At 36.4% G+C, this 72089-nt stretch overlaps 3 protein-coding genes across 3 annotated transcripts; 2 read left to right on the forward strand and 1 right to left on the reverse strand.

Moving 5' to 3' along the window:
- Nucleotides 1-16549: 16549 nt before the first annotated feature.
- LOC150025281 (14 kDa proline-rich protein DC2.15-like) lies at nucleotides 16550-16903 on the forward strand. Its single transcript, XM_090295705.1, has one exon. The coding sequence runs from the start codon at nucleotides 16550-16552 to the stop codon at nucleotides 16901-16903; it is 354 nt and encodes a 117-aa protein (XP_090151831.1).
- Nucleotides 16904-21997: 5094 nt separating this feature from the next.
- On the reverse strand, nucleotides 21998-22291 carry LOC150025282 (14 kDa proline-rich protein DC2.15-like). The gene has a single exon (XM_090295706.1). It carries the CDS (start codon nucleotides 22289-22291, stop codon nucleotides 21998-22000), a length of 294 nt encoding a protein of 97 aa, XP_090151832.1.
- Nucleotides 22292-65294: 43003 nt separating this feature from the next.
- On the forward strand, nucleotides 65295-65633 carry LOC150025283 (uncharacterized). The gene has a single exon (XM_090295707.1). It carries the CDS (start codon nucleotides 65295-65297, stop codon nucleotides 65631-65633), a length of 339 nt encoding a protein of 112 aa, XP_090151833.1.
- The last annotated feature ends 6456 nt before the right edge of the window (nucleotides 65634-72089 follow it).

The raw sequence follows: 72089 nt of genomic DNA on the forward strand, positions 1-72089 counted from the left end.
TACAGAGTCATTTGTGTCTTGAAGACATTCAAATGTTCATCTAGGTCGGTGGAGCCATCATACAGTTTAACAGTTAACCCTTTCCACTTGGAAGGGAGTGGTGTTTCCATTATCTCATTTGTCAATGGGTGTCCACGAACGTCTCCTTCATTGTTTGGGGTAGTATGAATTCTGGATATTTGGTGCGTCTGATTTGTTTGCAAAGTGGGTGGCGGCTGTTGGATTGGATTAGTTGGTGGAGCATCAGACTGCCCTTCTCGTTCATGACTTTCGAGCCGTTGTTGCAAGGATCTGTTTTGCTCCCTTAGGACGAACATTTCTTCTGCATGACGACGTTGGTTTTCTTCATTGTGCGACACTACGTTAGTCCGCGACACTTTTTTTACGCAGTTCCTCCATTTGTGCCCGAATGGCTCGAATCATGGTTGCTTGTTTTCCGTCATGTGGTTGGCTTTGTTTCTTGTTGAGAACATAGTTGCTTGTTTTTGTTGCTGAAGATCAAGTTTGCTACCTCGACCCCATGGTGAGCGCCAATTGTACCTATGTAGAGGGAGGGGGGACCCAAGTAACACAATTTGGTGATGTGTTAGTATCTGCTGAGTAACTTCAAGCTTCCTTCTTTCATTGTTGAACTCAGGCGGTTGGGTGTACCAACGATTGCACTCCGACGCTCAAGTCAGTATTAGTATTTTTGGGGTGTTCTTTCAGAGTAAAAACGTACCTTACAACTTTGTGGAGGTTTTATTTATAATGCTAATTATGGGCTTTCTTCATGATGGGGCTGAATATTAGTTATTAAATGATACATCGTGATCCCTGATTAATAGGGAGGTGTGTTGTTTAAAGAATATTTATAACATCTTTCAGTTAATTAGTATTTGACTGATTTTGGGGAGATGTTTCCCACATATTTCGAATACGATTATAGCACATTAAATGTTATTGTAACTGTGGTTATTCTTATTTAATGTATGACTTGAAGTATCCTTTGACTCGATCGATTTGTCGCTGCCTTTAAAACAGACTTGTCCGGTGCCGACCGTTACAGAACCTATTTTTTTTCTATTTGTTGATAGAAGCTACAACACAACCCTACTTTTTAAAAAAAAAAAAATTGGGATATTAGTTTATATACCTCATTGAGAAAGAAAGAATAAACATGAAAAAAATAAGAAAAAAAGTTAAAAAAATATATTTTATTAATCAAATAACTTTTACACATTTATTTAGATTATTAAGTACTCTATTTATTAAACAAATAAAATAATAGAATAATAAATATAATTACAACTAATAAAGTAAACAAATATTGTTTCAACTGATATAACTAACCGATACAGTTATAACAACAAATAAAAAAAAATCATATGCAATCATACTTATCTTCCTAATAGGAGAGAAGATCCTTTTAAGTGACCAAATCACAACTATTATTATTTTTAAACAAAATATTGCAAACGTGGAAATTGTAGACACACATCAATATGTCTTTACCTATAATTAATTAAAACAATCAATATTTCTAATTATCATACCATTACTTAAATTTGACACTATTATTGGATTTAGATATAGATTTTGGAATAACTAAATTTTATAAAATTATAAACTAATTTTTTGTGTTAATTTTTCACATGTTAATTGTTAATTTATAAAATATTTTAAATTAATATAAATAAATTTACTATTTTATTAATTTTTATATGATACTGAAATAATTAATATCAATTTAAAAATTAACATTCTAAAGTAATATTTTAATATTTTAATCTTTTAATCTTTTAATTTTATTTAAACGTAAACCTAAATCTATAGTAATAAATTCAAAATATTATTTAAATTAAAAATTCAATGAATATTAATTTAAATATAATATCAAAATTATTTTTATTATATAATGTAATTAATTAATATTTTAATTAAAATATTTCAACACTTACATTAAAGACTTTAAGGAAACAAAAGGGGACAAGAGACTATATTAAACTTCGAAGAAAAAGGCTCCAAAGAATACATCTTTTATACCTATGAAATGAGAAGCGTATAAGCCTTCGAGAACTAACAAAAAAGACTCAAATATATTTAGGTGGCTACAAGTAAATTTAATAAATATATTACAAATTATAAAAAAAATAAAAATGCAAATTGAGGACTTGCTAGTTCAGAAAGATTTGGACGTGATTTTGGGTGACAGGCCAGAAAAGATGTCTGATGTAGAGTGGGAAGGTTTGGATCGGAAAGCTATGTCCGTTATCCGACTCTCTTTGACCAAGAATGTTGCGTTCAACATTCTGAAGGAGAAGACAACGAAAGGTATCATAGCATTGTCTAACATGTACGAGAAGTAATCTGCTGCAAACAAGGTGTTTCTGATTAGAGAATTGGTAAACACAAGGATGAAGGAAGATATTTTATTACTGAGCATATCAATAAAATGAATTCGATCTTAGCCAGACTTACGTCAGTGGGCATTAAGTTCGATGATGAAGTTCAAGTTGTACTACTGATATCATCATTACCTAACAGTTGGTCTGGAACAGTTACAACAGTTACCTGTTCAGCAAGACCCGATGGATTCACTTTTGAGAAGATTCGTAATCTCATTCTTAGCGAGGACGTCCGAAGAAGGAATTTTGGAGAATCATCTAGTGAATCGCTATATGTCCTCAGAGGTAAAAAAAATATCGGAGATAGTGGAAGCAAGAACAAAGGAAGGAGTAAGTCAAAAACTCAGGATTGCTCAAGTGTAACATGTTGGAACTACAAGGAGGTGGGACATTTCAGGAATTAATGCCCAAATGATAAACAAGTCAACATTGCAGAAGACTCCGCGGACGAGGACCTCTTAGTCTGTTGCGCGGATAGTAGTGTGGATTCCTAGGTCATGGATTCTGGTGCTTCATTTCATGCTACCCACAGTAGTGAAGCATTGCAAAATCTAGTTATTGGGGACTTTGGAATTGTAATACTAGTGGACAACAGAACTCTTGATGTTACGGGCATGGGTGATATAGTGTTGAAGAAGCCAATCGGTTTCTGGACTTTGAAGGATGTCAGAGTTGTTCCAAGCTTGACGAAAAGTTTGATTTCTGTTAGCCAGTTTGACGAACAGGGACATGAAGTGAAGTTCGGAAATCAACAGTGGAAGGTCGTCAAGGGAAATCTTGTCATGGCCCGCAGAAGAAAGAGAGGTTCGTTGTATATGGTCAGATCACCGTTTGAGGGAGTGACCATCCCAATTCAGAAGATAAACAAAGTCCAGTTCACAGAATCTCGTATGCAGAAGAGGGTTGTCTTTACAAGAGAGAAACCTAGAGCCACAGGTCAGATTCAGGATGAACGAACATGGAAAGGTTCAGGTAGACCAGTCAGAGGTACTTATGGCAGTGGGAGCACGGGTCGTGCTTCAGCTGAGGTTCCTAGACGACAATGGGTTAGGAGAACCAGTATTCCAGTTGTTGAAACATCTCTAGAATATTTCTTGTTGAGTATGGAATATGTTTATTCTCAAACTATTCCAGGATTCGGCAGTTCCTGTAAGTGGGAGCCGATAGGAATAGAGAACGGATCAGTGACTGATGTGTTGAAACTCAAGGGAGTTTCAACAAAGTCCTCAAAATGATTAAAGAGATCATTGTACTTGTAATTGGTGTGCATTGTCCGTGTGGATGTAGGTTGCAGTTGGCGACTGAACCACGTTAAATCTCGTGTTGTTTATTTTCTGCAGTTTTTTTCTATCAACAAAGAATTAATTGAATATAAAAGGGACACTTTAGGGGTGTCCTAACCCTTATACAAAAAAACTCATCTTTTCCTCTTACACAAAAAACTAGCAGTAACTGTTTTACATTCACAACTTGTGCAACTTTTCTTAGCAGTAACCACTATTTAAAGGTTTCAAAAATTCAATCCCACCCACACTTACTTGTCATCCGCTTGGTCCATCAGACCTTGCCCAAAACTCCATCTAATTATAGTGGCTTCATACCAATGCATAAAAAGTTACATGGATACTTTGGTCCTTAGCTCAACAAGATTTTAAAATCCTGCACCCACCCGTGCCTAGTCCCCAATTTCCAGCAGCCCTCCAATTAGACTTCCAATACTTGATACATCCCCCACTTATCCATCCAAGCCTTACTCATATGCATGTTTTACTCACATTGCAGGTTCAAACTAGTTTGCTACCTGCATAACCACTAGTATAGCATATATACTTGTTTGTTTATATCTACATCTCCGCCAAGTGGCTATCCAACATAACTTACATAAACATGTGGCATTAGTGTCAAAAGTTTGATGCCCTTTGATCCCTCTTACATATCAGAACCAACAACAACAGGCTTAAAAGACCTTTGTAGTACACCAGTATAGTCTTCCAGGTAGTGCCTTGTGCTTTGTGTAAAAAACCTAAAAATAATTGTTTCAATGTCAGCTTCTTGCACCATGACAGCACCAAGGCACCACATCTGCTTTCCATTTTACTTCCTCCACCCTCCTTTACTTGCCTAGCAGATTCTACAACTCTCCTACAATACTAGTGTTGTGCATCATTTGTATTACCAAAAAAATACATCACTAGAGGAACCCCTAAAACCTTCACCTGCTTGCAACTTTACAAAACAACACCCCAACAGATCCACCCTAACAAACCCTACATCACCTTACTCTGTTCCGCTTGGTGTCCTCTAACTTGTTTTCATACCATCACAACAATTTCCTGCTTAGCTTCATATAAGTTCTTCCTAACTTCATTTTGTATATTAGGTACCATGCTGCTGATTTTTATTCAGCATTCTACAGCAGGACCAGTCCTTCAATCATAGGTGATATATTAGGCACACTAATAAGTCCACAAAACAGCTACCTTGTATTCAGGGCACCCACAAACCACCAGCCTCAACCTTTTACTTGTAGCTTCTAATACATATTAAAGGTGATGTACCTTGTATTTGGAGCAATATAGACCTATTTCCTTAGTGGGGGTGATGTACAAAATCATCTCTAAGGTGTTGGCAGAGAGGATGAAGAAGGTGTTACCCGTTGTTATTGATGAGTGTCAATCTGCCTTCCTTAAGGACAGAGGCATTCTTGATAGTGTTCTAACGGCTAACGAGGTGTTAGAGGATCTCAGGAGGCGCCGGGTGAGCGGACTTTGTCTAAAGGTGGATTTCGAAAAAGCCTATGATTCAGTTAGATGGGATTACCTTTACGACATGATGCGTAGAATGGGTTTTCATAGTAACTGGATAATGTGGATCAAAGGATGCCTAGCCAGTGCAACTGTATCTGTGTTGGTTAATGGATGCCCCACGGAGGAGTTTCATCCGTCAAGGGGGTTAAGGCAGGGCGATCCCCTTGCCCCCTTCCTCTTCTTAGTGGCAGCTGAAGGGCTTGCAGGGCTAGTTAGGCAAGCTGTGAAGGCCAATCTGTTTTCGGGCCTAAATATTGGTAGTAAAGATGTAGAACTTTGTATTCTCCAGTTTGCTGATGACACTTTGTTCTTTTGCCAGGACGCCTACTCTAATGTGTTTACTCTAAAGGCTTTGCTTAGGGGGTATGAGGTAGCATCGGGGTTGAAGATCAATTTCCATAAGTCTAAGCTAGCAGGTATTAATGTCCGGAAGAGTAATATGGATTGCTACACAAAGACCTTAAATTGCACACAGATGGAGGTACCTTTTATCTACTTGGGGATTGAAGTGGGGGGTAACCCGAGAAGGAAAAAGTTTTGGGAGCCTGTCCTGAATAAACTTAAATCTAGGCTCAGTGTTTGGAAAGGGAGATTTCTGTTTATGGCAGGTAGGCTATGCCTTATCAAGTCCGTCCTGTCTGCAATCCCGCTCTTCTATCTGTCCCTGTTTAAAGCTCCGGAGGTAGTATGCAAGAGTATAATCAGAATCCAGAGGAGATTTCTATGGGGTTGGGGTAAGGAGAATAGGCCTGTCTCTTGGATTAGTTGGAAAGACATTTGTAAACCGAAAGAGGAAGGAGGTTTGGGGGTTAGAGACATCAGAAAGTTTAACTATGCGTTGCTGGCTAAGTGGAAATGGAGGAGTATTTCTGTGGATAAAGGGAGATGGAAGGAAATTTTGGACTCAAAGTACGGCCTGAATAATAGGTGTCCCCACATATCTGTGAAATATCAGTCTTGGTGGTGGAGAGATATTCTGAAGGTGTGTAGAGAAGGAGGTGGAGAAGGATGGTTTCAAGAACAAGTTGGATGGAAAATAGGGAACGGAGGCAAAGTTAGGTTTTGGGAGGACGTGTGGGTAGGCAACTCGAATTTGAAAACTTTGTTTCCTAGACTGTTCTCTATTTCGCTGAACCAAGGCCAGAAGGTGGAAGAGGTTGGACTGTGGGCTGATTTGGAATGGGGATGGACTCTAACCTGGAGGAGAAACAAATTTGAGTGGGAATCGGCATTGGAATCTGAGCTTGAGAACTACATCTCCAGGGCCATGGTTAGGAAGGATGAAGTGGACACCCAGGTATGGAAAAGTGATGAATCTGGTTGTTTCTCGGTAAAGTCAGCGTATGATTGTCTAGCTAAGCATGAAAGGGGCCCTAAAAAAGAGGTGTTTATTAACCTCTGGAAAGCGAAGACCTTCCCTAATGTGCTGTTCACGACTTGGAGGGCCTTGCTGGGCAGACTTCCAACAAGGTTGTGCTTGAGTAGGAGAAGGGTAATGATGAATTCCATAGGATGTGCTCTATGTTTGGCCGAGGAGGAGTCTTGTCACCATCTCTTCATGGAATGCAAACACGCACAAGGAGTGTGGAATAGGTGCTTTAGATGGATTGGTATTCTATCTGTCCAACATAACGATATCGCGACCCATTTTACGGGCTTCTACCTGACTACTTGCAGCCAAAAGCAAAATATGGTATGGAAAGGGATGTGGACAACTATAGTACGGTGTCTGTGGGACCATAGGAATAAAGTGGTGTTCAACGGAGGAGTAGTGGACGAAGAAGAGGTGTTCCATGAAGCTCAACTTAAATCGTGGTTGTGGCTAAAACATAAAGGAAATAAATTTTCCTACTCTTTCTCTGATTGGGTGTTGAACCCCTGGACCTATTTAAATAGTTATAAGTAACTTTCTGCAGGCTTTTTTGGAAGATGAGGTAACAGGGAGTCCCGGAGTTTTCTCGCGTCATTGGAGCAGGGACGAAGGCTGGACTGAAGCTCTATCACGCTAAGGTTCTCTGAAGGCTGTTTGTCCCGTGGCCCAGTCTAGGGATTGGTTCCTTTGGTATGAGGCTCTTTGTCTGGTTGAGACCACGGGTCATTCAGCAGCAGGTTTCAATGAGGCACTTAATACTGGGGTGCTGGCTGGAGATGAGGTGGTGATACCGTAACCACATGCAAGAACTCAAGTTGCCAAGACGCCTCATGGAGGCTCAATCATTCTTGTGGCTGTCTGGAGTAGCAGTGGTGCATGAGTGCAGACTGGAGGCATTTATAGGCAGGCGCTACGGTAATGTGGAGGAACGTTTGTCTGGTTTTGCATGTTAGTGGTAGCAGCAGGTCCTGATGGGTTACCCTATGCTGGGGTGAGGTCACTTTGGAGGATTTCGTATAAAAGTTTGGCTGAAGTTGATGTGAAGGTGTTGGCTGGAGATGGGGTGGTGACGGTGTAGCCATGAGGTCCTTCACAAAGGAGCAAAAATGCTAAGGAGGAACGTTTGCTTTAGGTGTTCCTGTTGTCTCTAAGCTGTTGTAGAGTAGAATGCAGGGCAAGGGTGCTAGTTTCTGATCCGTTTGTTGTCTGCATGGTGCTCTCTCTGGTATTTCGCTGTTGGCTGCAGTGCTCATCTTATGAATGATGCAGAGGCAGGTATAAGGTTATTGCTTAATAAACATTGTTTTGGTGGTGAAGTGGGATGGCTGCTGGTGTAGTATGACAGAGCTGGTTTTAGGTGGTGTTTTATGTGAAAGGCTAAGCTCTGCTGCTTGCAAGGTTGAGCTTACAAGCAAGGCTGGGCAGGTTCTGTGCGACGGGCGTAGGTGTGGCAGCTGCTGGCTTTTTAAAATGGTCATGTGCCTGTGGTGGAGTGACTGGATGAAGCGTGCATCACTTACAATATTAGAGGATGTTACTATGGATGTAGATTAAATGGCCATGTACAAGTGGTTCTATGGCTAGTGAGAATCAATTGCTTCTGAAGGGTTTGCCAATCGGGTGGAATCATCTTACGGAGGGGTTGCGGTTTAAAAGTATGATTGCTTAATCATAGAACAGCTAGTATTGGCAGGTTATATGTTTTAGCAGGGCCCCTGTCGTAGCAATGGCTAGTGTTCTTTGTTATATATAGGGTGTTCTTTGCAGACTGAAGATTTTCTTCAAAATAATATTGGTGTAAGCGGGTTGGGATACCCCTTTGTATCCCACTTAATTAAATTCAATTCTTTGGTGATAAAAAAAAAATATTAAAGGGTTCAATATCCAATTTACAAAGGAGTAGCTAAAAGAATGACCCCTATGCTTTAACCACAACCAAGTCTTGAGCTGGACCATCTGGAAAATCTCCTCCACATCTACTACCCCTTATTAAAAACAATGGAATTCCTTTGCTCCCAAATAATGTCATTATAGTTGCCCATACACCTTTCCATAAGAGATTTTGTCTACTGCTGAAGTGAGTCAAGATAGCTTTATGTTGTACAAACATAATGCCTATCCATCTAAAACATAATGACTACACCCTATGTGGGGGTTTTCACCAAAATGGTGTATTTTTTTTTCATATTTACGTAAATGGACAAAAGCAGAAAAAATTACAGAAATGGGCAATTCTTGGTCAAAGTTGCCAATGGTGTAGGCAATATCAATTAAATTTGTTAATCTCTCCATTTTTTATTTTTTAATTAAAGTTTCTAACTGTATTGACAACTTCAGTATAAATAAAATTGGATACTGAATTGGCAATTTCACTCCATTGAAGTTGACAACCGTATTGGCAAGTTCAGTTCATTTTTTTTAAATGAAAATTAATATTTTTTGGAAATAAAAGTATATAGTTAAAAAAATTATTTTAATTATAATATCAAAATTTAATTTAATTTAATTTAAGAAAATGGTATATAAAGTTGAAGAATTAAAATTATTTTTTTTACAATAATTTTACATAAATTGGATTAAAAATGAGTTGTGTGATAAATTAAAAATATTTACTATTTTTTAAATATTGTTAAAGTTAAAAATACACTTACAAAAATGTGATATGATTTATGTATAAATTTTTAGATTATATAATATATGAAAGTGTACTGGTAGGCGAAATCCTTAGCAATCAATCTCTGTGACATTTGTGTATAGAAAATTATCACGCGTGTATAGAAAACCATCACGCCAAGCTACACTTTGTTTCATTTATTTTTTTTTCCAATTTCATAACAAAGAAGTTGCCTTTACCATTGACAACTTGGGAAAAAGTTGCATTCACCATTGGCAACTTCTATTCAAAGTTTCCTTCATGGTTGACAACTTTGCATAGGAACAAAATGAAAAAGTTACTCACACTATTGCAACTTTAATTGCAAGGACGTGCAACACAGCTTCATTTTCGCTCAAGCAATGTTTTAATTACACAAAAGACATGTCAAGCTACATTTTACTCACATGGCTACATAGAGATTCTTTTGGGTACAATGGCACAGAGATGATTCCCTTGACAATTCACACTTATATTCATTAGTTTGGTGAATGTAAAGTTTCAGGAACTCTATTTAATAGAGTCCTATCTCATATCCAATTCACACTCAATTTATTGCATTGTGCTGGAACTCTATTGCATTGTGCTGGAACTCTTTAGGTGTGCCAAGTTATCTTCAAAGGTAATATTTGTTTAAAACTTTAATTATTTAATTAATTATAGTATTTTAATTCTGAAAAATCGTTTTGTATTTTCTATTTATGATGAATCTGTATGAACCATGTACACTGTTTCATGGTTTAGAATTGATGCTGCATGTTGTCACAATAATTACTATGGAAAGGACTTAATCAATATTTCTTCATTCTCTCGTTAGTGGTGTAGGAATTAATATTGGTACCTACCGAACAAACTATAATTTGTATTGGGCATACTGATTTCGAAATACATCCCCACCCGAATTGCTAAATTATATATATATATATATATATATATATAATTCAATAATCTACCATAATTACGATTATAATAAAAAATATTGTTTTAAAATAGATAATATTTTTAAAGATGTTATTTTAAAGTGTAATGGTGTATAATATAGTTTAAAGTGTAATTAAATAAAATAAAATTAATTAAAATATATTTATATTTGAGCTCTACACAGGAATTTTGTTTTTTCAATAGGAACACTATGTATAAAGGTACTATAAAATATGGTTGTATTTGCAGGAACCATCTTATTAGAATTTTATGACATCTTGTCGCCTTCCCGCGAATATGTCCCTATTGCGACTCCAAGATAAACATGTTACTAAAGACGTATGGGAAGGTAATGAAAGACTATTGAGACCCAGAAGACATGCAATCTGGATACTAAAGCATGAGGACATACTTGACCAACGAGTCAAACAGTTAATTGATCATTCTGGTTTTGGACATTTGTTAAAATTTAAGAACATTGACTTCAACCACGTACTACTTACAACATTAGTGGAAAGATGGAGATCAGAGACTCACACCTTTCACTTTCCTCTCGGTGAAACAACTGTTACTTTGGAGGATGTGGAACTCATATTGGGTTTACCTGTTGATGGACAGGCTGTCACCAGGATTACTAATGGTGATTTAGTATCTTTGTGTGAGCAGTTCCTCAGATTTACACCACCAGCTACAGCGGTGAAAGGAAATGTAATTAGTTTGTCTTGGCTTAACAACAATTTTCAGGAATTGCCACATCATGCAACCGATGATGTTATTGCTCAACATGCTCAAGCTCACATATTAACACTTATTGGGAGTCTATTGATGCCTGATTCTTCAGGTAGTAAGGTACATTTAATGTATCTATTATTGTTGGCTGACTTGAACAATGCTAGGAATTATAGTTGGGGGTCAGCTGTATTGGCTTCTTTGTATCGTGCGCTCGATCACGAAATAGACTTTAATCAAGATAATATTGGAGGTTGCACGCTGCTTTTACAGTGTTGGGCATGGGAACGCCTAACATGCATTTCTCCACAACTTCAACCATTGACCGATGAAGAAGTTCAACAAGGGGTTGGTTTCCCACTCGGGAAAAGGTATGCTATTTTTTTTATTAATTTTCGAGACAAGAAAACAAAGTTCTTAATATTCCTTTGCTTATATTAGGTGGACTCGGAGGATGCATAGGACGCACACAGGAGGAACCATTGTTCCTCAAATACGAGCAATGTTTGATGGCATTAAAGCTAAAGAGGTTGTAACCAATATATAAACTAACATATCATTTTAACTGAAAATTTCATATTACTGATGTTTCAAACATTTATTTACAGTTTCTTTGGACTCCATATCGAGTGGATTATGTTAGACGCTTGATCACTATCGAGGTTTCCCCAATTGCACGAGCGGTAGTTCCTCTCATATGTTTCGCAACGGTTGAATTTCATCAGGTTGATAGGGTTATGCGTCAATTTGGATTTCGACAGAGTATTCCACATGACCCATTCAATCTTGATCAACTTCACAAAGAGGATATGAGAGGACGAACTGATCGATACTGGCCACAATATCATGTGGCATGACCGTCATAATCGTCTAATTCAGGGAAATCAATTTAATGGAAATGGTCATTTGCATGACAAGTCAACATACATGCAATGGTACATCAACCATACTATCCGCTACATCTCGCCTATAGAGTCATCGTCTGATGATGATGTAAGTTCAATTACAAAATTATTTATTATTCTTCATTCACTCATCCAAAATTAACACATATTTTCAAAACAGTATGATATGCCACATGAGACTACACAACCTCACTATCAACATCATGTCGGGTCTTCTTCTCAAGTTCAATCGTTTCAACAACAATCTTTTAGTCTGCCAGGTGTTCAACCGACCCAGTTGTTCGGATATGAGGATCAACCTCACATGTCATTCCAATCGTCATCCCATCAACCACCTTTCAACTACTCAACATCTCCATCTCAACAAAAAAATTTTGTTGGTCCATCAAATCCCTTTGCAACCTCTACCATGACCCCCCCATCTGCCTACAATCCAATGTCATCCATGCAGTATTATCGACCAACAATGCCTTCACAGGTGTCCGGAAATTAGAATGATGATAATGAAGTCGAAGGCACTGAAGATGACATTCCACCTCCACCCCCTCCTACCCTTCCATCCGAACAACAGCCACAACAACGACCACGAAGACAACGAAGAAGACCACCATGCGACACAGCTTCACATAGATGACAACTTTTCCTACATCTCTATTTTATAATCATGTATGAATTGTACTTATTTATTATTTTATAAATATTGTTAAACACTACCCTATTTATTTATAACTATATCAACTATAAATGCTAACTATAAATGCTACTTCATGAATATAATTTCAATTTTTTAAAAACAACAAAAGTATTTTTAATTTTAACATTTAAAAAATATTAAATATTTTACATCTATTAACACAACCTATTTTTAATTCAACTTAATCTTGGGTAACTTTGTTTCTTGTGAAAACAAAAATTTAGTTTTAATAATTTTAATTTTAAAAATTATTATATAAATTTTTTAATTTTTAACAAAATTAATTATTTAAAAAAAATGAACTGAACTTGTCAATACGGTTGTCAACTTCAATGGAGTGAAATTGCCAATCCAGTATCCAATTTTATTTATACTGAAGTTGCCAATCCAGTTAGAAACTTTAATTAAAAAATAAAAAATGGAGAGATTAACAAATTTAATTGATATTGCCTACACCATTGGCAACTTTGACCAAGAATTGCCCATTTCTGTAATTTTTTCTGCTTTTGTCCATTTATGTAAATATGAAAAAAAAATACACCATTTTGGTGAAAAATCCCCCTATGTGCAACAACACATTCCGCAGTTGATTCGTGATTATGTGTGTTACTTCTGCGTGCGTTTTTTCCATCACAGTTGTCAATACTGAGAGTTGCGAGTTGCGTTGATGACAATGCCGAAGGGAATATCAATGGGAATAACGGTGATGTTAGCTATTACGGGAGATTCAAGCAAACATCAACATGAACTCCCATCCCCTGAAGGGTGTTGTAGCAGGAGGAGGATGGGCCCATTGTAAGACTCGAATTCAATAAACCAGAACATGCACTCAACCCAACCATATTCATAGGACATGTTTGAGAGGTGAAGATTGAGAGTGATAGGAGATTGAGAGTAATAGGAGATTGAGAGAGAGGAATAAGGCAACATAAACACTACCCTTCCAACCCATTTCACTCAACAAACCTAATTCCTCTCACAACACTTTCTTACACTGTTAGAATGTTTTTTCTTTTATATGGGATGAATCATTATATTTATATATTGTTTATTGTTAATAAAAAAATTAAAAAAATTGTATATATATTATTATAATATCTGGAAGTTTTATTTGAGAAAAATTTATAAAAAAAGATCAAAATAAGTTTTCTAATGAATTTGGATCTTATTATAATTAAAGCATATTTTTAATTAAAATAATGATATTATTTTCAGTATAAAATTAATTAAATAATTTATTTATTATCTATAACTATTAATAAAGAAATTATTTTTATAATGAGTTAGTATAAATAATTTATTATCAATTTTATTTTTATTAATATAACTCATTTTATTAACTTTATTAAAGTCACCTATAATAAATAATAAATGTTCTTAAATACTACCTATATTATTCACCGTTAGAAGATAAATATCCAGTAGAACAGAAATACTAAATATGGCAAGAAAAATGGTACAAAAAACCTGCCTAGACATTTAATGTCACTGATGATGAAGACTATTTCAATTACTTAACCTTGAGGGTAAACTTTAATTAACTTAATTGTTCAAATAATTGTAACCATATTATCTGACTTATATACAAATAGGTATGATAAAATCATAATTTCTTTAAGAATTTAAATTTTTTTAAGTTCTATAAATATTAATTTGTTTTAATTTTAATTATTATAAATTTGTATCTTACTTTTAGTTATGGACTTTTCTAAGTATTTTCTTTCCTTATCTTTAGGTTAATTCTAAAATTGAAAAATATAAGATAATAAGCAGCACTTGACCAGTTCTAATGAAAAGGCTCATCACTCATAATGAAAACCCTATATATGCCAAACCTGCTAAGGTTGTGGGTTGCCAATCTCATTGCAGCATCTTAGTTCTGCTGTTCTTTTAACACCATGGCTTGCTAAGTCTGTGTCCTTTTATGGTGGTTTCTTTTACTTCTGTTTTTTGTCTGTCTGTGTTTTCAAGACATCACAGCAGTTCCTCGTGTTGTCTTGTATAAGTTTTGACCTGCATTTGTTTTAGTAAAAGTGTAAAAGGTATGTACAAGAAACCTAAACCCATAAATGATAAGACCTGTTGTTATTTGTATACGGGGTTGAAATATCCTTTAGTATTCTCTTTTATATTCATTTTATTTATTTTTAAAAAAATAAAGTAATATTTTAAAAATAAAACAATTAGATTAATTATAAATAATGATGTAAACATAAAAAAGGATAAACATGTCAATGATTAAACAACACATATAAAGGAGGATTACAAACATAAAACATGAAGATAATAAACGTTGAACCACATGCATCTCAGTAGATACAAATGCAATTTGTTAGATTGTTTAGTCGTCTCCATATGCAAGCATGAATTCCCAAAATAATTTTAATAAAGTAAAATAAAATTTTCTTAGTTTATATGCTCAATTTGGTGTTATTGGTAATAGAAAAAAGGATATACGCCCAATTTGTTGTTATTGATAATAAAAAAGGATGTTGAGAAAAAAAAAAAATATCCTTTGCATAGCAATTTGAGTGGAATATAAAAAAAGATGGAGTGAAAAGACTACCAGCCTCTACATGAAATTAAGTGATTTCGATGCAATAATATTATAAATCTTTTGTTAATGTAAAGCTTAATACATCTTCTAATCAGAAGATAAATAGAATGTTTAATCTTTGTAAAATATTCGCTTTGTGAAGTATCTTTCTTTCTATTAAGGAGTGCTTATAGATCATATCTTCTTTATTAAAGGTTTATCTTGTGCTAATTTAAAAAAACTTCCTATTGTAAGCCATGAGTGACAATATAGAATACCCAAAAAGTCAATAGTGACTTTGGTATTAAAGAATACTTATCTTTATCTCATAATAACAGTCATAAGTGATTTTGTATAGTCATGTAATAGGAATAATACTTGTAATCAAATTTTTGTTATTGAAACCCTTTACAAATTGTAAAGTAGAACTAGGTTGATAAAAAAAAAATAGAATTAGACTTAGCCTAAACAATGTTTACTCATGTACCAACCTTTGACTTTTCCTTTTAAGCATCTTATGAAAATATTTTTGAAACATTTTTAAATCATTAGAAACATTTTTAGATCATCTAATTATCATTTTATTATGATTCATCAAAGTATTTCTAAAGCTTTATTCAACCCCTTCTACAGTTAACCTATCTTTTTAGTTGGTATCAAAGTCAACCTCTTGAGGTTAGTTCTTTGTATAATAGAAGTACATCCAAACACTTAAATGGAAATTGAAAGATAAGCAGTCAAGAAACCACCATTTGTTTAAAGGTGGGACGTTTAATTACAAGAAATAAATTATGATAGGATTATTCAAATTGTTTGTGCCACACAGACATATGGACGCTTGTGAGCCCTTACATAAAATTTTATGAATAATGAACACAAATAATGATAACTACTCAACTTCAAGGCTTGGACACCCTCATGTGCAGGAAAAAAGCAAAGCAAATTGGAAGAAGTAGGTATGCTGGAATGGAATGTAAAATTGCATCTTGCAAAGCTGGAAGTAGGCATTTTTCTAATGTAACCAGCTAAGCCATGCACCAATATTTAACTTTTTTATGCAGATTTTGATGCAGAATTGGTTTTTTCTACATACAGTATGATTTGTAAATATGCTGGTGGGTTGATGGTTTTTTTTATAAGGGTTAAGAAATTTCTAAAGTGTCTTATTTAATTTTTTTTAATAAAAATAAAATAATATATATATATATATATATATATATTTATTGGTTAAATAGTATTTATACCCCGTATAATATAATGATTGTCTTACTATTTTTATTAATCTCAATTTTATCTTATTTTTACTAAAAAGAAATTAATGTAATCGTGTTTTTTTTTTCAATAAATAAGTGTAATTTATTTATAATCTTGTTAACATCATCTATTATAATCTTGATAACATCCTCTATTTTTTGAACAAAAGTGAAGAACCCAGATGCAGAGTTGTTGATGATTGAGAATCGATTACACTGTTGATGATTGGGAATCGATCACATAGAAAAGTGTGAGAAAGTGTTGTGACAGGAATTAGGTTTGTTGAGTGAAATGGGTTTGAAGGGTAGTGTTTGTGTTGCTCTATTCCTCTCTCTCAATCTCCTCTCACTCTCAATCGTCACCTCTCAAACATGTCCTGATTTGAGTGCATGTGCCAGTCTGTTGAATTGGGTGAATGTTATGGTGGGGTCACCGCCCCCAACCTCTTCCTCCCCCTGCTGCACCATCCTTGAGGGGCTGGGTGCTCAAGCTGGTGCTTGCCTATGCAATGCCACACCTAGAATCTTTAACATCAACCTTAGGGTTCCAATTGTTGCCGCCATCAGCACAACTCTCAATACTTGTGGACTGCCCAACATTGGATTAGGAGAATGCAGTAAATTCGACACCATGTTGAATGTCTGAGTCACATGGACAAAAAATTTTTTAACGCAACAAAAACTATCAATATCAGAAACCTCTCGCCCCTTACAAACCCAATGAGAAAACACACATTAATCCAGCTCAAACAGAGATGCTTAGCTTCCTTCATCCTATGCATAATATTGGGCTGCCTGTGACTAGTTTACGTTGACCCTCAGTTTACAAGCATCCATAAAACAGGGGATTTAATGCAATAAAACAGCAAACCAGGTTCCTAAACTACTGCAGCACATCACCTATTATTTCACTTTCCATTCCAGCAGAAAACCAGCTCCTTCAAGGCTCAATGCACTCAACACAGAACGTGCATAAAACACCGTGCTAAGCAAATCCTGCTGCAAACAGCAAAAGCAAAACACCATCAAAGCACCGTACTTCCCTGCTTTTGGCTCTACGTTTAGATAATGTTGTTCCTGCAAAAAACTTCAGATCAAAGTTAGCTATGTGATGTGTATTCATTGTTCTTGCTCCATAGGTAGTTTTTGTTTGATACAACCCCTTGTCATCAGCATTAGTAAACCAGATGACATGGCAAGCATGCCTGCTCAGGTAGAATTGGCCCCTCACTCCCTCCATGTTCCCCGTCTTTATATGCACTTTCCCACCACCTGTTTGAGCTTATGTCCCACCAAACTTATAAGTCATTATGGAGCCGTCTCACCTCTTTGTTGGAAATAATTTCTAACCCCTTCATCTTTGTAACTTGGTCAAGGGTACCAATAAACTTAATGTTTTATGGCCCACCATAAACTACACCAGAATCCCTCAGCCAATTTGGAATTGTCAACCCCATCCTTTGTCCATTTCAACCCCTCAATCCCAAAAACACCCATTCCAATACTTGATTTCTCTCGGGCTCCTGCATACCAGACAGATTTATTGGCACTTCCTGTACTCAACCCCTCTGTAGCACCAGTCATGACTCCACTGTTGACATATAAGTAACCCAAAACCACCACGCCCAACCATCACTTAACCCTAAACCCTTCATCACCCTTTCCTTATTCTTATGTTTAAATAAAACTTATGTCACTTCTTTTCTTAACTCCTTTTACTTTTTCTTTTATAAAATATCTTTTCCTTTTAACATACTTCCTATATTTTATATTTTTTTTATCAGAAAAAATAATAAATTTAAGAAAGAGGTATTTACCCGTATACATGAAACCTATAGTTAAAAACCACCAGATAGAATATACAACGTTCACATAAACCTACTAACACAGTGCAGTAAACCTATAGGATTCCTAAGCTCAAAACCATACTTCCAAGGGAATAAAACTAGACAAACCCTTTACCAACCCGCTAAACAAAAAAGTTGGCTTTTCACTGGATGTATGCAGCAGAAAAGTTTATTACAGGCACGGTAACAGCAACAACATACCACTCCAGTAAATGATTAATAAAGTAGTTATGTTGAGGAAGCATCCACTCTTCACGAAGCAAGAAGCATTACACCAATGCTTTGACTCTGCACGCATAAATCTGATTTAATGGCGGGCCCCTATAGCTACATCACAAGTTACCACAAACAAACACAAATAGATATTGGCTGGAGAACATAACCTAAAAAGTGCTTAGCTTTTTCAGTGTATGGCATCTGGGAAGTGGCACCCACAACACCATACTTGCAACCTGTTAAATACAATAAAAACCTGCATTGCATCACCACAGCACCAGCAGCAAAAAATCACAACAGGGGCTCTCTAGACCAAAAAAAAAACCATATAATTCTTCAAACTAAATACAATAATTTAAGTCAAACTTATCCCATAAACAATTACATCAAATCTACTATAATAAAAAAGAAACATAAAAGTCAAGACTTTACCCCCATATTACAACCATTTGAGAATTTCGATGTAACATTCAATAATTAACAATTAAAAGAAGAGATTCCAAAAAGAAAAAAACTACAACCTTGCATAATCTACTATAAAAAAACATAAAGATATTATTTATCTCGAGAAATATACACTATATGGAGAAGTAAATGAACCTTCAGAGGAAGATTGATAATTGTTTGTAACAAATCAAATTCAAACATCCATAAAAGCATATACTCAAATGCATTGAGTCACACACAATTACCTAAGCCAACCCAAATCAAACTATGCATCAACATTAACTCAACCCTCAACATCAATGCAAACAAACACAAATTCAACAACCACTACTTTTAACCCCTTTTCGCAACGTAAAAAAAATCAACAATTATAGTAAAAAAGTCTCAAAATTATTTCAACATTAATTAAGTGCCTTACCCTAAAGTGTTTTGCAATTCCACAACTTTCTCACTAGGTTAATAATTGTTTCAGTGTTTTGTGGCTGCGTTAGTTCCACCTTAACGATTTTTATCGGCGAAGAAAAATTTAATTACTTGTGTCACTCGAGTAGGACGGCAACTAAGTGTATGTGAGTATTTCCAAACTTCTTTTCATATTTTATCGAATTATCATTATTGGATTTCAAAAAATATAAACTTTAATTTTATCGAATTAGAAATTTTTAAATTTTTTCTTTTTTTGTCATGTAAAAATTTATCCCTATCAATTTCTTGTGTTCATGATAGTGGTGATGATATGATGGATACACATGTGACACTAACTTATCAGCCGAACAAATTCGTTAGAAAACCTTTTGATACATCTACCTTAGTGAATTTTGATGATCATGTTTTCTTCAGACTATGAAATTATTATACTTACAAACACTCGTATTATATTGTGTTAGGATCGATTAAGGTTGTGGTAGTTAATGTTGCAAGGAATATCAAGGTTGCAACTTAGTCTTATTTTATGCTAATAATGAGAAGTGAAATTACTATGAGGGGCTTTCATGGGAATGTAACCTGGGTGAGAAGGAAATTGAGACATGTTAGCAGTGAAGGAATTTTGTTCAGACGGATCATACCTGTGCCAACAACGAAGCGTTGTATGACCAATTTTGCCACAAATCTGGCACGGATGTTTAACGGTGTGCCAAGGCATATTGAAATTTGAAGCATTGTTGTTGGGAATACGAGTATTGGTAAAGCGATTGGAGCGAGAAGAACCATGGTTTCTTGAAGGCATACGGCCACCACGAGAAGAATTAGGGTTAAACCGAGAACGATAATTTGTAGGGTTTGTAACATTGATATTTCTCGAAACAGTATTGGCCTGGAGAAGAGACGATTGCGTTTTGTGCTTTTCAAAACGCTCTTCTTGAGCAAGCAGCAAGGCTTCAAGATCATCAACACTATATGGATCTGTGCGTGATAAAATTGATGTAATGAAACCATCATACTCATCGGAGAGCCCATCAAGAATCACTTCGATGTGTTCCTCAGTGGAGATATCAGCACCCACCTCTGCCAAATTATCTACTGTTTTCTTTATATCCAGAAGATAAGTGAATACAGACTTATCATTTTTGGGAGTTTTGAGAAGAAGCTTCAGTTTCTTGATTGTGGCCTTGGTACGAGATGCGTATGAAGTGCAGAGGCGTTTCCAAATGTCAGTGGATTTCTCGAGACCAACCATCTTCGTAAGAACAGTGGACGTCATCGACGCAAGGAGCCAGGCAACAATCAAGTGATCTTGTTGGGTATAATGAAGATAGGCATCGTTAGGTTTGAGAGGTTGACCAGCGGTGGACGGTAGGTACTGATCAGGGACACCACTACCGTCAAGAAAATGTTCAAGATTAAGACCCCTAATTGTAGCCAGAACTTGCTGCTTCCAAAGAAGAAAATTGTCATTATCCAGTTTTAGGGTGATGGGAATAGTGAACTGATGTGGTAGAAGAGACCCCATGGGAAAAGAGGAAGATGAAGAATTGATGGTGGAAGATGTAGAAGAAGAAGACGTAGTAGCGGAAGACATGGCTGGAAAAAAAATCAGCTCTGGATACCATGTAAGGAAAACAGAGAAGAAGAAACAAAGTTTAAGAAGCAAAAAACAGTAATTCTGTATTATTAGAAAATATACCACTAAGGGTATATTTATAGAATACAACAATACAGTATATACAGAAAACTAACTACAGCTGATGAATACCCTAAATACCCCTGTATAAGGCTAACATTAGATGGGTTCACATACATACTTAACAGGGAACGAGAGTATAGTGGTCACTTTTTTGCATATTTGAGAGTAGAAAATAAGGTATGCAGTGGCTCAATTGCCTTTTTGTGATTTCTAGTGACTATATCATATAGTTTTTAACAAGAGACATGACACTTAATTAAAGAAATGGTGAAAGTCTACATATAAAAGTTAATGTAAAATTTTAGAGTAAAAATAGATGTAAAAGTTGAACATTATAATAAAAAAGAGTGATCTTCTTGTTCACTAGAATACTTATTTTGCAAGGTTTTACTTCTTTTTAATTGGTAATCTCTTCTTTTGTAACTTTACTTTGAAGAATTGTACATGTATGTTTATCTTAAAAACAAAACATCTTTCTCATACCAATTTTATATTTTGATGTGTGATTATGTTGGAAGTATATATGTGCGGTTAAATATAAAGTGATGTTTGCAATGCTGGAATAACGAACACGTATTTATTTTATACTTTGGAAAAGCATAAAAAGTTATCTTAGGAAGTAAAGTAGGAGAAAAATAGGTTATTGTGCTGTTTTGGACGTGTTAGTAATGGCAGATTGTGTTTAAAGGGTTGAGGTGTTTCTAATGTGTTTTGTATGAAGTGAAATTATTATGAGAGTTGATTTGTTAAGTAGGTTCCGATGTAGAATTTTTTCTACATAACTAAATGTAGTATTTCTGCTTAGTTGTTAGAAATAGGTGTTCTTAATTAGCCTTGAGGCTTTAGATGCTATTTTATATTATAAAAGGGTTTAGAGGAAGTAAAAGAGTTTAGAAAACAAGTGACGCACCTTTATTTGAACATGCAACGAAAGGGTGGTGAAGGGTTACGTAATCCTCCGTCCGTCCAACAGCAGAACCGCGTCGGAGGAGTGGAAAAGAAAGACGAAAAACAGTAAAAGAAGAAATAGATTGAAGATAAGCATTAGGATGATATGTGAGTGAGAGATGCAACAATGGAGCGTTCAATTTACTGTCACTGGGGATCAGAAGCCGTCTCCACACGTATTGAGAGTAATGTTGACGGAAACACCGTTGGGAACATTGATGCCACTTAATATGGCAGATTGAATGCAAGCATAAGCTTGAAATCTTATCACTCCCATCCCCAGAAGGACGTCGCAGCATTCGGTGGGTGACCCAATCCCATTCCTCAAATCAGCACATGCAGTCAACCGAGAGAGATCAGGACATTCAGGGGTTTGAGAGGAGACGATTAAGAGTGATAGGAGATTGAGAGAGAGGAATAAGGCAACATAAACACTACCCTTGGAATCCATTTCACTCAACAAACCTAATTCCTGTCACAACACTTTCTTACACTTTTCTATGTGATCGATTGTGAATGATCAACAACTCATCCGCAGGACCTATTTATAGCCCTAAAACTTGTGCATCTGGGGTGTTCATTTTTGTTTTAACTTAAGAACATAGATGATCTTATCAAGATTATAATAGATGACGTTAACGAGATTATAAGAATCACATATCACATCAATAATAAATCACACTCATTTATTCACACAACCAACACGTCATCTTCATATCTTCATGAATTTGACAAAAAACGATTACATTGATTTCTTTTTTAGTAAAAATAAGGTAAAATTGAGATTGTTAAAAATAGTAAGACAAAATTAAAAAGATTATTTTATTGAGATTATGATGTTATATATTGTGTGGCGTGTTCTGCCAGTTAGTTTCATAATGAATTTTAAATTACTACTAACTGTTACATTGAAACCAACCACTAATGATTTCTGAACTAATGGGTGTTATAACTTAACTCAGATGTTTTCCTTTTACAGTAGTTCCTAACACAAGAGTTTTTTTTTTATAAAAGATAATATCTATAAAAAAAATCTATATATCGATCTATTCATGATAAAATTCAGGATATGATATACTTATAAATTACTCACTCCGACACAACACAAACAACAAAACCTGTGTGCCACGCAATTGTGTTAGTTTAAGCTCATTCAAGTAACATTTTACAACAATTTAGTCTTATTATACTATGATATTTAGATAAAAATATGACGGTGGCGGGGAGAAGCGGAGGCAGGGACACAGTAAGGTAAGGAGGCCATGGTTCGCGGCATAACCAACACATCATGCATAACAACTTCACAACGTTCTTTTTTTTGAATTTTCCGTCCGGCTTTGGAGAAAGGACATGTTCAACATCTTTCAAAGGTGGGCAAGGGTGAAGGAGGTATTTATATCGCGAAGACTAAACAAGGGGGGGGGGGGGGCAGATTTGGGTTCGTGCGGATGTTGGATGTGAAGAATGCCAGAAAGCTGGAGAAGGAGTTAGACCAAGTGTACATTGGGAGCCGAAAGCTTTTCGTCAACATACCCAAATACTGTAGGCACCACACGGAAACGCCCAGGGTGGTGGGTAAGAAGGGTATGAGTGTGGAAGAAGGAAAGTCCGAGAATGGGGAGAACATGAGGGCAGAAGTGGACGGGAAAGTCACCAATAAAAGGAATGAGGCTTGGGAGGAGAACAGGGGGCACAAGTCCTATGCTGAGGCTGTTAGGGGGCCTGCACGACGAGAGTGGAAAGGACAAGTTCTTACAACTCAAAAAATATCCTTGCCATGGATGAAGGCTAGTGTGGTCGGTCAATACAGTGCAGAGTGGGATTTTGTTCAGCTGGGTGAAGAGTTTGTAAGAGGGGGCATGAACATGATACGGGTCAGATCGATGGGGGACAACTATGCTCTCCTAACACCAAGAGAAGGGGACACCATGGAGGAACTGATACAATTAAATAGAGAATGGTTTGACAGTATCTTTGTAAGGATGGAGCTATGGTCAGCAGCTTTTGCAACAAATCACAGAGTTGTCTGGGTTCGATGTTTCGGCCTACCGATATCCCTTTGGAATAGAGATTGCTTTGCAAAACGGCTCGGAGAAGAAGCCACGTTGATTGATATTGATAATGCTACGTTGTTGTGGGATAATCTGGAGTATGCACGCATGAAAGTCCGTATTAAGAAAGATTGGTTTGTTAAGACGGCAAAGATAATGAGGATTAATAATCAATCTTTTAGTATTGCCCTTGTAGAGGAAGAACCAGCAGCTCAAGCAGGTCTGTGCAAAGGTTACCATCGTTTATACACGGATTCAGATAATATCTCATATGTTGAAACTTATGTAGAGGAGTCGGCTTTTTCTGTGAAAAGTGATGAGGAGGAGCAGAGTGTAAAGGTCGGGGAGGACAGCCGGGCGAAAGGCAAGGAGGTCGGAGAAGGGAGGGAGGAAGGTGAAGCGGTACAAAGTCAAAGGTTTCACTTGTGGAAAATTCATCCAGCAGCAGGGCTTGTCAGGGAAAAAGCGGAAAAACTTTCAGAAAGGAGGAAATCCAGATTCAAATGGCTTTTACAGAACCAGCTTTTGTTGTTGATTCAGTCGAAGCATGCGTTTCCCCCCTTCTTAAACCATGTGCACACGCTAAACTGGCAAAGCTAGTGGTGGATATAGAAAGAGGGGTATCTCATAACGAAAAAACATCAGATATGGGCCTTAGTGGACAGGTGAAGGCCCAAAAAGAGGAGGAGCAGGTTGAGGTGGAAAAGGTTAGACCCGGATCGGGGCAGACCCATTTGGACTCTGGGTCGGAGTGGGAAGAAAGGAACCCTCTCATGGGAGGCGCGGGGACCCAGGCGGTGCATGACCAGAGGTCCTTCGAGAATGCAATAAAGGAGTGTGGGTCGGCGACGAATAACATCGAGAGTACCGAGCAAGCAGGGACTCATTGTGCAGAACCCGTGGACGACGAAATTGGTCTTGGAGCTTCACATGTAGACAGTGCACGCTCGACATGCCCAGGTGGAAAACTAGGATCACCAGAGAGTGCATTACGAACTACTCAGCGACGACGAAAGTTCAAAGCATCATCAGGGTTGGAGGTGTCCAAGTCTCACCCACGGCGATCAGGTAGATTAAAAAACAGACAACAACTGACTGCCAGGAACTCCCAATCCAATTAAGGAGTGGCATCGGTTTCTCTATCCGACGGGGATATCGAGAATTGTAACACACGGTTGCGGGATCCTGTATTGCCAGTAGAGCCGACCAAGTTGTGGGAGGTTGGTAGACGAGTAGGGCTCATTTGTCAAAGGGTTGAAAAGGAGGTTATTGATGAATACGCTTGCATGGAAGAAAGAGATTTGGTGGTTACGAAGAGTGTGGAAGAGGGGAAGAATGATGGTTTATGATTATTGTCAACTTAAACATAAGAGGGTTGGGGGGAGGTACGAAATCTAGGTACTTGAGGCATATAATAGGAAGGGAGGAAGCGAATTTTGTGTGTGTGCAAGAAACGAAAGCTAAAGAGATTACGGAAGCTAGGTGTTTTTCCTTATGGGGTGCGAACAAAATTGGTTGGATTCATAATAGAGGGGATGAAGGGAGTGGAAGTTTGCTATCCATGTGGTACAAAGAAGCCTTCTGCTACGAAAATCACCTTATGGGTAGAGGGTATATTGTGGTTTTTGGCCAGCATTTAAAATCTTCGTTCAGGTGTGCCGTGGTCAACGTCTATTCACCCTGTGCCCTGAGTGCCAAGAAGTCTCTATGGGAGGAGCTCACTAATGCTAAACTAGACTCTCAAGAGTTAGCTTGGTGTGTCTGTGGTGACTTTAATGCCGTGAGGAGTAGAAGTGAAAGAAAAGGTATTGGTAGGGGCGATCAGTCAAGGGAGATGAATGGCTTTAACAGTTTCATTGAATCTAATTCCTTGTTAGATTTACCTCTGGTAGGCAAGCTCTACACATGGTTTAAACCTGATGGAACGGCCAAGAGTAGAATTGATAGAGCGCTTGTTACAGAGGAATGGTTACAACAGTGGCCTATGAGCAGACAATATGTTTTGAGAAGGGAAGTTTCCGATCACTGCGCTCTGGTAATAAAGTTCGTGGAGAAGGATTGGGGACCTAAACCATTCAGGTCTATTGATGCGTGGTTCTTGGAGAGGGGTTTCAACAACATGGTCAAGGTTAAATGGAAGTCGTACTCAGTCCAGGGAAACGGTATCTGGAAATTCAAAGAAAAACTAAAGCTCCTGAAGATTGACCTGAAATCATGGAATAAGGATGTGTTTGGTAACTTGCATACTACTAAGGGGAGGGTTGTACAGGAACTGGAGGAGTTAGATTGTGAAGACTGCAATGGGGGTTTAGAGGAAAGTGAAAGGTTAAAAAGAATGGAGCTAACAAGCCGCTTGGTAGAGATTGATAGAAAGATTGACTCTCTCTTATGTCAAAAGGCTAGAGCAAGCTGGTTTAAGTATGGGGATTCGTGCACTAGATTCTATCACTCATCTTTGAGGTGGAGAAGGCTTAGAAACAAAGTGAAGGGTGTGCAGGTAGGAGCTGTTTGGTGTGAGGTACCAAGTACGGTTCGCATAGAAGCAAAAAAGCTGTTTGAAGCCAGATTCAAAGCTACGAAGGATTTCGGGGTACGGTTGGACGGGGTAGATTTTAAGTGTCTAACCAGGTTGGAAAACGAGAGCCTTGTAGCGGAATTCACAGAGTTAGAGATAAGGGAGGCAGTGTGGCAGTGTGATGGAACTAAGAGCCCAGGGCCAGATGGCTTTAATTTCAACTTCATCAGGAAGAGCTGAGACTTCATAAAAGATGAGTTAGTAGTAGCAATGAACTTGTTTCATGAGACTGGATTATCCCGAAGGGCTGTAATGCCTCATTCATAGCTCTAATCCCTAAGGTAAAGGACCCCTCAAAGCTTGAACAGTATAGACCCATCTCATTAGTTGGAGCCTTATATAAGATCATTGCAAAGGTGTTGGCCGGAAGATTAAAGAAGGTGATGCCTGCGATCATAGACGAAAGTCAATCAGCCTTTCTTAGGGGCAGAGGGTTGTTAGATAGTGTGCTCATGGCAAATGAAGCGGCGGAGGAACTTAGAAAGAAAGGGAGAAGTGGGTTGTGCCTTAAGGTGGACTTCGAGAAAGCATACGACTCGGTCAGATGGGAATTCCTATATGATATGTTACAAATGATGGGATTTCATAGTTTATGGATTTTATGGATTAAAGGATGCCTTGAATCCGCAACCGTGTCTGTGTTAGTTAATGGGAGCCCCACGGAAGAGTTTAAGCCATCTAGAGGATTGAGGCAGGGCGACCCCTTAGCACCTTTTCTCTTCTTAGTGGTTGCAGAAGGCCTTGCTGGGATAGTAAGACAAGCTCTAAGGGCCAATATGCTGACGGGTCTAAAGATTGGTAGTAAGGAGGTAGAGATGAGTATTCTCCAATTCGCAAATGATACTCTCTTCCTTTGTGAGGATTCACTAGATAATGTGATTACCCTGAAGGCTATTTTGAGGGGGTTTGAGATAGCCTCAGGCCTAAGGATTAATTTCCATAAGTCAAGGCTAGCAGGCATAAATGTACAAAGCAATGTCGTTACATATTACTCGAAGATTTTGAATTGTACTCAAATGGGAGTACCGTTCAAGTATTTGGGTTTGGAAGTGGGATGAAATCCAAGAAAGAAGCAGTTCTGGGAACCAGTATTAGACAAGCTAAAAGCAAGACTCAGTGTGTGGAAAGGAAGGTTTTTATCCATGGCAGGGAGAATCTGTCTTATTAATTCTGTTCTTACTGCTGTTCCGCTGTTCTACTTATCTATGTTCAAAGCACCGTCCTCGATTTGTAAAAAGATTATAAGCATTCAATCGAGATTTTTGTGGAGATGGGGGAAGGTAAATAAACCTATTGCCTGGGTCAGCTGGAAAGACGTTTGTAAAGCAAAGGAGGAGGGAGGGTTGGGATGTAGGGACATAAGAAGATTCAATCAAGCTCTTCTAGCCAAATGGAGGTGGAGATGTATATCGGAAGAGACTGGGAGGTGGAAGCAGATTTTGGACTCGAAGTATATTCTGGGGCATGAAAGTGGCCATACACCCCTCAAATTCCAATCGTGGTGGTGGAGAGATTTATTGAAAATATGTAAGGAGGGAGGAGGTAAAGGGTGGTTTCAAGCAGAGTTAGGATGGGAGCTAGGTTGTGGTGACAAAGCTTATTTCTGGGAGGAAAGATGGTTTGGTAGGAAGGATTTAAAGACTTTGTTCCCACGGCTATTCTCCCTGTCCATGAATAAGGGACAAAAAGTAGGCGAGGTTGGTGAATGGAGTAATTCGGTGTGGAGGTGGAGGCTAAGGTGGAGACGTGATAGATTTGTATGGGAGTCAGATCTGGAACAGGAGCTTGTCTTTCTTTTGTCCAGGGTCAATATGAAATACAATGTTTCGGATATTCAGGTGTGGGGGAAGGAGGAACCAGGGCAGTTCTCCGTGACGTCTGCATATGAGATATTGTCCAATCAAGCTAGAGGTCATCAGTCCGAGGTGTACGAACTCTTGTGGAAGGCTAAGGCTTTTCCAAATGTAGTTGTGACAGCGTGGAGGGTGTTGTTGGACAAACTTCCTACGAGAGTGAACTTAAACAGGAGAGGGGTGCAGTTAAGTTCCATGGAGTGTCCCCTATGCCAGCAGGAGGAGGAGTCGGCTCAACATCTCTTCATGGAGTGTTGTCACGCTCAAAGAGTGTGGTCTATGTGTTTCCGGTGGTTAGATATCTCCTTTGTCCAGCAGAATGACCTGAGGTCACACTTCCTTAGCTTCCACATGTTCCAAGTCAGTAACAACCAAAATCTGATTTGGAAAGGAGTATGGGTAGCTGTTGTCAGCTGCATATGGGATCAAAGGAACCTGATCATCTTCAAGCAAGGGGTAGTAGACGCGGAGGAGATTTTCCAAAAGGTGCAACTTAAGACTTGGATGTGGATGAAACATAAGATGCAATCCTTTAATCACTCCTTCGTAGAATGGGTTCTCAACCCAAATATCTGCCTAAAAATCTGTAAGTAGGAAGGTGGTTGCATAAAATCGAGATGGAGTAGTGATAAGAAGAGTCTTTGGATGATGTTGTCTCGCTTGCATAGATTATGTTCGTAAGGGAGGGGGTTGGTGCTCCAATACCTAAGGGTGCAGTAGCCTGGAAGCAACATATGCTCAATTTGGAAAATTGGAGGCTTGGAGGTGCGGGTTAGTGTAGAGGTGGGGTGTGTGTTAGCAGTAAACTGAGGTTCTGTCGCAGCTGCTATCTGGTCGAGCGGGTGTATATCAATCTTCCAAGGGAAGTTGGCTGTACGAGGGTCTGGGTAGGAAGGGCATAGTGTGCACTCGGTTGTGGCAGGGGTGGATTGTGGCAGGGGTGGATGAGGACGCAGGAAAATACGTTCATACACGTCAAGCGTAGTGACCTCTTCTAAGCGAGAGGAGACCAGTGACATCTTCTAAGCTTAGTGACCTCTTGCATGGTTGTCATGATTGCCGGTTGATGAAGCGGCATTCTCCATTCAACATGATCGCCAATCGAAGAAGAGGCGTTCTCCATAAGTGTGTAATCGGAGGTTGCTGAAGTTATACAAGGTCATCATAATCAGCGATCTCCATGTGTAGTCGGTGGTCGCCGTAAGTATGCAAAGGTCAACATGATTGCTGGTTATGTGTAGTTGGAGGTTGCTGAAGTTATACAAGGTCAATATGATCGTCGGTCGATGAAACGGCGATCACCATGTGCTTAGTCGGTGGTCGCCGTAGGTATGTAAAGGTCAACATGATCGCTGGTTGTGTGTAGTCGGAGGGTGTAGAAGCTATACAAGGTCAACATGATCGCCGGTATGAAACGGCGATCTCCATGTGTGTAGTCGGTGGTCGCCGTAGGTAAGCAAAGGTCACCATGATCGCCGGTTGATGAAGCGGCGTTCTGTCAACATGATCGCCGATCGATGAAACGACGTTACCCATAGGTGTAGTCGGTGGTCGCCGATGTTGGTTATTTTTAGGAAATCCACTTCTGGATAATGTATATGGGATGGGATACCCCTGAAGTATTCCTTTAATTTTATTTATTCATTGCTGATAAAAAAAACTTATAAATTACTCATAATTCATTTTAAAAATCCTTCCAAAATCTATTTACAAAGATAAGAGATTTGTGTATACTTCACAACATCACATGCAATTAGATATTTAATTATTTCATATAATCTTTCTATAAATGGAATAATAAAATATAATTTCTTATATAAAAAAAAATGTTAGATATTGAAACAAAGAATCTTATGGCTGATGGTCTGACAAGTAGTAAAGGAAAAACTTTAGAAAAAAAAAAGAGTAGACATTATAAGAAAATTATGAAATAGAAATCAATTTTAGAGAAAAAAATAATAATTAGTTACTATAGTGACTAAATTAGAGACCATTTTAGGGACTAAATAAATTTTTTATTTTTAAATTAGTTTATATTATTGTTAAATAGTTTCTAAATTGGAATCTAATTAGGTTTTTGCTACCAAATAACTAATTTAGAAATATTTTTTTTTTAGTTTCTAAAATGATCTCATCTCTAATTTAATCACTGCACTAGACAAATTCTTTTGCCATATTATGATTTTTATTATATTTATTATTAATATTATTAATGTGGGGCACGTGAAAATTTTCTTAAATATGTAGCTTAAATATAATTTAATAAAAATTATATTAAAAATTTAAAAAATTCAATTCATTTTATTTTAAATTTATACAACAAATAAATAAATTTAATGTATAAAAAACTGTACATAATTTATAAAAAAAATCTTTAATTTATACAAAACAATTAAATTCAATTTATACAACAAAAATAATTCATTTCATTTATACAACAAAAATTTATTTTAAAATATATAACAAATAATAATCTATATTGTTTAATTTATATATGACAATATATAAATAAAATAAAATAAAAATAAATAATCTTTAAAATAATAAAATATTTTATATAACATTTAAATAATTTAAATACATCTTTTCTTTTATTCAATTAATTTTAAATCAAACACTTAATTAATTTAATAAATTTAATTTAACTAATTTATATTAAAAATTGATAAAAGAAATAATTTATTATAATATTAAAGAAATAATTTTAAAATAAATACAATAAAAAATTAAATATTAAAATATTTCTTATAATGTTATACATTAAATAAATTTAAATAAATAATTTTAAAATCCTAAAATATAAACATGCGTGGGCCGCGGCCGACGCAAGACGACGCATATGCGTGGGCCGCAACCGACCCAAACTTGATTTTTAAAAAAAAATTAAATCCATAAGTGCGTCTGTTTTGCGTCGAATGCTATTTTGCATGGATTTTGCGCCATTTTATCTAACGATATTAGCGTTCGTTGTTGGCCCACGCAAGTATTTGGAAAATAATAGCTTGTTTTCTTGTAGTGGTTTGTGATGAAATCACTACGTTACGAAGAAATTTATTTTGGAGTGGGAGAATGAAAAAAGGAAAATTGTGTGGATTAGCTGGGATAGTATGTGAAAGTGTAAGGGAGAAGGAGGTTTGGATATCAAAGATATTCTCAAGAAACTGCACAACATCTATTTTTAACATTAGCTTCAAGAGTTTGGGATAGATGTCGGAAGTGGGTGAGAATTAGTTGTTCAACATAATGTACCGGTGTTTATTATGAGCAATTTCATCTATTTGGTGTTAATAAAAAACAAAATTTGATTCCGAAAGGTTTATGAATAACAATTGTATGGAGTATTTGGAAATATAAAAAAAAAATTAAATAAAGGATCATTAATGTTGATGAAATCTTTCATATGACCCAACTTAAAACCTAAATATAAATGAAAAACAAATCTTCTCATATTGATTTTTCCTATTTTAATTGGATGTTGTGTTCTATGATATATTTGAAAACAATTAGGTAGTTAATATAGGTGCAGCGACTCTCTTTGTCTGCTATACTTAAACTTGTACTGTTGTCCTGTGGTTTTCTTCTACTTGGACTATGTTGATTGTTTTTATATTTTTTTAATACTAAATGGTTGGGAAAAGTGAATGGTATTTGTTTTGCTGGTAAATGGAAGAGGCTAGATTCCTTTTTCCTTTTTTTGAACTGTGCGAAAATGGAAAAAGACCGTACAATAGCTGGCTCTTTTGCTTGGCTGTAAGGGTTCATGGAATTGTTAAGCTTTTCGGCGTGTTGGTCTTTTGGATCATGTGGATCCATGGAGAGGGTCGCCATCGAATACTTCACTAAGTGGATAGAGGCGGAGTCCGTGGCACAGATCACTGCGCATAAGGTACAACATTTTGTGTGGAGAAACATTGTGTGTCGCTTTGGCGTACCTAGGTGCCTGATATCTGACAACGGGACCCAGTTTGCCAGTCAGCAGTTGAGAAATCTGTGTGCTGAAGTAGGAATCAAACAAGTGTTCGCGTCGGTTGAACACCCCAGACCAATGGACAAGTAGAGTCGGCAAACAGAGTTCTGCTGAGGGGGTTAAAGAGAAGGTTAGAGAAAGCCAAAGGGGCGTGGGCGGAAGAGGTGCCAAGGATTGTATGGGCATATCACACCACGCCCCAATCCTCTACTATGGAGACGCCCTTCAGTCTGGTGTACGGGTCGGACGCGATGATTCCAGTAGAAATACATGAAAGCTCACCACGTTTTCAAAACTTTGTGGTGGAGGAATCCAATGAAGAGAGGCGGGTAAACTTGGATCTGCTAGAAGAGGCCAGGGAAGAAGCTAGAATAAAAGCTGAAGCGATAAAGAGAAGAGTAGAGCGGCAATATAGCTCTAAGGTAAAGCCGCGACAGTTCCAGGTGGGCGACCTAGTGATGAGGAAAGCTCACCCATACGAGTTGGAGAATAAGCTGTCTCCCAAGTGGACCGGGCCCTTCAGAGTTACTGAGGCTAAGGGCAACGGTTCGTACAACCTGGAGACTTTAGATGGAGGCCCTATCCCGCGCAGTTGGAATGCAGCCAACTTAAAATTTTATTTCAGTTGACTTATGTAAGCAGTATGTAACAATTTAGTTGAAGGGGACGCTCTTTTTCCCTCTCGGGGGTTTTTTAATGAGTTCACCATAATAAAAGGAAAAACCAGTTTGAGAAAAAGAAGTGCCTTGGTTTTCAACATTTCTCTTTCTCTGCTTGAAGTAATGTGATGCGCCGCCTAGGTCATGGCGTCGCCAAGAAAGAAGGCGTCGCCTAGGTCATGGTGTCGCCCAGAAAGAAGGCGTCACCTAGGTAGGGGCGTCGCCCCTGAGAAGGCGTCGCCCAAGTGACGGCATGCATCGTTGGAAGAACGGGACGAAAGGAAAGCGCGCAGTACATGAAGCATATGCAAAGTAAAGTGGCATTGCAAAAAATCAAGTATGATATTGAAAGTTGTTGTTACAAGCAATGTTCAATACAATGGGAGTAGTACAAACGGAGCAAAACACTACAAATCATGCAAAAGCGCTAACAAGCCATTCCTCAGTGGTCATCAGAGTCATCACTGGAGGAAGGCGAAACCCCTTTTCCAGCCCGCAGAGCTCGAGTAAGTCGTGTCCTCTTTTCTTGGTTTATTCTCGAACCTGCACTAGGAGAAAAGACGTGTTAGAGATACCATGAGGCAAGACATACACGTAAAACAACAAAGGCCGGAGTTACCAAGGCAGTGGTTCTTACATATGTACTTCTCAAGAGTCCCAACGTTGAACTCCAGGCTGATCACCGTGGCAGAGTCAAAACCTCCCGCCTCAGCAAGAATCCGGCAAGCTATTTGATCACTTGGAGCCAGCTTCTTGAGGGGTTTGGCTTTGAAGGCCTTTTCCTCTCTCACCCAGTACAGCGGAAACCCATCCAGAGCGTCGGGAACAAGGTCAGTGCGACAGATCTTGAAGAACCGGCCTTTCCACCCGGTGAACGAGCTTTGGAAGGGAGTGAAGAGAATTCTCCCGGGTACATTACTGAGAGTTACCCAGAGGTTGTGTCTCTGCCTCTTCACCTCAAAGAAGTGAAGAAAGAGGTCAACCGAGGGTGCATAACCCAAAAACCCGAAGAGAATGTCGAAGGCTTTGACAAAGGCCCAGCTGTTGGGATACAACTGGGCCGGAGCCACGTTGATCTCCGTCAGCAGTTCCTTCTCGAACCAAGAAAAGGGTAAGCGCACTCTGATGGTCTTGAACACCACCTAGTAAAAGTAAAAGAAAGGGACCCCTTCGTTGGCCCGTTCGTCTCCACATACTGGCTCCCCTAGAGTGCAAGGGAGCACAGCGATGTCGTCGTCATGCCTCCTCGCGAAGGCCCGGTGGTCATAGGAACACGAATCCCCTTTGTGCTCCCTTATGGCCCTGGTAGAGAGTAAGCATGAACACTCGTCAAGAAGTTCACTCGAAGCCCAAGGGTACAAGTCTTTGGGACGAACCCTGGAGGAAGCAGCGTGAGAAGACATTCTGTAACAAGATCAGGACTGCCAGAAATGCAAGAGTTGAGCGAGGGGAGCGAAGGCTGGAACAACCCTTCGTCAGAGAAGGAGGGATGCCCAGGTGTCCACAAAGAATTTGAAAGCCCCTCACGAATGCCCAGGTTTTGGGATGAAGCTGGGCGGGGGCAGTGTTGATTTCAGTAAGAAGCTCCCGTTTGAAGGGAGTGAACGGGAGACGCACTCCTACGCGCTTGAACACGGTCTGGTACATGAAGAAGAAGGGTTTCCCCTTTCTAGGTCTGTCGTCCAAACAAACAGGTTCCCCAGGCCTGCCGGGACGGACGGATATGTGGGCGTCGTGTGTGCGGCAGAAGGCATTAAAGTTGTACAAATGGGGATCCCCCCGGTGAGCTTCCAGGTCCTGGAAGGAAGTCAGGCTGGTGCATTCACTCAGGAGCTCGTCGGGGGCCCAGGGGTAGAAGGCTTTGTAGTTGGACTTGGGGGTCGTAGGGGAAGAATCAGGCTCCGCGTTCCCGCACGTCATGGTGAAAATGGATAGCTGGAGAAAGAAGAGAGGAAAAAGGGTTTAGCAAGTGTAGCCATGGCAAGAAGGGGAAAGAGCCCCAGGAAGCGTCACCCACGCGAGAAAAATCAGAGGAGGAAGAAGAAGTGGAGAGATGCAGTAATACGTGAATAACAACAGTCCCAGGCAGTTTAATAAATCCTATAATGCGATGAAAGGGAAGAGTCGTGAGTACTCGAAATCGTACCTTTGCTATTGGAATGGAGGCAGTAGAAGAGCGCAGGAAGGAGAGAATCGCAATTGCAGAGGAAAAGGGTTTTGAAGGCAATGAACAGTGCGGAGTTGCAGAGCGAATGAATGTAACAGTAGGGTGAGCGCGGGGTTTGGAGTAACTTAAACGTTACATTTCGCAACTCAAGAGGAGCTAACTGAGGGCCGTAGGATCGTGCCACGCGTCAGAGGGTCAATTGCCCAGGGGAAACGTAAAGGTCTCTGGAGGATGGCGCGCGATGGGCCACGTGGCGCGCGATCAAGGTGGGCCCAAAAGGTGTTATCATCATCGTTTCAGAGGAGGTCAAATCAATCAGTAAGAGCGCTCCTAGGGTTCAGAGAGCGTCACGACAACAATCCGAGAATTGTCGAGTCAGCAGGGAATGACACATCACCAGGATGGCACGTGGACGGCGTGGGCGAGGCTTTAGTCTTTACGCTGAAGACAAGTCTTCAGCTTAAGACTGGGGGGCTTGTGTACCGTCCCGTGTCCGGGCGTTGACTAAGTCAAGGTCAAAGTCAACGGCTGGAGAGTCAAAGTCGACGCAAGGCGTCGCCTAGGTGGAGAGACGCCAAGTGCCAGCATCGCCAAGAGGAAGCGTCGCCAAGGCAAGGCGTCGCCCAGATGGAGGCATCGCCCAACTAGGGCGTCGCCAGATCAAACAGTGTAAAAACAAGGCAATCACAGTGTGGTTCCTCGATACCCATGGGTAGGAAAGACCATGGAGGGAGCGACGCCGTGGGAAGGCCCCAGGTCCTGATAACCCGGGGCAGTAATAAAGGGAAGGAAAAGGTGGCTTCAAGGCCATAGTAATAGTACCAGTGTAAGGCAGCCTGACTCGTGAAGTGCTCCTCCCGCCCCAGAGACGCCTGTGGGGCAGATACGACTCAAGAGGAAAGTCACGCCCAGGGCAACCGGGTGCAGAGTACAAAAGGAAGGCAGATACGCTCTCAAAGTAAGTGGCTAGATACTTGGGGGCATGAGTTGGCACCCAAAAAGTCACCCCTAGCGCAGTAGCACTCCCAAGCAGGAGGACTCACACGCAGAAACGCCCCCAGATGGGGTCACGGCGTCGTGAGGCCCTCCATGTGTACAACAGCCATGTCAGAATGGAAACACCCTTTAGTCAGGTGCTAGGTAATTAAAAGTCATTCAATACAGTTTCCCTTTCGAGCATTCAGGTACTATAATGGCTCCCAAGCGTTTCAACGTCTTAAATGCGCTACGTTTTCTAATTAAACGCTTTAATGAGTGCGTTACGTTTGTGATTAAAAGCGCTTTAAGGCGCTTTAAATGCTTGGGTAGTTTAAATAGCGCGGAGAATGTTGGAAAAAGGGTTGGAACTTTTGGCAAATTTACGAGAGAACTCTCTAATCGCTTGCTCGTGCTTGAAGGTTACGTACAAGTGACTGGGGAATATTTTTGCCTGAAGGAGACAACACACACACATATACACAGTTCTTTTACCACCTTCAGAGTGCCATACGCGGTGCTCAGAGACGTAGGTGGACAGTTTGGTGTTTCTTGCTGGCTGACTTGAGCGTCGGAGCGCACACGGCCGCTAGGGCGCCTTTTTGTCCTCTTTTTTGCAGGAATCCACAAGCAACGAGGGGGAAGGAGTCCCTAGCTGACGGTTGAGGTCGCGCACGAAGACGTCCCGGTCAACTGGACGGAACAATAACATAATAAAATTTGAATTAAAAACTTTAATTAAATTTTAATTTAATGTAAATTAAATTACATTATAATATAATAAAACTTTAATTAAAATTTGATAAAATCATTAGTAAAGTAAATGACTTAAAGGTGCAGGAATGAATTCATGTTATTCATAAATTCAATTTATCATTCATTATAATTTAACTTAAAGTGCAGGAAGAAACAATTCATGCTTTTCATTAATTTATATTATAATATATATTATATTATAATTCTATCATTAGGAATTAAATCCACATCATCTTCTTCACGTCTTTCTTTTCGAAAGGCTTCTACCACCTTCATAGCACTACCATCGTGCGAACAAGGTTCACGGATTGCAACAATCACCCGCGTCGCGCAACCTCCTCAATAATTTTCATAATTTAATTTAATTGGAGAGCTTGTTGAACGTCGGAGTCACATATATCATAATTTTCATTTTGTTTTAGTGTTGGAGGGAGGATTACCTACCCTTCTTCACCCTTTCCTTATCCTTATCCTTATGTTTAAATAAAACTCATGTCACTCTTTTTTATATCAAATATCTTTTCTTTTTAACACACTTCCTGAACTTATCTCATAAACAATTACATCAAATCTACTATCAAAAAAATATATAAAATGTTTGGATCATCCCATTTCATTGTTTTGTCGGAAAAAAATAAATATAAAGTGTGGTTCTCCTTCATTTTTTTTTATCAGCAAAAAAATAATAAATAATAGAGGTATTTAGGGATATCTCAACTCTTATACAAGAGGTGTATACAAATCAAACCGATAACGTCTTCTACCCATAAACAAAACTGTTATTCCCTACCTCACCACTAACCTTTATATTTTTTGATGGACCTCATACAAACAAAAGGTTCGGGACATCAATCAGAATAAGAGAAACATGCTAAGTGTTTTTTTTTATCAGTAAGAAGCAGTTAAATTAAATCAGGTCACTTAAGGGATGATCCAACCCTCATACAAAGTGAAAAAGGACAAATAGTACCTTTCCTTATACAACAAAAGATCAATAATCAACCCTTAAAGAGATATTAAATCAAATACATACATACCAAGGTTTTAGACACCAGTCAAAGAATGAGAAGCTCGTTGACGATATCTTTGAAGCAATCCAAGACCAATCCTTAACTTGTGCTAGGGAAAACACTTCAATATTATCAACTATACTCCCCTTTTAAATAAACAATTGTTCATATGTCTCCCAATCTCACTAACCAACGCTATCCAAATATTACGTATAATAAGATTAACTAAGTAGGTGCATCCATAATTTTGAAGTGTTCAAAATTTATTTTTTGCTCAGCAAGGAATAAATAAAATAAAATGAGACACTTCAAGGGTATCCCAACTCTTATACAGATACTTTTGAGTCCCAACCCTTATACACCACATAGCCAAATCCAACTTGCACTCTCTCATAGCCACGAGACAAGAGAAAATTGGTCAGCCTCTCATAGCTTGAGTCCATACAAGACCTTTTTCAGCTTGTATACATAATTAGGATATTGTCCACAAAAAGATCTCTTAGGAATCCTCCATTCTTTTGGAAGTACATCCTGTTTCATAATTTCAACCAATTGTTTCGCATAATCAATCGGTTGTTTTTCTGGACAGGATTCCAGCTTCTGCAGAATGGTGTTCTTTGATCATCTTCTTCTTCATAATTCTTCATAGATTCTTGTTATGTATGGTTAGTTTCATAATATGCATCTTTAGTGGGGGTATAACTTGGATAAGGATCCAAAGTAGGAAGATACACAACCAAAAGAGTATTCCAAACAAAACATGAGCAACCACAATGCATGTGCCAAGATATCTCTTGACATTCAAAGAACCTTGCAAGACAATTGAAAAGTGTAGGCACAAGGACTATCTTTACTCTTGATATTTTCCCTTTTAGCAGTCACTCTTCAAATTTGAGAGTGATTCTTGCCTGCCAAAGATATCTACAAGAAAAGATAAAGAAGCAAAGATTTGGTTCCCTTATGAATTTGGGTCCAATGATGTTAGTAGGAACCTTAGAAACCTTAAGAATCCTACAACCAACGTTCTTGAACCCTACAAGAACAAGGCACACCTAGTCGAAAAACTCTATTTCAGCACACACAACTCTTCAAGAAACTCTATCAAGAAGAGACTTACAACCACACTTTACAAAGAAAAGAATGATGAAATGAATAAACCTGTAAAGAGAATGCAGAAATCTGACTAGACTAGTAGAACAGATTGCCCAAACTGTGATAACCCCTCCAACCAAGCTTAGAACAACAACCAAGAACAAACACACTTTCTCTTTTGAAAATTCTTTCAAGATCATGTGCTAAAACTCTGAAAACTCTCAATCTCTGTTTTAAACTTGTTTTCCTAACTCACTTTTTAGTGAGTTATAACTCTCTTTATATAAGAAATGATTTATAACAGAATTTCAAAAAACAGTTTAAAAAGCTGTTATAAAAAGAACAAATTAAAGTTATAATGAATAAATTTATTTTCAAAAAGATAAAGAGAGATTGTTGAACAGACGAAAATGATGACATAAAAGGTTGACCCAAGATACTTGATGCACAAAGCAAAGTTATAAAAAACTTTTAAAGAACAAGGCACCAGTTTAAAAAAGAATCTATTCATTTAAGAAAGAACAGATTGATAATAACAGATTTTCTATGCAGTAAAGCATATTTTGGAAAAACATGAGAAAAAACATTTTAGAAAACATTGTGCTTGATCTTATCATCTTGATAAGGGTTAAGAGATGGGTCACAGGGCAAAAAGCTCACTTTAAACATACTCTAACCTATACACAAGACTATCCAAATACACATACAATCTTCGAAGTAGAACACACACAATTTTTCATCAAACACATTGACTTGAAGGAGCACTATCCATCTTCAACAAGTATGAATGATATGGGATGGATTAATGAAGACTATGCACGTTGTACTTATGGAAGGGAATAATATGCTTGAGGTAATATGCTTTAGATAATACTCACATGTATAACATGTATAACGTAGTTGTCATACTTTGTTAGTGACACAAGTAATAAAAAATTTCTTCATTATTGCGAAACTAATGCAGTTAGAAAATACTGAAACAATTATTAACCTAGAGAGAAGGTTGTGAAATTGCAAAACACTTTACGATAAGGCACTTAATTAATGTTGAAATATTTTAGGACTTAGCCATAAACATCCCAGCCTTATTTTAAAAAGTGAGACTTGAATTCCCACCTATGGTGTTACCAAACCATATTATTCCTATTCTACCCGAAATAAGTTATCCTATGAATTACTAGTTTATGCAATTTTTTATGTTACTTTTATCATACGGGAAGACTTTATTCTATATCTTTTTTACTTTTTTTTATTCTTTGTCTTGTTTTCTTAAAAAGTCTTCTTCAACATTACAAGAAAAAAATATTTTAGAAACTATTTTGCTTTGTGCACTATGGATATTTGCTCCTATTAGTCTCAAGCTAAGTCAACCATAGCCTCAATACCATGAACCACCAACCAAATCAATGAAATTGGTGTATTCCTCAAACTAATTCCTCCTTTGTCTATAAATATGTTTACGCTCCCGATTAATAAATATACTAAATTTTGGATTAGATTTTTCTAAACTTGGTTTTATTGTGGGTTTTTTTTTTAATTTTTTTCTGCCAATAGAGCCTTATTAAAGATTCCTTCATTGATACAAGACCTCCTTCCCCCTTATACTTTCACATACCAACGTAGCTAATTCACACAATTTTCCTTTTTTTATTCCCCCACCCCAAAAAAAATTAGTGTTTTGAAGAAGGAGAGGTGAAACAAAGGAATAGCAGAAAAAATAGATTTAATAAGACACACTCAACCTGACAGAGTTAGATATCTATCCTTTCAAGCATTTAGTTTACTCCTTGTTTTATTTATGACAAGTACCCACAATTGTTGTTTTCTTGGATTTCCTTCCCTAAGTAGTCTTAGATACTTAAAAAGGATAGACATTTAAGTCAATTCAGAGTTTTGGCAAAATAGTTCACCATTTTCCGTTGAACATCAATGACTCCTATCATTAATTCGTGGAAGTTAACCCTAAGTCCTAATACTAACTTACAAAATCTAAAGATATTCTTTTTAGTAAACTCATAGCCTCACACGAAAATACGATATCATCATGAAGAACACTAACCTTTACTCTCTGTTTTTTTTTTTTTTCTATTTTGACCATTTGGAGAAGTTTTTTCTTTGCTATTTGATTAACTAGTACAGGCAAACCCTCGCCCATAGGATCCCTTGTTTCAATACCTAACATTTTTTTTATATAAAAAAGTATATTTTATTATGCCATTTTTAAAAAGATTTATATGAAAAAATTAAATGTCTAAATTCAGGAGATGAGATGTTATGAAGTGTACTCAAATCTCTTATCTTCGTAAATAGATTTTGAAAGGATTTTTAAAATTATGAGTAATTTATAAGTATATCATATCCTGAATTTTATCACGATTTGATCGATAGATTTTCTATAGATATTATCTTTTATAAAAAAAAAAAAAAAACTCTTGTGTTAGGAACTACTGTAAAACCAAAAACATTTCAGTTAAGTTATGACGCCCATTAGTTCAGAAATCATTAGTGGTTGCTTTCAATGTAACAATAACAGTTAGATTATTCATTTATCATATAATCTATCTCTTAACATTGAATGTTACAGATTTTAGTATCATACGTAATTTATATATAAGAATTGGAATATCATACAATTACATAAATCTCAAAATTCTTTTATAAAAAAACTCTTGTGTTAGGAACTATGATACCCATTAGTTCAGAAATCATTAGTGGTTGGTTTCAGTGTAACATGTAGTAGTAATTTATTACCTTACCAAAGAAGGCAATTTAGAATTCATTATGAAACTGGCTGGCAGAACACGACACACATTATAACATCATAATCTTTACATTGAAACCCCTTTGGTCAGCTCTTATACAATAAATATTCACACTCAAGGTTGTATAATTTAAATAAATTTTGAATACAATCACTGTGTTTTGTAAGTATAAAAAAAATTATATGCGCCACCAACTAAGACTTTTTGGAGAAGTTATATAAAGTTTAACAAAATTATTATAGAAAATAATTACGATTAAATAATGATGTAAAATCTTGTTGTCTAATAAATTTTACGAACCACCATTAAATATTATAGTATTTCAATGAGAAGTAAGATATATATATTTTGGTTACATAGTATATATACCCCCGTATAATATAATGATTGTCTTACTATTTTTAATAATCTCAATTTTACCTTATTTGTACTAAAAAGAAATTAATGTAATTCACGAAGATGACGTGTTGGTTGAAGAGCCTATATGCAGAAGTTTTAGGGCTATAAATAGCCCTGGTGATTCAGTTGTTGATCATTCACAATCCATCTACAGAGAGAAGTGTAAGAAAGTGTTGTGAAGGAATTAGGTTTGTTGAGTGAAATGGGTTTGAAGGGTAGTGTTTACGTTGCTCTATTTCTCTCTCTGAATCTCCTCTCACTCTCAATGGTCACCTCTCAAACATGTCGTGCTGCTTTGAGTGCATGTCTGTTGAATTTGGTGAATGTTATAGTGGGGTTACCGCCCCCAATCTCTTCCTCCCGCTGCTGCAACATCCTTCAGGGATTGGGTGCTCGAGCTTCTGCTTGCCTTTGCAATTCATTAAGAGCTAGCATCCTTGGCATCAACCTCAACCTTCCCTTAACTCTTGCCGTCAACACAACTCTCAATACTTGTGGACTGCCCAACATTGGACTTCGTCAATGTCTGTAAATTCGACCCTTTGTTGAATGTGTGAGTGACATATATCATAATTTTCATTTTGTTTTAGTGTTGGAGGGAGGATTACCTACCCTTCATCACCCTTTCCTTATCCTTATCCTTATGTTTAAATAAAACTCATGTCACTCTTTTTTATATCAAATATCTTCTCTTTTTAACACACTTTCCTGCATCCTATATAATTCTTCAAACTAAACACAATAATCTAACTCAAACTTATCTCTTAAACAATTACGTCAAATCTACTATAAAAAATAAACATAAAGTCTAGACAATTGAAAAGTGTACGCACAATGACTATCTTTACTCTTGATATTTTCCCTTTTAGCAGTCACTCTTCAAATTCAAAAGTGATTCTTGCTTGCCAAAGATACCTACAAGAAAAGATCAAGAAGCAAAGATTTGGCTTCCTTATGAATTTGGGTCCAATGATGTTAGTAAGAACCTTATAAACTTTAGGAATCCTACAACCAATGTTCTTGAACCCTACAAGAACAAGACACACCTAGTCGAAAAACTTTATTTCAGCACACACAACTCTTCAAGAAACTCTATCAAGAAGAGACTTACAACAACACTTTACAATGAAAAGAATGATGAAATGAACACACCTGGAAAGAGAATGCAGAAATCTGACTAGACCAGTAGAACAGATTGCCCAAACTGTGACAACCCCTATAACCAAGCTTAGAACAACAAGCACACTTTCTCGTTTGAAAATTCTTTAGAGATCACGTGCTAAAACTCTGAAAACTCTCAATCTCTGTTTTAAACTTGTTTTCCTAACTCACTTTTTAGTGAGTTATAACTCTCTTTATATAAGAAATGATTTATAACAGAATTTCAAAAAACAGTTTAACAAACTGTTATAAGAAGAACAAATTAAAGTTATAATGAATAGATTTATTTTCAAAAAGATAAGAAAGATTGTTGAACAGAAGAAAATGATGACATAAAAGGCTGACCCAAGATACTTGATGCAGAAAGCAAAGTTATAAAAAACTTTTAAAGAACAAGGCATCAGTTTGAAAAAGAATCTTTTCATTTAAGAAAGAACATATTGATAAGAACAAATTCATTTTCTGTGCAGTAAAGCATATTTGGCAAAACATGAAAAAAAACATTTTAGAAAACGTTGTGCTTGATCTTATCATCTTGATAAGGGTTAAGAGATGGGTCACATGGCAAAAAGCTCACTTTAAACATACTCTAAACTATACACAAGACTATCCAAATACACATACAATCTTCAAAGCAGAACACACAATTCTTCATCAAACACATTGACTTGAAGGAGCAGTATCCATCTTCAACAAGTATGAATGATATGGGATGGATTAATGAAGATTATGCACGTTCTACTTATGGAAGGGAATAATATGCTTGAGGTAATATACTTTAGATAATACTCACATGTATAACATGTACAGCGTAGTTGTCGTCCTTAGTTAGTGACACAAGTAATAAAAATTTTCTTCATTATTGCTAAACCAATGCAGTTAGAAAACACTGAAACAATTATTAACTTAGAGAGAAGGTTGTGAAATTGCAAAACACTTTACGATAAGGCACTTAATTAATGTTGAAATATTTTAGGACTTAGCCATAAACATCCAAGCCTTATTTTAAAAAGTGAGACTTGAATTCCCACCTATGGTGTTACCAAACCATCTTATTCCTATTCTACCCAAAATAAGTTATCCTATGAATTACTAGTTTATGCAATTTTTTATGTTACTTTTATCATACGGGAAGACTTTATTCTATATCTTTTTTACTCTTTTTTTTTTATTCTTTGTCTTGTTTTCTTAAAAACTCTTCTTCAACACTACAAGAAAAAATATTTTAGAAACTATTTTGCTTTGTGCACTATGGATATTTGCTCCTATTAGTCTCGAGCTAAGTCAACCATAGCCTCAATACCATGAACCACCAACCAAATCAATGAAATTGGTGTATTCCTCAAACTAATTCTTCCTTTGTCTATTAATATGTTTACGCTCCCGATTAATAAATATACTAAATTTTGGATTAGATTTTCTAAACTTGGTTTGAGTTTTTAGAAAATTAATGTATTTTTTCTTTTTAAAATTGTGTTAGAATTGTCAGAAATCCAACAAATATTTTTTGAATTGGACACTTTATGGATACATGTCCGACGAGTGTCATACGAGTATCGATGTCCAATACGTGTATCCAACACTGACACGTCGTTTAAGAGGAGTTTCTGAGCTTCATATGGACCAACACTAAATATAACAAGAAAAATGGTATAAGAAACCTGCCTAATATTTAATGTCGATGATGATGATGAAGACTATTTCTGTTGGTTATTAATTCTGATTTTATTATTATTAATTCTGATTTTATTACCCTTAAACTATTTTACCGTTATTATTGCATTAATGGTCAGTTTACAAGCCTGTTAGTATTCCTATTTTATAGCTTATAGTAATTTTAATTTTATTATATATATATATATATATATATATATTATTGAAGTAAATCAAAATGAAAGAGATCAGTTCAGCAGTTTTGCAATCTTGTGCAATTACCTTCATTCAGTTTCTACAACCTTTTGCTTTCTCTTATTTCCTTCAATTAGTTCCTACAACTGGTATCAGAGCCAGTCTGTTATCATGAACTCTATCCAATTATCAGTCCCTATCCTTGATGAAAAAAATTACAATCATTGGTGTGTGCAAATGAGAATTTTGTTTGATTATCACGAGTTATGGGATGTCGTTGAGAGTGGAGTGTCTGCATTAGCTGCTAATGCAACTGAGGCGCAACGAGTAGCGCATCGTGATAAGAAGAAGAAGGACAATAAGGCTTTATAGCTCATCCATCAAGGGATGAATAATGAGACGTTTGAGCAGATAGAAGGAGTAACAACTGCAAGTGAGGCTTGGATCATTTTGTCAACCAATTATAAAGGTGATGACAAGATCAAGAGGGTGCGTCTTCAAACCCTAAGACGCCAATATAAATTGTTGTAGATGGAAACCACAGAGACTATTGATGTCTATATAAATAAAGTTCTTGCCTTGACAAATCAGATGAAGACCAATGGTGAAACACATTCGGAGCAGGAAAAGGTGGAGAAGATTTTGAGATCTTTAACTCCCAGATTTGAACATGTTGTTGCCGCAATTGAAGAGGCCAATGACATTTCAAAAATGACAGTTAGGTAATTATCAGGTTCCCTACGAGCGCATGAGCAGCGGATGAATGACAATAAGATTGAAAAACCAATTGAACAGTATTTACAAGCACAAGCCTCAATTGGTAGCTCCTACCATGAACATGATACTTATTCTAGCAAAGGTCGTGGTGGTCAGAATCATGGAGGCGCTGAGCAAAACAACTTTGGTTCCAATGATAATCCAAGTTCAAATAACTATTGTGCGGAGAACGTGGTCGCGGAGGACGAGGAGGCTTTTCTAATAAATCAAATGTGAAGTGTTATAACTGCCATAAACGCGGCCATTATGCAAATAAGTGCAGATCAAAAGGTGATAATTATGCTGCCAATTGTGCTCAAGAAGATAGTAATCACGCACAAGATGAAGAGGATCATGCAGTACTAATGGCAGCCACATCAAATGAAACTCCAAACAATCAGACTTGGTATTTGGATACAGATTGCACAAATCATATGTGTGGTCAGAAGGAGCTATTTGCAGATTTGGATGACTCATTTCGCACAAAAGTAAAATTCGATGATGACCGGTTCGTTCTGGTGACTGGAAAAGGGCAAATTCTTATCACATTGAAGAATGGTGATCACAGGTACACCCATGATGTTTTTGATGTACCTGATATGAAAAGTAATCTGTTGAGTATGGGACAGCTAGCCGAAAAGGGTTACATGATGCACATAGTTGAAAATAAATTCTCACTTTTTGATAAAAAAGGTAATATTATTCTTAAAACCTTTTTATCAAAAAACTACATGTTTCCAGTAGATATGGGTGATTTCAAGTGCTTGAATGCAATAGTGAATAATGAATCGTGGTTATGGCGTTTACACTTTGGGCACTTAAATTTTCAGAGTTTGGAAAATCTATCCAAATGAAATTTAGTGAATGGTTTACCCCATATTCATCACCCTGATCAATTGTGTGAGGCTTGCATTTTTGGAAAGAATCACAGGATACCATTTGTTAAGGAACCTTGGCATGCGAAATTTCCTTTGGAGCTTGTTCATACAGATATTTGTGGCCCGATGAACATATCATCAGTTGGAGGTAATAAGTACTTTTTAACCTTTATTGATGATTTTTCAAGGAAAACCTGGATTTATCTATTGAAAAGCAAGGATGAGGTATTCCATTGCTTTAAGATATTTAAAGCATTTGTTGAAAGAGAGAGTGGCAGACTAATTAAGATGGTGCGTAGTGATGGACGGGGTGAGTACAAGTCTAATGAGTTCAAGAGGCACTGTGAAGAACTTGGGTTGCAACATAAAATATCCCTACACACCTCAACACAACGGAGTTGCTGAGAGAAAGAATAAAACAATCATGGACATGGCGAGAAGCATGCTTAAAGCGAAAGGTATGCCAAATTATTTTTGGACTAAGGCCGTAACATGTGCGGTATATTTTATAAACAGATCACCCACTCGGAGTGTTCCTAACACAACTCCGATTGAGGCATGGAGTGGATTCAAACCCAATGTGCAACACTTGAAGGTATTTGGGTCAATTACTTATGCTCATGTCCCCAAAGCAGCAAGATTGAGGTTGGATGATAAGGCAGTGAAGACCATTTTCATTGGATATAAGCATGGGAGATACAAACTGTACAATCCAATGACAAAGAAGGTGATTGTTAGTCGTGATGTTACATTTGCCGAAGATGAGAAATGGCAATGGAATGCAGCAACTGAAATGAATTCAAAAAAATAATATATTTATGTTTTGAACGATGATGTGGAAGATGAAGTCACTTTTGAAGCACTTGTAGTTCAACATGAATTTGTAATTCAACCTGAAGTTGCAACTCCAATTGCAACTATGATGAAGCGACCAAGAAGACAACAATGAAAACCTGTACACCTTCAAGATTGTGAAGTAAATCTTGATGATGAAGTTGATGACAATGGAGATTTGGTTCACTTTGCTTTCTTTGCATATTCAGAACTTGTGAGACTTGCAGATGTCATTCAACACCCCAAATGGCAAAAGGTTATGAATGAAGAATTGATGACGATTGAGAAAAATAATATCATGACTCAAATTGGTTTTAATCTAGATGTTCCAATTAAGATTTATGTTGCCAATGTCTCTGCAATTAATCTTGCAAAGAATCCTGTTTTTCATCAAAGAAGTAAACACATTGATATTCGATTGTGAGACCAAGTTGGGAAGAACATGATCAAATTGGAATATTGCAGATCATAAGATCAGATTGCATATATTTTCACTAAGCCATTGAAGAGATCGATGTTTTCATCAAGTTAAGAGATATGTTGGGCATGAAGGTTGTTCCAAATCAGAATTAAAGGAGGATGTTGGTTATTAATTCTGATTTTATTATTATTAATTATAATTTTATTACCCTTAATTTATTTTACCGTTATTATTGCATTAATGGTCAGTTTACAAGCCTGATATTATTCCTATTTTATAGCTTACAGTAATTTGTAATTTTATTATATATATTATTGAAGTAAATCAAAATGAAAGAGATCAATTCAACAGTTTTGCAATCTTGTACAATTACCTTCGATCAGTTTCTACAACCTTTTGTCTTCTTTTATTTCCTTCAATTAGTTTCTACAATTTCAATTACTTATAAGTTATAACCTTGATTGTAAACTTTAACGAACTTAATTGTTTAAATAATTGCAGGAAGCTGACCAAAATGCTATTCCAATTCTTATATATATAAACTAGGTATGATAAAATAATTTCTTTAAAAACTTAAATACGTACTTTTAAGTTCGAAAAATATGAATTTGTTTTAATTTTAGTTATTATGAATTTGTATGCTATTTTTAGTTATGAACTTTTCTTCTAAGTACTTTCTTTCCTTATCATTAGGTTAGTTCTAAAAATGAAAAATATAATATAATAAGCAACATTTTAAATTAAAATAATTAGATTAATTTAAAATACATTAAAGATTAAGTACAAGCTCATTATAACCTTCAATGTTAAGTCATAAATGATATGATATATGAATAAATTGTTGAAGATGGTTGCTGCCCCTTCAAGACATGTGTTTGATGAAGACTTCTATGTACAATTCATGTATATTTCCTTTTGCTTTAAGTGTGTCTTAGGTAGTGTTTTGAGGTTGTTTAAGAGTGGGCATTTTGCTGAGTAACTCACCTCCTACCCTGGCCATGTGGTAAGAACAAGCATAAGGTTTCTTAAACTGTTTTTCACATGTTTTACAAAAAACACGTTTACTGCATAAAAATAAATCTGTTCTTTTCTAAATAAACATATTCATTTTTAAACTGATGCCTTGGCTAAGTCTTGTGAAAATTAGATTTTGTGCATCAAGTATTTTGACTAAGTCTTCTACCTTTCAAAACGACTATGTTTTAAATAGTAAAGCTTTCTCTGTTTTCGTTTTGAAAAATAAATCTGTTCATATGTAAATGAATAGATTCTTTTTGACTCTGGTGCCATGGCTATCTTAAACGGTTTTCAGTTTTGTCCCTGCACCAGAATAGCTGACTAAGTCTCCTCACATAACAAATTCTCTAACTGCTTTTGAAAATAAATCTGTTCACTTTATTTTCAATCTGTTCATTTTATAACAGCTTTAACTGTTTTTCAAAAATCTGTTATAAGTTGGTTTTCTATAAAATGAAAACTTGTTTCTGAGTTTAAACATCGATCATACAATTGTAAAAACAAGTTTTGCATCAGAGAATTGAGGATTTACAAGGAATTAGCATCTGTTCTTAGAAGATTTCAAAAATCACAAAGTGCTTGTTCTTGTTTGGTTCCAAAAGCTTGGTGTGAGGTGCTGCTACTGTTCTAGCAATTTGTTCTACTGGTTTAAGGCAGATTTCTGCATCCTCAATCAGGTCTAGTCGTTTCACTTTTCTTTTCTTGTAAAAGTTTGGTTGTACACTCTTCTTGATAGGTTTTCTTGAAGAGTGTGTGTGCTGAAATAGGGTTTTTCAGCAAGTGTACCTAAGTTCTTGTAGGTTTCAAGAACAGTGGGATTTGTGTTTGTTTGAAGTGTGATTTAGTGAATTTCACCTTGGTTTAAGTGAAGACTGGATGTAGCTCAGTTGAGTGAACCAGTATAATTGCCTTGTGTTCATTCTCCCTTAATCTCTGCACTTAAATTTCTGCATAACTGATAAAACAACAAAGAAATAAATTTGTTCAATCAATAATAAATTTGTTCTTTCTGGGCTCGGTTCATACTGTTCTTAATTTCTGGAAAACTGTTTGATTTCAAGAAGAACACTTATAATTTGTTAAAAGCCACTGGAACAGGTTGATTTTAAAGGTTACTCAATTAATTGTCAAGCTATTAATTGAACCTTAATCACTTTGCTTGGAATTGAAGGTTGTTGTTTTGTGATTCATTGTGTTTCATTCTAATATCAGTGTGTGTGCATCTGAAAAATCTATCTGCATAATCTTGTGATTAACCTTGTTGTATAAACATTCTTCAAACACACAAACAGTGCCAAAATAAATCTGTTCATTTTCACATAAATCGATTTATTTTCTGTAAACGGTGTTAAACACTGTTTCTGCGAGAAAGTTTTAAAAGGTCAATTCACCCCCTCTTGAACTTTGACACTATTAAACCCAACATAAATAATCTATTATAAATAATAATTTTATTAATAATAATGAATATTATAAATTTTTCATCAATCTAATCTTAATTTGCAAAAGTATATATATATATATATATATATATATATATATATATAAGAGATAATAGATGTTGAGCCACACGACTCACTAGATGTATTCTGAAGCAAAGGATTTTGACCAATTATGCAGGTGCAGATTCGGTGAAGGCCATTGTAATGTGGTGTTCATTTATGTATGTTATGGCTTTATGCTTTTTATGTGTAATCATTTATCCTGGTTTTAGTTATGTAGTAAATGTTGAAGATGGTCTGGTTCTATAACTATTTTTTTTAGGGGAGTTGAACTATATGGGTGAGTTTTAGGATTATTTTCTTTATGTTCTAAGTGTATAGGTAACTGGTTTTTGTATATCTTTTATCTTTTATTTATTTTTATTCTTTGTTGATAAAATTGCCGACAAAAAAAATTCCTTTGTTGATAAAAAAGTTAGATCATGCTAGATTGTTTACTAGTCTCGAACTACAAGCACATGGGTTCCCACAATAATTTTGACACAGTAAATGAAATTGTTTTTAGTTTTTATGCTCAATTTAATTTGGTGTTCTTGGTAATACAAAAGGATGTAACAAGAAAATTTGTCATTTTCTGCTAAAAAAAATGAAGTGAAAATAAAAAAAATGAAGTGAAAATGATAAAATACATGTACATTTTACATTGGGCTTTGTATATTTTACATTGGGCCACCTTATTGGGCCTTTGCTTTTCTGTTTCTCATCTCAATTTTGTTGTTTGACATGCATCTTATGAATCCAATAATATTCAGTTTTGTGCCATTGATTTACGATTCAGACTTTCCTTTTGCTTTCCTATATGTTCTTTCTCATTTATCCTGTTTAGGTCTTCTCTATTAGGTCTTCTTGGGTGATTGTTATTCCCTCATACATACAGATTACTATATACGGATAAAAATTTGTATGTAAAGTCAATGTTACAAACAGATATTTACATACAGATTTTAATCCGTATGTAAGATATTTAAAATTTAATTTAAAAAACAGAAATTATTACATACGGATATAATTTGTATATAATTTATTTCAAATTTAATTATAAAAAATTGTTACATACGGATTAAATCCGTATGTAACTTATTTCAAATTTAATTAAAAGATTAAAAAAGTGTTACATATGGATTAATCCGTATGCAATGTAAATTAAAAAAAAACTGTTATATACAGACAAAATTCATATGTAACTTATTTTAAATTTAATTAAAAAATAACTAAAAATATTATTCGTATTTATAATATTTATAATATTAATAATGTTTATAATATTAATAATAATATTATTATTAATATTTATATTAATAATAAGAGTTCAAGTTCCAATCAGAAAATGAGTAATTAAAGGAGTCTACTTTGTGTTTCATCCATAACCACAATTTCAATTGGGTTAGTTGAAAAATCTATTCCGCATATGCTATTTCACATAAACATGACATGATTCCTTTGTTTCCATTTACCCCATACAACTGTCACCCACATTTCTTTCTAAACAAAATTATAGTAAATAGAAGTTTACTAAAGCATAAACATAAATTGACATAATTAGAACAAACATAAATTTACATAAGACTAAAATTTATATCGATGTTTTTTTAGAGACATATGTATAAATAGAAGTTCCCACATGCAAGTGGTGTTGAAGCAATTCTCCATGAAATTAAATGCTTTAAATGCAATAATATTATAATTTTTTTGTTATTAAGCTTAATACATATTCTAACAAGATGAGTGTTTAACCGTTATATACTATGTAAGTTAGAAGTGAGAACGATAATACTAGTAAACAATTTTTAATTATTGAAACTCTTTACAAATTATGAAGGAAAACCAGACTTTGTAATTTTTTTTTTCAACAAAAGAATGAAATGGGATGATCTAACATTTTATACTTTTTTATAGTAAATTTGATGCAATTGTTATGAGATAAGTTTGACTTAAATTATTGTATTTAGTTTGAAGAATTATATAGGATGCAGGAAGTGTCTTAAAAAGAAAAGATATTTGATATAAAAAAGAGTGACATAAGTTTTATTTAAACATAAGGATAAGGAAAGGGTGATGAAGGGTTTAGGGTTTGATTAGAAGCATGTGGAAGAAGGAGTGGAAAAGAAAGACGGAAAACACTAAAACAAAATGAAAAGAAGAACGTAAGCATTATCATATGTGACTCAGACATTCAACATGGTGTCGAATTTACTGGCATTCACCTAATCCAATGTTGGGCAGTCCACAAGTATTGAGAGTTGTGCTGATGGCGGCAACAATTGGAACCCTGAGGTTGATGTTAAAGATTCTAGGTGTGGCATTGCATAGGCAAGCACCAACTTGAGCACCCAGCCCCTCAACGATGGTGCAGCAGGGGGAGGAAGAGGTTGGGGGCGGTGACCCCACCATAACATTCACCCAATTCAACACCTTATGTTTACCATACATTTTTATAACATCACAACTGATAATCACCTTTTTTTTCATTGGTTTGTACAGCTTGTATCCCCATGCTTATATCCAATGAAAATGGTCTTCATTACCTTATCATCCAACTTCAATCTTGTTGCCTTGGGGACATGAGCATAAGTAATTGACCCAAATACCTTCAAGTGTTGCACATTGGGTTTGAATCCGCTCCATGCTTCAATCAAAGTTGTGTTAGGAACACTCCAAGTAGGTGATCTGTTTATCAAATATACCGCACATGTTACGTCCTCAGCCCAAAAATAATTTGGCATACCTTTCGGTTTAAGCATGCTCCTCGCCATGTCCATGATTGTTCTATTCTTTCTCTCAACAACTCCGTTGTGTTAAGGTGTGTAGGAACAAGTTATGTTATGTTGCAACCCAAGTTCTTCACAGCCTCTTGAACTCATTACATTTGTACTCACCCCCTCCATCACTACGCACGATCTTAAGTAGTCTGTCACTCTATCTTTCAACAAATGCTTTAAATATTTTAAAGCATTGAAATACCTCATCCTTGCTTTTCAATAGATAAATCTAGGTTTTCCTTGAAAAATCATCAATAAAGGTTAAAAAATATTTATTACCTCCAATTGATGATATGTTCATTGAGCCACAAACATTTGTATGAACAAGCTTCAAAGGAAATTTCGCATGCCAAGGCTCCTTAACAAATGGTATCCTGTGATTCTTTCCAAAAATGCAAGTCTCACACAATTCATCAGGGTGATGAAAGGGTGATGAATATGGGGTAAACCATTCACTAAATTTCGTTTGGAAAGATTTTCTAAACTCTGAAAATTTAAGTGCCCAAAGCGTAAAAGTCATAAACATGATTCATTATTCATTATTGCATTCAAGCACTTGAAATCACCTATATGAAAATCTACTGGAAACATGAGATTTTTTTATAAAAGGTTTTAAGAATCAAATTACTTTTTTTATAAATGGGATTTTCAACTATGTGCATCACGTAACCCTTTTCGGCCAGCTGTCTCATACTCAACAGATTACTTTTCATATCAGGTACATAACATCATAGGTGTACATGTAATCACCATGATAAGAATTCGCCCTTTTCCAGTCACCGGAACGAACCTGCCATCACCGAATTTCACTTTTGTGCGAAATGAGTCATCCAAATCTGCAAACAACTCCTTTTGACCACACATATGATTCGTGCAACCTGTATCTAAATACCAAGTCTGATTGTTTCGAGTTTCATTTGATGTAGCTGTCATTAGTACTACATGATCCTTTTCATCTTGTTCGTGATTACAGTCTTCTTGAGCACAATTGGCAGCATGATTATCACCTTTTGATCTGCACTCATTTGCATAATGGCCGCATTTATGATAGTTATAACACTTCACATTTGATTTATTATACATGTCTCCTCGTCCTCCGCGACCACGTTCTCCGCGCCAAGAGTTATTTGAACTTGGATTGTGATTGGAACCAGTGTTGTTTTGCTAGAATAGCTACCACCATGTCCCCGTCCTCTGCCTCGTGAACTACCGTGTTTATGATAGGAGCTACCAATTGAGGCTTGTGCTTGTAAAGCCTGTTCAATTGGTTTTCCAATCTTATTGTCATTCATCCGCCGCTCATGCGCTCACAGGGAACCGGACAATAACCTTAATGTCATTGTTGAAATGTCATTCGCCTCTTCAATTGCGGCAACAACGTGTTCAAATCTGGGAGTTAATGAAGGAAGAGGTCATTCACCTTCACATTTGAAGTTCTTCCTTCTAGTCTTCTCAAAATTAAAAGAAGACATAAAATAAAGATGAGGCCCAGGCCCAAAGCCCAAGAAGGCCAAAGCCCAAGTCCATCCCATGAGGGGCAAGGCCAAGCATTAAATAAAAGAGCATCATTTGATTTACTCTTGTATAGTTGTAGGAGGTGTGGATATTAAATAAAGGAGTGTGAATATGTAAAATAAAGTCACATTATCCATGTGACTTAGGAGAGTAGGTGTAGGTGTAGTTTTTAGGAGGTGTCATAGTAGAAAAAGGTCACACCTCCCATGTGACTTGTTTTTTGTGGGAATTTCAAATGAGTTTTATTTGAATTTTCCCACATATTTTCCAGCACCCTCACACTATAAATAGAGGTGTGGGCTCTTGTAAAATTCATATTGGAATTTGGCTATAGAGAAACTCTACTCAAATTGAGAGAGAATTGCGAGAACTTTGTCTTCTCCTACACCTTGTCTTATCTTGAGTGCCTTGGTTCTCTCAAGTGGCGGCACTTGCTCACTTATCTTGGAGCCTTTCACACTCCAAGTGGCGTGACCACCAACCAAGCTCTTCATCCTCATAAGTTCTTCTCTTCTTCATCTTTTCATTTCATCTACATGTCATACGAAATTTCTAAACATGTTTAGCTTCTTTATGTTCGGCGTTTCACCTTACTTCTAGCTTTGCTTCGGTTCTTCTTCCTTTGCTTTGTTTTTGGTTCGGTACTTTTCAATTTTAAGCAATTCTATTTGGTTCATTTGCTTTTATACACATTTTAATCAGTTCAATTGGCAATAAATGGATATTCCATGTGAGTTTGGTGTTTGGTGCAAGTTTTGGTGAGTTCTTGAAACATAGAACATTGATCCAATTCTATTAAAAGTGTCTATTCTTTCTCCAACTCAAGTTGATTCCATAGAATGTCAAAGAATCATTCATATCTAGCTAGTGGAATCATATCAGTTGAAGACCTCAAAATCTTCTTCACCTTTGTCTACTCCGAATGTGTTTCACCATTGGTCTTCATCTGATTTGTCAAGGCAAGAACTTTATTTATATAGACATCAACAGTCTCTGTGGTATTCATCTGCACCGTTCATATTGGCATTTTAGGGTTTGAAGACGCCCCCTCTTGATCTTGCCATCACCTTTATAATTGGTTGACAAAATGATCCAAGCCTCACTTGTAGTTGTTGCTCCTTCTATTTGCTCAAACGCTCGTCATTCATCCCTTGATGGATGAGATACAAAGCCTTCTTCTCCTTCTTCTTTTGGTCACGATGTGCTACTCGTTGCGCCTCAGTTACATTATCAGCTAATTCAGACACTCCACTCTCAACGACATCCCATAACTCATGATAATCAAACAAAACTCTCATTTGCACACACTACCAATTGTAATTTTTTCCATCAAGGATAGGGACTGATAATTGGGCAGAGTTCATGATAACAGACTGACTGTGGTTGGTGCTCTGGTTTATGCCCATTTCCTCTAGTCGGGTCTTTCTGTGTATGGGCGTATTTTTTTTTATCAGTAAAGAATAAAATTAAATTTAAGAGAGACATTTTAGTGTTTCAATCTTTACAAAAAAAAACTCATCAACCACATAATAAAGAAGACATTCAATACAACACAATCAAGAAAGAAAGAAAAAATTGGTGTGTCGTGGTTGCTGCATAATTATGCAGAAAATACTGGAAGCAGGGCCTAACTTGAAACCATATTGTGTATGGGCGTATGTGTATTGATGTGATTCCACTAGCCACATAGAGAATGATTCTTGACATTCTTAGGAATCACCTTGAGCTGGACATTATTTAGGCACTTTTCTTAGAGTTGGATCAATGTTCTAAGACAAGAACTCACCAAAAACTAGTACCAAATCCCAAACTCATTTGGATGTTCCACATATTGTCAAATTGAACCAAAAGAAATGGAGGAAAGGCAAAAACACTAATTAACAAAACAAAACAGCAAGGTACTGAATCAAAATGCTGGAATTGAAGAAGAAAAGATGAAGAACAGCCAAGAACACAAACGAACCATAGCTACACATTAACAAGCTGAAATTGCCGAACCAAAACAACTAGGAAACAAGCTAAGACAAGGAAATTAACAAGAGAAGAAAGGAAGGAGAAGAGAATGCTCATGAAGATGGAAGAAAGGTTGGATGATCACGCCACTAGAAGTATGGATGCTCCTAGATCAGTGTGCAAGCCGCCAGTTGAGGAAACCATGATCCTTCAAGATAAGACTAGAGAAGAAGGCTCAAAGCTCTCCAATGCTCTCTCAAAATTTGAGTATAGTTTCTTTAGTATAAATCCAAGTCTGAAAAATACAAAGAGAGCACCTCTATTTATAGCCTAAGGTGCTGAAAAACAAAGCTAAGAGAATTCAAAATTCCCTCCTAAACCTATTTAAAACCGGCGCCTAAACCATGCATGAGGAAGGTGTGACCTCTTCCTTCACTTTGGCACCTCCTATTCTACTCCTACACCTATCTACTAATACACCCCCCCCCCCCTCCTAAAGCTCCTAACTAAAGCCTAAAAGATGCTATAACAAAAGAGGTTTCTAATGTTTCCCTCTAAGCACCTTCAGCTAAAGAAATTACAAAAAGAGAAAATAAATGTCCCCTAGCTCCTAAAGCTTTGAACATGCTTCTTGTAATCCTTTGAGGTGGGCTTTGACCTCCATGGGCGTCCTCCATTTGTGCCTCTACCTCTTCTTGATCTTGTTGATTGGCCTCCATGTCCTCTTGAGCTTGATCTCCATCATACTCCCCGAGTTGGAGAGAATTCGACCACAAATTCTGGAGACCTACAGAAAAAGGAGTTAGATCGCTGACATTAAAAGTATGACTACCTAAGAATGTATCAGGCATATCTAACTCATAAGCATTGTCATTAATCCTCTTGAGGACTTGGAAAGGTCCATCCCCTCGAGGCATTAGTTTGGACTTCCTTTGAGTAGGAAAACGATCCTTCCTCAAGTGAAGCCAAACCCAATCGCCCTCATCAAACAACAATGCTTTTCTCCTTTTATTGGCAAGTCCAGCATACTTGCCAACCTTCTTCTCAATTCTCTTCTTGATGTCTTTATGCAAAGTTTCCACAAAAGAAGCCTTTTCATCCCCATCTTTGCACAAGACATCTCCAAGAAGGGGAATAGGAAGAAGATCAAGAGGTGTTAGGGGATTAAACCCATAGACCACCTCAAAAGGAGAATGTGAGGTTGTAGAATTTACTACACGATTATATGCAAACTCAACATGGGGTAGTAAATTCTCCCACACTCTAGGATTCCCCGAAATAAAACATCTCAATAGTTGTCCTAAAGTTCTATTCACCACCTCGGTTTGACCATCAGTTTGTGGGTGGCAAGTGGTAGAAAATAAAAGCTTAGTCTCAAGCTTGCCCCACAAGGTCTTCCAAAAGCGACTCAAGAATTTAGGATCTCTATCGGACACTATAGACCTAGGAATCCCATGTAAGCGAACCACTTCTTGGAAGAAGAGGTTTGCAATATGGCATGCATCATCCACTTTGTGGCAAGGAATAAAGTGAGCCATCTTTGAAAAAAGATCCACTACCACAAAAATGGAGTCCTTTCCCTTTGATGTCTTGGGTAAGCCTAAGATGAAATCCATAGATATATCTACCCAAGGCATTGAAGGGATAGGAAGAGGAGTATATAGACCATGGGGATGCATTTTAGACTTAGCTTTGCGGCAAGCTATGCATTTATCACACAAACTATGAACATGTTTATGCATATGAGGCCAAAAGAAATGTTCATGCAACACATCCAAAGTTTTAGCAACCCCAAAATGTCCCATTAAACCCCCCTCATGAGCTTCTCTAACAAGAGATAATCTAATAAAGCATTGAGGAACACAAAGACGTTTTCCTTTAAAAAGAAAGCCATCTTGAATAAAAAAGTCTTTGTGTCCTCCCTTAAGACACTCTTGATAGATGAGAGAAAAATCAAGGTCATCATGATAAAGTTCCTTAATGTGATCAAAACCAAGATATTGAGAGGTTAAAAGATTTAGCAAAGTGTATCTTCTAGAAAGAGCATCCGCCACAATATTTACTTTGCCTTGCTTGTGTTTGATCACATAAGGAAATTGTTTAATGAATTCCACCCACTTAGCATGCCTCTTGTTAAGTTTGTTTTGGCTTTTCAAATATTTAAGAGATTCATGATCACTATGTATCACAAACTCTTTGGGAAAAAGATAGTGTTGCCAAGTAAACAAAGCCCTAACAAGTGCATATAATTCCTTATCATAGGTGAAATAATTGAGATGACTTCCCTTCAATTTCTCACTAAAATAGGCTATGGGGTGGCCCTCTTGAAGGAGAACAACCCCAATACCTATGCTTGAAGCATCACACTCAATCTCAAATGTCTTAGTGAAATTAGGAAGGGCCAAGATAGGAGCATTTGTCAATTTTTCTTTCAAAGTGTCAAAAGCATTTTGTTGTGCTTCTCCCCAATGAAAAACCACATCCTTTTTCACTATGTCATTGAGTGGTGCGGCAATGGTACCAAAGTTTGGGACAAATCTTCTATAGAAAGAAGCAAGTCCATGAAAACTTCGGACCTCATTTAAAGATTTCGGTGTAGGCCAATTTTGAATGGCCATCACCTTTGTTTTGTCCACATGGACCCCTTTACAACTCACAACAAACCCTAGGAATTCTATATGATCAAGAGCAAACATACATTTAGCAAGGTTAGCATACAAATGTTCCTTCCTAAGCGTTTCTAAAACTTGCCTAACATGCAACCTATGGTCATTCAAAGATAAGCTATAAATGAGAATGTCATCAAAGTAAACAACAACAAACTTACCAATGAAAGGTCTAAGAACATGATGCATGAGGCGCATGAAAGTACTTGGTGCATTAGTTAGGCCAAAAGGCATGACTAACCACTCATATAAACCAAATTTGGTCTTAAAAGTCGTCTTCCATTCATCACCCGGTTTGATACGGATTTGATTGTAGCCGCTTTTAAGATCAATCTTTGAAAGGATTTTGGAACCATGTAATTCATCCAACAAATCATCTAGTCTAGGTATGGGATGCCTATACTTAATTGTTATGTTATTGATGGCCCTACAATCCGAACACATTCGCCATGTGCCATCCTTTTTTGGCACTAAGATGATAGGTATAGCACAAGGACTCATGCTATCTTGCACCCACCATTTATCAATCAAAGCCTCAACTTGTTGGCGAATTTCCTTGGTTTCACTTGGATTGGTCCTATATGCTGGACGATTTGGTAAAGAAGAGCCCAGTATCAAATCAATTTGGTGTTCAATCCCTCTCAAAGGTGGAAGTCCATTTGGAGGATCTTGAAACACATCTTGGAACTCTTCTACCAAATTTTCCAAGCAATGAGGACTATCAACAAGTGATTCTACTCTAAGAGTTCTAGGGATGGCTAAGAAAAGAGGATGATGAGCCACTATTTCCCTTTCAATGTCACGCCTAGACACAAGGAGTGTAGGCTTAGAACTCTTATCTTTTTTATCTTTTTCACTCTCCCTCTTTTTCTTCATGATAACTTGGTCCTCATGGACTTCTCTTGGAGAGAGAGATTTTAAAGTAACCTTGTGACCATGGAATTCAAAAGATAGTTTATTGGTAAAGCCATCATGTAAAACTTTTCTATCAAATTGCCAAGGCCTTCCCAAAAGAACATGAGTGGCTTCCATGGGCACAACATCACATAATACCTCATCTTTGTATTTTCCAATGGAGAAATGGATGAGGACTTGTTTATTAACAATTATTTCTCCTACTTCACTAAGACATTGTAATTTGTAGGGCTTTGTATGAGAGATAGTAGGCAATCCAAGCTTATCTACTATTCTTGTACTAGCCACATTTGCACAACTACCCCCATCCACTATCAAGGAACAAATGTTGTTTTGAATAAGACATCTTGTATGGAAAATATTTTCCCTTTGACTTTCATCAAAAGGTTGTGAAACTTGTCCAAGAAGTCTTCTCACAACTAACAAGTCCCCTTCAAGTGGACATTCGCTCTCTTCCTCACTAGATGCATGAGAATGCAATGAATGCTTAGGAGAATCCGAATCATGCTCACTAACTACAATGCCCTCATGCATGTACATACTTCGTTTGGAAGGACAATTTGCAGCTATATGACCATAACCCATACATTTAAAGCATTTAGTATTGAATGTTCTAGTGGGAGACTTAGGTCTAGAAGTAGATGGCTTAGTTTCCTTGGGTTTGAAAGAAGAATCTTTGGAAGGATGTTTAGAAAAAGAATTTTTGTTTCTCCAAGACTTGGAGTAGTATCCATCATTGGAAGCATTTTTGAAAGAGTTTTTCTTAGCAAGTTGAGCTTCCACCTTCATTGCAAGATGAACTAAAGAGCCCAATGATGAATACTCTTGTAACTCAACAATGTCTTGAATATCCTTCCTAAGACCACTCACAAACCTAGCAATCATAGCTTCCTCACTTTCTTCTAATTCAATTTTAAGCACAAGCGTCTCAAGCTCCTTATAATATTCATCCACATTTAGCGTGCCTTGTTGAAACTGTTGGAGTCTCAACATGAGGTCTTTCCTAAAATGTGGGGGCACAAACCTAGCGCGCATATGATCCTTTAAAGAGTTCCAAGAGTCCACGGGAGGACCCTTGTGATAGATAATGTCCTTTACAATTCCATGCCACCATTTCATGGCATAATCACTAAACTCTAGGGTGGCTAGCTTAAGCTTATGCTCATCTTGGATCTCATGGATCTCAAATATTTGTTCACACTTAGCCTCCCAATCTAAATATACATTAGGATCACTAGAGCCATTAAAACAAGGTAGCTTGACCGAAGGAAGCCTTGACTTTGCATCATGATAGAAGCCATTGTCGTAGTGAGTTCTTTCCCCTTGGTGATGATGTCTTTGTCCATGGACTTGGGGTGGAGTTCTCCTTCTCCTATGCTCATCTTCACGGCCAAAATCATTGGAAAAAAACTCTTGTTGAAGGTCTATGATGCTCATCATGAATTGAAGGAGATGGTCTATCTTGTTGCACCTCCATCTTTTGCAATTTCTCCTCCAACCGTCTAATGGTTCTTTGAGCTTCATGTAATTCACCAAGGATTGAAGCTTTGGAAGGAGAATTCTGCTTGTATGATGCATCACTTGAAAATCCAGCCATTTTGGAAATGAAAAACAGCAAACACACAAAAACAGCAAACAAGTTAAGAAACAAAAATTAGCAAAAACAGTGAGTGTTTTAAGCCAAAATGCCGAAGTGAAATGAGGCAGAAAAAATAGGTCACTCTCAAAGAAATAATGTCCTTGCACCAATCTGATCTTGAGGCCTTGGAATCCTCAAATGAAAGATGTCAAAGCAAGCACACCAATCTCAAAAGCAACCACCACAAAACCAATGAAACAATAAAGACAAACAAGAAAAGGTATAAGCAAGGAAAGGTAATTGCAAAAGGAAAACTATATGTAAGACAAACTCAAAGAGTAAGAATGAAAGACAATCAAGAAAATAAAGAACTCAATGAGAAAAGTAGGCACACAAAAGAATACTTAAGGAAAAGCACTAGAGTAGATGAAGAAAACAAAAATTTAGCTACTGGAAAAAAAAATTTAATGCAAACTGTGCTTGATATTCACTGATTTAACTGGAATGATGTAGGGCGAACTGGATTATGAAATTTAAACCACAGAAACTTCAAGATGTTAACTCAATAATGGCACTGGAATCAATTAAAAACAGCAAGCCAATTAATTGAGATAAATTTTTTAAAATCGCTGTCAGATTACCGTATTCTTTTCGGCAGAATTGTACACTTTTTTTATTTTATTTATCATTTTTTGTGTACTTTGAATTTTTGAATGATTCTTTTTTCTACTCTTTTCTAACACTTTGAATATCACAAATCCAGATTTTCAGAATTTTCCAGTGAGTAAATCAATTGTAATAAGGAAAAACAGTAAGCACTTGTTTTTAGAAACAGAGGAATCCTAATAGGAATAAAAAACAGAATTATGAACTAGCAAAGACATAATGGAAAATGATGTATTGGAACTTGTATAGGTCTAGAATACAAGTATGAACTCAATTCTAAAAAGAAAATGCACAAAGGATCAATATCAATTCAGAAAATTATATGACACTAAAGCAAGAAACAATAAAAAACAATAAAAGTACTACTAGAAGTAATGACAATTATGGACTAACATGACTAAGACAAAACTTGACATGATTACAAAATTAAAAGACATATGACAAAAAGTAACAACAAGTGAAAGGAAGCTTAAGGTAAACTCTAGAAAGGAGAATGCCATTCCAAAAGAGCAACCATACTCATATGAATAATGAGTGCCATAAACCTTTTCACAAGCACTTGGTGTAACAAAAGAAAGACAGCAAGAAAACTCAATTAATACCTAAAACAGAAACTTAAATTGCAAGAAAATTAAAGAGCTCTTGAAATTAAAGTACACACAACTCAACAATTAAACAAGAAGAACCTAAGACTCATGATACCACATGATGTGATTCCACTAGCCACATAGAGAATGATTCTTGACATTCTTAGGAATCACCTTGAGCTGGACATTATTTAGGCACTTTTCTTAGAGTTGGATCAATGTTCTAAGACAAGAACTCACCAAAAACTAGTACCAAATCCCAAACTCATTTGGATGTTCCACATATTGTCAAATTGAACCAAAAGAAATGGAGGAAAGGCAAAAACACTAATTAACAAAACAAAACAGCAAGGTACTGAATCAAAATGCTGGAATTGAAGAAGAAAAGATGAAGAACAGCCAAGAACACAAATGAACCATAGCTACACATTAACAAGCTGAAATCGCCGAACCAAAACAACTAGGAAACAAGCTAAGACAAGGAAATTAACAAGAGAAGAAAGGAAGGAGAAGAGAATGCTCATGAAGATGGAAGAAAGGTTGGATGATCACGCCACTAGAAGTATGGATGCTCCTAGATCAGTGTGCAAGCCGCCACTTGAGGAAACCATGATCCTTCAAGATAAGACTAGAGAAGAAGGCTCAAAGCTCTCCAATGCTCTCTCAAAATTTGAGTATAGTTTCTTTAGTATAAATCCAAGTCTGAAAAATACAAAGAGAGCACCTCTATTTATAGCCTAAGGTGCTGAAAAACAAAGCTAAGAGAATTCAAAATTCCCTCCTAAACCTATTTAAAATCGGCGCCTAAACCATGCATGAGGAAGGTGTGACCTCTTCCTTCACTTTGGCACCTCCTATTCTACTCTTACACCTATCTACTAATACACCCCCCCTCCCTCCTAAAGCTCCTAACTAAAGCCTAAAAGATGCTATAACAAAAGAGGTTTCTAATGTTTCCCTCTAAGCACCTTCAACTAAAGAAATTACAAAAAGAGAAAATAAATGTCCCCTTGCTCCTAAAGCTTTGAACATGCTTCTTGTAATCCTTTGAGGTGGGCTTTGACCTCCATGGGCGTCCTCCATTTGTGCCTCTACCTCTTCTTGATCTTGTTGATTGGCCTCCATGTCCTCTTGTTGATTTGCGTAAGTTAGATGTATTATGTGTGTAAAAATTAAAATTAAATTAATCAAAATTTAGTATTATTTATTATTATTATTAAATTATTATTTGTATATTGAATAATAAAAGTTAGATTATTCATTTATCATATAATCTCTCTCTTAACATTGAATGTTACAGATTTTAGTATCATACGTAATTTATATATAAGAATTGGAATATCATACAATTACATAAATCTCAAAATTCTTTTATAAAAAAACTCTTGTGGTAGGAACTATGATACCCATTAGTTCAGAAATCATTAGTGGTTGGTTTCAGTGTAACATGTAGTAGTAATTTATTACCTTACCAAAGAAGGCAATTTAGAATTCATTATGAAACTGGCTGGCAGAACACGACACACATTATAACATCATAATCTTTACATTGAAACCCCTTTGGTCAGCTCTTATACAATAAATATTCACACTCAAGGTTGTATAACTTAAATAAATATTGACTATAATCACTGTGTTTTGTAAGTATAAAATAATTATATGCGCCATCAACTAATAATAAAACAATTATTAATTAATATATGACTTAGTAGAAGTTATATAAATTTTAACAAATTTGTTATACAAAATAATTACGATTAAATAATGATGTAAAATTTTGTTGTCTAATAAATTTTAAGAACCGCCGTTAAGTGTTATATTATTTAAATGAGAAGTAACATATCTATATTTGTTAAATAGTATTTATTCCCCCGTATAATATAATGATTTTTTTAATTGTCTTACTATTTTTAATCATATCAATTTTATCTTATTTGTACTAAAAAGAAATTAATGTAATCGTTTTTTTGTGAAATTCATGAAGACGACGTGTTGGTTGAAGAGGCTATATGCAGAAGTTTTAGGGCTATAAATAGTCCCTGGTGTTGAGTTGTTAATGATTGAGAATCGATCACATAGAAAAGAAAAGTGTAAGAAAGTGTTGTGACAGGAATTAGGTTTGTTAAGTGAAATGGGTTTGAAGGGTAGTGTTTGTGTTGCTCTGTTCCTCTCTCTGAATCTGCTCTCAGTCTCAATGGTGACCTCTCAAAGATGTCGTATGTATATGGCTGGGTTGAGTGCATGTTCTGGTATGTTGAATATGAGTGTTACAGTGGGGTCAACCTCCGAATGCTGCGACACCCTAGAGGGGATGGGAGTTCATGCTGGTGTTTGCCTTTGCGATGCCGCAAGAGTTAAGATCCTCATTGATATTGACAACAACTTCAACATTCCCATATTATCTCCTCCCATTAACACAATTCTCACTACTTGTGGAATGCCCCACATGGGATCTGCTCAATGTCACTAAATTCCACACCTTATTGAATATCTGAGTCACATGCGATAATGCTTATGTTGTTCTTTTCATTTTGTTTTAGTGTTTTCCGTCTTTCTTTTCCACTCCTTCTTCCACATGCTTCTAATCAAACCCTAAACCCTTCATCACCCTTTCCTTATCCTTATCCTTATGTCACTTCTTTTCTTAACTCCTTTACTTTTTTTTATAAAATATCTTTTCTTTTTAAGACACTTCCTGCATCCTATATAATTCTTCAAACTAAACACAATAATTTAAGTCAAACTTATCTCATAAACACTTACATGAAATATATTAGCTAGGTTGGATTAAATTTAATCCAATTACAAAACAATCTCAACCTAATTTATTTGAATTAGATTGTTTCATGGGTATATATATGAAGATTAAAAAATAAAATATGAAAAAGAATAAACGGTCGGAACTAATTGAAGGAAATAAGAGAAGACAACTGATTGAAGATAATTGGACAAGATTGCAAAACCATTGAGTTGATCTCATTCATTTTGATTTACTTCGATAATATATATATATATAATAAAATTACAATTATTAGAAGCTATAAGATACGAATACTAACAGGCCCGGTAAACTGACCATTAATGCAATAATAACGATAAAATAGTTTAAGGGTAATAAAATCAAAATTAATAATAATAAAATCAGAATTAATAACCAACATAAACAACTTAACAATATGTAAATTATTAATTATTTTATTTGTATTCATGTTTATGCTACAATTAATCTAAAACCAAAGTGTGTTGATGTGAAAAAGTATAAACTAGATTACAAATAAAATGGTTTTACTTCATGATAACAAAGATGTTTTCAAATAAAGATTTTCTTTTATCAACAAGAAAAAATAAAATGAATATGACTCGTTTAAGGGGTGGTTTAACTCTTATACAAAACAAAAGTGACAAAACGCCCTCTCTCCAAATAAAAACAAAAACAACAAAGCTACCTCCAACTACCTACTCCAAAGTTACCAGCTAGACAACGAAAAAACTAAGAAATAGCACGACCGCCCTATAAGCAACTTTTGATCGACTGCATACATACCAGTGGTTCTAAACACCAATCAGAGAAGAAGAAACCCACTAATGATACCTTTGAGGAAATCCAAGACCAAACATTTAATTATGCCAAGGAGAAAATTTCAAAATGAACAACTACTTCGCCATTAAAAATGTATTTATTCTTATGTCTCCATAACTCACTTACCAGCGCAATCCAAACATTACCCAAAATTAAATTAATAGATGTAGGCACATCAAGAATTTTAAACTGCATGAAATGTGAAACAAGGTTAAGAAGATTTATCGAACTCACTCCTAACCAAGCGTAGCAAAGATTCCAAACTAGCCAAGAAACTTTGCAACCAAAGAATAAATGACTTGTCAACTCCTTTTTCACCCCTCATAAGCAACAAAGGTTGCTCACAACCTAAATCTTTCGTCTCTCCAAATTGACTTTGGAGGCTATCTTGTTTTCATTCACCCTCTAGGCTATGACATGACCTGAAGCACGAGCCGTAATCCTCCAGAAGAAGTTGTACAACCGTGAGTTTTCCTCTTCTCCTGTTCCCCTAAGGAGACCGTAGGCAAACTTGACAGAAAACATTGTTGACTCGCTATCCTTCCAAACTCATTTATCCTCAAACTCCAAAGTGAGACTCAAACCGAGAACCACCTCAAGAAGCTGACCTGCATGGGCATCCTCCAAAACAAAGAGGCCCCTTCTCCAAGTTAAGTTCCACACCCACATATTATTAACCCATTCCCCACAGTCAGATAAATATGCCTCCTTATTGGCAGACAACAAAAAGAGCCCCGGGAATCTACTTTTCAAAGCGCCAGAACCCACCCAATTATCTTCCCAAAACAAAATATTTCTCTCATTTTCAACCTCCCATTTAAAACAATCTTCAAACTGTTGAAGATGGTTGCTGCCCCTTCAAGATTGTGTTTGATGAAGACTTATATGTAGTGTTTGATGAAGACTTATATGTACATTTCATCTGTATTTTGCTTTGCTTTAAGTATGTCTTAGGTAGTGCTTAGAGGTTGTCTAAGAGTGGGCTTTTTGCTGAGTAGCTCACCTCATAACCACTGGCCATGTGATAAGAACAAGCATAAGTTTTCTTAAACTATTTTTCACATGTTTTACAAAAAACACGTTTACTGCATAAAAATAAATCTGTTCTTTTCTAAATAAACAGATTCATTTTTACACTGATGCCTTGACTATGTCTTGTGAAAATTAGATTTTGTGCATCAGGTATTTTGACTAAGTCTTCTTCTTTTCAAAACGACTGAGTTTTAAATAGTTAAACTTTCTCTGTTTTCGTTTTGAAAAATAAATCTGTTCATCTGTAAATGAATAGATTCTTTTTGTCTCTGGTGCCATGTCAAGCTTAACCGTTTTCAGTTTTATCTCTGCACCATAATGGTTGACTAAGTCACCTCTCTTAACAAATTCTCTAACTGCTTTTTGAAAATAAATCTGTTCATTTTATTTTCAATCGGTTCATTTTATAACAGCTTTAACTGTTTTTCAAATATCTGTTATAAGTTGGTTCTCTATATAATGCAAACTTGTTTTCTGAGTTCAGAATCAATTCAACAATTCATACATTTGCAAAAACGAGTTTTACAGCAGAGAATCAAAGGTTTATAAAGGATTAGCATTTGTTCTTCAAAGATTTCGAAAATCACAAAGTGCTTGTTCTTGGTTTGGTTCCAAAAACTTGGTGTGAGGTGCAGCTACTGTTCTAGCAATCTTGCCTACTGGTTTAAGGCAGATCTTTGTATCTTCAGTCAGGTGTAGTCGTTTCACTTCTTATTACTTGTAATAGTTTGGTTGAACACTCTTCTTGATAGGTGTTCTTGGAAGAGTGTGTGTGTGTGTGAGCTGAAATAGGTTTTTTCAGCAAGAGTACCTAAGTTCTTGTAGGTTTCAAGAACAGTGGGAATTGTACTTGGTTGTACTGTGTTTTAGTGATTTCCACCTGTTGTTGGTGATGACTGGATGTAGCTCAGGTTGAGTGAACCAGTATAACTGCTTGTGTTCATTCTCTCTCACTCTCTGCAATTTCGTTTCTACATAATTGATAAAACAACAAAGAAATAAATCTGTTCAATTGAAAATAAATCTGTTCTTTCTGGGCACTGTGCATATTGTTCTTGGTTTCTGAAAAAGCTGTTTGAATCTGATAAGAACATATATAATCTGCTAAAAGCCATTGGAACACATTGACTGTGATAGGCTGCTCAAGAAACTGTCAAAGCTATTAATTGAACCTTGAACAATTGTTGAAAGTTGAAGCTTGCTGTTCTGTGATTCATTGTTCTTAATTTCTGGAAAATTGCTTGACATCAAGAAGAACACTCATAGTCTGTTAAAAGCCACTGGAACAGGTTGTTTGCAAAGGTCACTCAATTAATTAGCATGTTATCAATTGAACCTTAATCATTTGCTTGAAATTGAAGTTTGTTGTTTTGTGTTTCACTGTTTTTCATTCTGATATCTGTGTGTGTGCATCTGGAAAATCTATCTGCATAATCTTGTGATTAACCTTGCTGTATTAAAAGCTTTTCAAACAAAAACAGTGCTGAAATAAATCTGTTCATTTTCACATAAATCGATTTATTTTCTGTAAAACTGTGTTAAACACTGAGTTTTAAAAGGTCAATTCACCCCCCCTCTTGAACTTTGGCACTATTAAACCCAACAATTGGTATCAAGAGCTAGGACTTGTATTTTAATCAAGTTTGTTTATAATAATGTCTGAGTTTAATGTGCTTTTTGCTGAGGGTTCTGCTGTAAATAGACCACCTATGTTTAATGGAATGAATTATGCATTTTGGAAAGTTAGAATGAGAATTTTCATGGAATCCATTGATGCATTAATTTGGGAAGCTGTGGTCAATGGACCTTATGTGCCAATGCAGGTTGTCAAGGATGAACAAATGGAAAAGCCAAGATCAGAATGGAATGAGACCGAAAGGAGGAAGGCTCAACATGATCTTGTGGCCAAGAACATCATAACCTCTGCATTGACAATGGACGAGTTCTTCAGGATATCTCAATGTAAGTCAGCTAAGGAGATGTGGGAAGTCTTAGAAGTGACTCATGAGGGGACTGAAGATGTGAAAAGGTCAAGGAAACATGCACTCATCCAAAAATATGAACTGTTCAGAATGCAACCCGAAGAGAGCATTGCTGATGTGCAGAAAAGATTCACCCATATTGTGAATCACCTCACTGGCTTGGGAAAAGAATTTGACAGAGAGGAGCTCAACATAAAGATATTGAAGTGCCTCGACAGAAGCTGGCAACCAAAGGTGACAGCTATCTCTGAAAGTCGTGATCTGTCAAAGTTGGGAACTGCTGTACTGTTTGGAAAGCTGATGGAGCATGAGCTAGAGCTTAAAAGACTTAAAAAGCAGGAAACAACAGAGAGAAAACCCAAAGGTCTTGCACTGAAAGCAACTGAACTAAATGAGATCAAGGAAGAAAAAGAAGATGCTGAAGATGATGATACAATCAGCCTTCTTACAAAAAGATTCAGCAAATTCTTGAGGAAGAAAAGCAAAAATAGGAACCAGCAGAAAAGAAGGTATCCTAAACCCAATGATTCAAATTCCTCTAAATAAACTTGCTTTGGATGTGGCAAAACAGGGCATATCAAAACAGATTGTCCAGACAATCAAACAAGGGACAAATCTGCCAGCAAGAAATTTGAAAGGAACAAGGGAAGAAGAGCCTACATCTCATGGGAGGAAAATGAAGTATCCTCAACTAGCAGCTCTTCAACAGAAGATGAGGAGAACAATTTGTGTTTCATGATGAAGGATGAGGAGTCAAACTCTGAATCAGTAAGTAATTTTTCTGCTGATTCTGATAACTATGATGATTTGCTTGCTGCCTTCAAGGAAACACATGATGAAGCCAATAGGCTAGCTGTAATATGTAATAAGCTGCAAAAGGTAAATAATGTGCTTGCACCTAAAGTAAAAACACTTGAGGAAGAATTGCATAAGGCCAAAACAGATTTGGTAAGCCTTGAACTGACTTGCTTGCATGCCTCTATTAAAAACTGTGAAAACTGCAAAAGATTGGAAAAACAAGTGGAATATTTGCTGAAAACCCTTTCCAATTTCACCAAGGGAAGAGAAAACCTTGAGTCTCTCCTTGGATCACAGAATGTTGTTTTCAATAAGAATGGACTTGGTTATACCCCTGGAAATACAACCAATGTCAAAAAGCTTTCAAGTTTTTTTGTTCCAGCAAAATCAGTTTTTTCAGCTTTTAACAGTGGCAAAAAGGCATCTCATGTAACCTGTTTTTACTGCATGAAATCTGGTCATACATCTAGATCTTGCATTGCTAGAAAGCATCTTGTGTCTAAGAACTTAGCAAAATGGCTGCCAAAGAGAAGGTTTTAATCTGTGTTGGACCCTATACTGAAAAGGGTACCATTTGTATCATTTTTATTCTGTTTTGCAGATTGGCAGCAAGAAAAATCAGTGGTACTTGGACAGTGGCTGTTCCAAGCATATGACTGGAGATCTTACAAAGTTCGCCAGCTTAAAGCTCAAAGCAGAAGGACATGTAACATATGGTGATAATAACCGAGGGAGGATTTTGGGCAGAGGAACTGTTGGAACAGGGAACTCAACAACCATTGGAACAGGGAACTCAACGCCAAAACCACTTTTCCAGCAAGGCCAAATTGAAAAGACTAATATTGATAATGCCAAGACCGCCCGCATCCCAAGATTTGCATACCTTATCCCAAGCAACCTAAGCAATCTTCCTCCCTTCAGACTCCCAACCCCACAAAAAATTCCTTTATAGACTCCCAACATTGGATTAGGTGAATGCCAGTAAATTCGACACCATGTTGAATGTCTGAGTCACATATGATAATGCTTACGTTCTTCTTTTCATTTTGTTTTAGTGTTTTCCGTCTTTCTTTTCCACTCCTTCTTCCACATGCTTCTAATCAAACCCTAAACCCTTCATCACCCTTTCCTTATCCTTATCCTTATGTCACTTCTTTTCTTAACTCCTTTACTTTTTTTTATAAAATATCTTTTCTTTTTAAGACACTTCCAGCATCCTATATAATTCTTCCAACTAAACACAATAATTTAAGTCAAAGTTATCTCATAAACACTCGTATCAAATCTACTCTAAACAAATAAACATAAAGTCAAGAGTTTACCCCATATTACTACCACTTGAGAATTTCAATAATTAACAAATAAAAGAAGAGATTACCGAGAAGAAGAAAAAAGTAAAACCTTCATTAAAGTATTCTCCTCACACAAGAAAATCACTCTCTTTTTCATTACCATCTTCATCATTTACAACTTTTTTATTTCGATAATTCTTTTATTTTACGGGATTTTTACATTATATCTTGTTGAAATTTCA

Source organism: Phaseolus vulgaris, chromosome 9, assembly GCF_051622355.1.
Source record: "Phaseolus vulgaris cultivar YP4 chromosome 9, ASM5162235v1, whole genome shotgun sequence".
NCBI classification, from domain to species: domain Eukaryota; kingdom Viridiplantae; phylum Streptophyta; class Magnoliopsida; order Fabales; family Fabaceae; genus Phaseolus; species Phaseolus vulgaris.

Excerpts from the sequence above, each read along its gene's own strand:
- LOC150025281 (XM_090295705.1), top strand. The coding sequence starts at position 16,550 with ATGGGTTTGAAGGGTAGTGTTTGTGTTGCTCTATTCCTCTCTCTCAAT.
- LOC150025282 (XM_090295706.1), bottom strand. The coding sequence starts at position 22,291 with ATGGATTCCAAGGGTAGTGTTTATGTTGCCTTATTCCTCTCTCTCAAT.
- LOC150025283 (XM_090295707.1), top strand. The coding sequence starts at position 65,295 with ATGGGTTTGAAGGGTAGTGTTTGTGTTGCTCTGTTCCTCTCTCTGAAT.